Source organism: Vigna unguiculata, chromosome 6 (assembly GCF_037176805.1).
Source record: "Vigna unguiculata cultivar grain cowpea cultivar isolate G323 ecotype 2 chromosome 6, ASM3717680v1, whole genome shotgun sequence".
Classification (NCBI taxonomy): Eukaryota; Viridiplantae; Streptophyta; class Magnoliopsida; order Fabales; family Fabaceae; genus Vigna; species Vigna unguiculata.
Genome location: NC_140797.1, coordinates 31,838,131 through 31,899,078, shown reverse-complemented (window position 1 = coordinate 31,899,078; position 60,948 = coordinate 31,838,131). Strand labels below are relative to the sequence as shown.

Here is a 60,948-nt window from a genome sequence, read left to right as displayed (position 1 = left end):
AAGATTTTTTTATATTACCAAGTAAATGAAATGTTTATGCTATTAAACACTTAAATTAAGAGTATTAAACATTCTCATGTGAAAGGAAAATATACAATAAATAAAAATATTAAAAAATAATAGAAATATTCAAATGTCAGACATAATTTTTTTTTTAATTGACATACATCATTTTAACATAATTACATAAAAATTATGATAAGATAAAAAATATATTGGAGATAAGAATGAGTTTCATGACAAACCAAATATTTAGAAGAAATAAAAAATAAAAAGAATATATAGGGTTACTTAATTAATTGTGAATATTTTAATAATTTAAACGATGATGGAAATATGGCGGGGACGGGTATTATGGCGGGGATATATTCATCCCCATCCCCATACCCATACCCAATTGAAAAAATCGGGGATTCCCCATACCCATACCCATACCCAGTCAATGCGGGGATTCCCCGTCAAAACGGGGACGGGTTCGGACAATACCCACGGGGACGGGTTTATTTGCCATCTCTACGTGCGGGCCTGGCCTGCATAGGCCTGCGGCTCGCTCGGGCTAGCCCGCGGCCTGCGCGGGCCGACCCGCAAGCCCGCATAAAAAAAAAACTTGCACTTGTGTATATTAATTACTTCTTTTATGGACTCTTGCATTAACATTTTAAATTCTTGTATAATTGGAAAAGACAAGTATTATGTAATTTTTAATGTGCTAAAATTTAAAGAATACATTGTGTATGTCATAGTATGAATATGATGAAAATGTTGAATTATCAATTTATCATCTAATTCTCCAAAGTCTTTACTTAATTTTGTGAACTAAGTTTCCCAATTTTTAAACATTGAAAGTTTTATCATAAAAATTAAAAAAAAAAATTTAAAAAAGCGGGCCGGTCCGTGGCCCGTGGGCCAAGGAGTATGTGGGGCGGGCCAGCCCGCGTTGTGCGGGCCTTATGCGGACCGGGCCTAAACGGACTGGACCGGGCCGCATTGCCACCCCTACTCTGGGCCTTCAAATAGGCCAGGCCCAAACCCACTCTTAAAACAGACATTAATTAAAAGGGGCCTTATGAGGTGTCATCTTTTAAATAGTTTTGGAATATTGAGAATGAGAAAATGAAAAAATGAAAAATCACTCAGAAAATGACACGTCATGTTGTAAGAGAAAGTTGTTCAAAATTTAGTAGTCAAAAAATAATTTTTCTTTTATTATTATTGATCGATTTAGAATATTAGATGGAAATTGTAGATCGACATCTAATATTAAAATTTTATATTCGGTTTTATTATCATTATTAATCATGTTAAGCTTATGCAGAAAAAAAAAGTGGATTCATTTCATTCGTGAGTAATTGATTATCTCATATCATAATAATATGTTACATGATTAATAAAAATTAATTATATTAATAAAATACTTTTATTAATTTCTCAAATAATTGATTATTTAAAAAAAAAATCTCAATTGTATTATCGAATCTAGAAAATTAACTTTCATAAATAATTAATTATGATTAGTAATAATTAATTCTACTAATTCAAAACATTTTATATGCTATATAAAAATATAATAATCCGATTATAATTAAATATAAACCATTATCTCGTCAACCGTCACTTTATTTTCAAACTGTTTTTAAAAGTCAAGAATTTTCTTGTGTTTTAAAACATTTTTTTCATGTTTACAAATGATTTGAGTTGTTTTTCTAAAGAATAATCTTTTACATTGTAGAGAAATATTATTGTTCAAGATTACAAAATTGTAAGTGCTATAGATTTTATTAATTTTAATTCTTTTAAAGAAAAATTGTCACTCCAACTAATGTCTTTCTTTTATGTGTATTTTTTTTTTATGTTGTATAAGAATTTCACAAATGAAAGATCTTATCTTTTTAGTATTGAATAAAATAAAATAAAATGATATCTTATGGTTGAACCTTAGAATTATAGAATCTCAAAAAAAGTTTCAAAATCTCCGAAAAATTAAGAAACACATTATCTTACGAAACTTTTTGCATATAAACATTTTAGGAAACTATCCATCACTTTAATTAGCTACTACCACTATATTAAAAAAAATATTTCACATCGCCTAACAATTAATTAGCTATCAATAGACATGTCAAAGTGAGCCAACCCGTGTGAGCCGGGTTGGCTCACCACGAGCCGGGTTCAAAATGAGTGAACCCAACCCGGCTCACTTTCTGGTGAGCCAGAAATTTTGTAACCCGGCTCAACCCACCACGGGTTGGTGGGTTAAGTGGGTTGGCTCACCAACCCACCTAAAAAAATTATTTATTTATTTTTTTTATTATTCAAATATTTAAATAAATTTTTAAGTAACCCATGAGATGACAATCATAGTAAAATTAAGAACCAATATTTTGATCACGCTCACCACCAATATATGAAGAATTATTTCCAAGAGAGTATCCATTAGTCTAAGAAAGCATGACTAATATTACAAATTTTCTGTCATGCTATTCAACAAAATATAAATAAAAAAAACTATACATTTTTTTCATGCTAATTTAGAAAAAATTGTTTATAAGACGGTTACTTGAGTAATTTACTATAAAGATTATAGTTAAAGATTAAAGTATCAACATATATAACTTGACAATCAAATTAATTAAACATTCAAATAATTCAAATATAATTAAGCAACATTCTAGCATTTAAAAATATGAAATTGTGAACAAATATAATTGGAGTAGTAAATAATTAAAAAAAAAATTAAAAGAAAATTTAAAAAAAATAAAAAAAAAATTGTAAAAAAATGTTGGTGGGTTAAGTGGGCCAATCCACCTTCAACCCGGCTCGAACCCGTTTAACCCGTGGGTTAAGTGAGCCGGGTTGAGTTCAACCCACTTTTGAAAAAGTTGAATTTTTCTCAACCCAACCCGGCTCGAACCCGTGGTGAGCCGGGTTGGCTCACGGGTTGAAACCCATTTTGACATCTCTAGCTATCAAGATTATAACTGGGGTAAATAGGTAATATCGTTAGTAATTTATTTTCTGATAGTATGTTTATGTGTGTCTTTTTCTTTTATTGTACATAATTAATTTAATTTAAAAAATAACTGAATTTAAATATGTAATAATTTAAAAAAATAGTAAAATAACTATTTTATTCTATTAAATAGTTAACTTGAAATTAATGATTATTTAGAAAATAAAATGGAAATGAGATTGTTTTACTTTGAAATAATTGTTACCCAATGTAAGCTCCTTTTTCAGTTTTATGTGTTGGGCCTGGCCTCTTCGTAGGCCCAAGGCCAGCCCTACAGTAGAACCCCAATACCTCACTCAACCTTCTCATTTTCGTTTGTCACCTTTCCAGAAACAACTCCTTCCCCTCTCCTGTCTGCTGCTAGGTGCTCTACTAGGGCACAATCTTCTTCCATCCTGAGCTAACAAAATCGACCCTGTACTTCCTGGTAAGTCAAACTCTAGAGCCTTTGGTCTTCTTTTTCCCTCATTTCACTGTTTGAGCATGTTGGTTGGTTAGGGTTCCATGTATTTACCTCGTTTATCCTGGTAATCACGTTTCAGCTCGTTCCTCGCAGTTCTGGAGCAGTGGTATTCCCTTAGTTAGGGTCTGTTGCGTTTGGTACTCAAAACAGAGGTAAGGGAAGCTAGATTTAACCGTTCAAAGCTGTTTTTGGGTGTCTTTTTGGTTTGTTGCATGTTTATAAGCTTGAGAAGTATGTGTAATCGATTGAAACTGGGTGCATGTGTTTTTGGGTGTTGGATTGAACTGTTACTCTACTGCATGTGTGGGGACAGTGGCGAGAACTGTCGATCTCGCCTAGGCGAGAGCGCCTGAGACTCACCCAAGTTCTACTCGAGCAACTCGCCCAGGCGAAAGGCCCTTGTCTTTGAGCGATGCGTTGTCTCGCTCAGGCGAGAGTACCTCGCCCAAGCGAGTTCTCGAAGGAGAAGTTAGTGTGCTCTGTTCGCAGCCTCGTCCAGGTGAGGTGTTTTATTGTTGGGCGAAGGACGGTCTCGCCCAGGTGAGCTGGTCTCGCCCAAGCGAGATGCTTGCAGAGTGCCACTGTTCCAGGTCTCGCCTAGGCGAGAAGGCCTAGCCTAAGCGAGACAGTTGTTGTAGCTTAGGCGAGGACTTCTAGCCTGGGCGAGAATCGTGCAGATTTATGTGTTACATCTCCATTTACATTGTGTGTAGCTATTTATCTCGAACATGTACGATTATGGGGTAACTGTATGAGTTATATGCACTGGGATTGGTATGTTTGGTATGAGTAATGACATGGAATTCTTATGTTATGGTTGGGTGAAATGAGAATTTAATATATGAGATGGAAGTGGTGGTTGGGGTGTGATAAACATGAAATTTGTATGTGATAGACGTAATTCCATGAGTCTCGTGGGGAGATCTCATGGTGGTGTGTAGTGTATATAATAAGATATGGATTCAAGTAAGGACCGCATCCCGAAACTCTAAAGGGTCTGTGAGTCTCATGTAGAGCAAACTGACCCAAGTGGTGAGAGTAGCGGGAGGCCCTAGTCTATGGCAGGATAATGGCCTTAGACTCTTAAAGGCTAACCTTGTGTGTGGTAGGGTGAAACCCATTGGCAATGGCTCTGCAGAGCAGTAGAGGCCACCACAAGTGCAAGCATGCAGTGAATCCGATCCTAATATATTTATCCGGATAATTGAGTCATAGTGTCCTGCTTGTTTGCTACAATATGATGCCCTGTGTTTGTTGTGTTGCATGTTAAGGAATGTTTAAGTACTTGTCTGTTGTATCATAATATGATTAAATTGCACTAGCTTACCCTTGCATTTTCTGTTTATGTTCCTGTTGTGTTTTTTTCTTTTGCGATGATCACCCTTGGTGGGAGCAGATGGAGGAAACTCTGGGAGTAGGCCTGGTGGTAGCAGTGGTGCAGCTTAGGGAATCTGTTGTGTGACTCTCAGGAGCAGTCTATGGCCCTAGTGTCCCTTGTAATCCCTAGCTCTAGGAGCTTTTCTTTTGCATGACTGTTAACTTTCTCTTATGTTGTGTATGACATAGTAGTATGCCCAAATTTGTTTTCACTGTACACTTCTAGATGACTGTAACAGTTACCTCTCCTACGTTTTATGTTCATCTGAGTGCTTCTCGTTATTATAACTGTGTGATACTTTATTTAGTAGTGTAATCTATTAAAAAGGGATGTCACACCCAAATCGTAAAATTAGAAAGAAAAAAAATGTCTATATAAAAATGCAAAAATTCTTTTTATATAAGTATATCTCTATAACTTATATAACTTAAAAAAATTAAACATTTAAATTATGTAAACGTTATTAAATATTATTTTAATATTAAAAAATAAAATATTGTTAACCTAAGGGTAATAAATATTTAAATAATTATACTAGAAAAATATAAAAATGACATTTTCACATTTTTAATGTTCAATATTCATTATTGTTCAATTTTAATGGTTTTCATCAAATCAAACTATTAGCTGTCACCGTCGCAGTTATTAGGGCCGGATATCTGACTTTCTACCAACATTTTCTGCTCTTATGTGCGCCATAACTTCTGAGACAGTAGGGTTTTGTATCTCTGACTACAGTCACTATTAGAGTATCTGTACTTTCATTAAACAAATCAATTTTATTTTTGTTAGTAGAGATGACTGCTTTTAATTTATATTATTATGAATATTTAGTTCAATTTTACTTGTTAAGAGATAAATTAAATTAACAAATTTTGAAGAAGTGAAAATTTTTTAAACTTAATAATAATAGTATTAATAATAATAATAATAATAATAATAATAATAATAGAAAAACTATTAAACCTTGCAACACAAATGTTGTGTTTCTAGAGAAACTTTTTTCACACGGCATGAGTTATTTTCTCTTATGCTGAAAAAATCTAAGGTAATCAAATTCTGAAGAAGTTTTCACTTAAGAGAAACAGAAAATAAAGTATGTGAGATTGATGGATTATTTTTATTTTTATCGCTAATACATGACATTATATATATATATATATATTGTCGATACCCAATTTCGTCCGGGTAAAAAATAAAAAATTTTCTTTCAAATAATTAGGAGAAGGGAAAAATAAGAAAAAGTGAACATTGATTGGTATATAGATATTTTCCTACTTTTACTTTCATCCCTTTTTTTAATTTTTATTTAATCTTGTTTTATTTTATTTTATCTTATTTTATCCTTTTTATTTTATTTAATTTTATCTTTAAACTTTTAATTTAAATTTTAATATTTTCGTTTACTTTTATTATTTTATTTTGTTTTATTCTTTTGAAAAAATATAAAAAAGGGGGTGAAAATAATAAAAATGAGAAAAACTAAAATGAAAGTCAATGGTTTGAGACTTGGCATGAGAAAGGAAATGGTGGGGAGGTGTATCACTGCATGCCAGCGCCGGTGGAATGGCAGAAGCCAACCCGCATTTCACTTTTGGCCCTTTTCTAAAACCAACACAAAATATGAGCGAAAGAGGAAACTGACATGGGAAGAAGAACGGTCAAACCATTCTGAAAAAAGAAGAGAGGATACAATATCACAAAGAGCAAGAGAGCAACGGGGAGAGGATACACAATTTCGCATTTCAGAACAGATAACAAAAAAGAAGAGAGCACCCTTGGATCATCTGGATCATCTGAAAGGAATCATCTGAAAGGGAGCCTCCATTGATCACACCCTACCAACACAGGGAGACTACAAGAGGTAAGCACAATTGAACGTGAACCTTGGAATGAATATGATCTTGTGTTATGTTGGTTGCTTGAATGAATATGATCTTGTATTCTGCTGGATTTGTTATGTTTTATTGGTTTGAGATGTTTTCGTCCTCGTTTCGTTACTATTTGCTCATCACTATTCATCCAACCTGCACGAAATAACTGAAAAGATAGAACTATCTCACCACTCATCAGCACATAGCCAGCCATAGCCAACGAACAAGCTCCTCAACCCATCATCTAACCCCCAATTCATCCTTCTCTTCTCGCAACCAATTGAACCAAAACGGCAACCCAAACTCTATCCCCCTCACCCATCATCAACACACCAAAAAGCTCGTGCTTCATTCATCCACCTGCAGGAGGTCCAAACCAGAACCCCAAACACACTTCACAAACGATTTTGTAGAGCGCGTCTTCACCCGCTTACTCACTTGCCATCATCTTTGTCTCCCACCTGCACAAAAATCAGAACCACGCTCATTCTTCACCATCAATATACACCACCCATTACCTTTGTTACAACCCCATTTCTGCGACTCAACATCACACCAGACCGAAATCCGTAATAGCACCAAAGACCCCGTTTTAATCTTCCCCGATCACAGACTTCCAATCGAAACAGAGAAGAGAGAAGATCGCCGGCGGCGCTGCCGCCGGCGAGTCGGAGCTTTAACGACAGCGGCTCTAGTTTCGCTCACCAACATTATCGCCGTGGGCCTCTGTTCGACCTCGCAGATTAGAGGAGAGGACGCACCCCCTGTTCGCATCAGCGGCGCCGACGTTTCCCTCGACGGTGGCGGCGAGGCGGTGCGACGCGAAGCGATCGCGACGGGCTGGCAGCGGATGAACGCGCGGAGCTTCGACCGGGAAGAAATCCTCGCGCAGAAGGGGAAATGGGCGCCGTAGGCGACACGCGTCGGTCGCGGCGGTGGCGGCGTTCACGGCGGGTTGCAGGCGCTGCGTCGGCGTTGATCTCTTGGAGTTGCATTCCGGTGCATGAGTGAAAGCAAGGTGGTTGAGCCGCCGAGAGGGAGGACGACCCTCCGGCGTCGATTAGCGTCGCCGGCAACCAGTCGCGGGGCGGCGTGGCGGAGCAGAGGTGAGGGCGGTATGTTGGTAGGCAGCGGCACTCGCGAGAGAGAGGGTTTGGCGTTTGGTTCGTGAGCTGCTAGGGTTTAGATTAATCACATTCAAGTCTCAGCCCACTTCACTCCTTGCACCCCCATTTTTGACATTTTCACCCTCCTGTGTATTAAAATTGGGTCTGCGTGGCTTTTCTCGCGCACCCCCCAATATTAAGTTCTTCACACCCACGACTTTGCTATGGCTTGGGACAGTTTCTTCATACACCTCCATTTCTGATAATCCCGCACCCCCGCCTCGTTTTTGCCTGCTGGGCTTTTGCTGCATTTTTACTTCCCCGCGCACCTCCACAATTACTAATCTCGCACCCCTGCACACACTTTCTATTCTTATTCTGAATTTGTTTTATATTTTACTAGCCACACCACCATCTTTAATAAATACACTTCATTTACTTCATGTATATCCCATTAATCACTCATACACCCTCATATTTTGTTTCCCACTTTCGCCCTTCTTAAATAAATTATTTCCTTTTATTTATTTATTTGTTTATTTGTTTATTTACTTTTATTATTACTATTTATTTATTTTCGTTATTTATTTATCATTAATATTTTTTTTTTCTAGAAAAATCAAATATTTGAAAATTATTAAAAATTACAAAAAAATAAAAAATCCAAAAAATGAAAAAATGTTCTTTTTGCTTTATTGTGTCTGTCCGGTCGCTCGCACCGTGTGACACTCATTTTCAAAAATATCAAAAATAATTTTCTTTCCCTTTTAGTGTCTGTCCGATCGCTCGCATCGTATGACGCTTGTTTTCAAATAATTCAAAAACACCAAAAAATATATAAAATTTTAAAAATACAAAATATCGACATTTTCCCAACATTTTTTTTAAGAACTACGTGATCCTTGATTCTCCACCGTGAGATACGTAGGAGCAAGGCCAGTCCTTGTCAGGTTCACCTCCAAACAAATCAAATCATCTTCTCGATTGCTTTTTTCATATATCTTTAAAGAACTACGTAACCCTGATTTCTCATTTTGAATGAGAATACGTAGGACCAAGGTCAATCCTTGTCGGGCCCAAAAAAGTTAAAAAATATTTTTGTTTCTTTTTAGCATTATTGTCTTATTAATTTTGGGGAAAATTAACATTTTGAAAATCACATCGACTTTGCATTTTTAATTAAAGGTACCGCCCTCGGGCGGGCGCGGTAGGGTGCTAACACCTTCCCTACGCGTAACCGACTCCCGAATCCAAAATCTGGTTTTTCGCAGACTTGTTTTATTTTTATGGTTTTCCATAGTTTTCCAAAATAACTGTGGTGGCGACTCCAAAATCTCTTTTCAAACCCGTTTTTCTTTTTCGATTCGCCTTTCCCGTCGCGATTCCGGTTGCGACATATATATATATATATATATATATATATATATATATATATATATATATATATATATATATATATATAAATAAAGTATTTAATATTATTCTTACTCTAAAATTTTAATATAATGATATTATAGATTTTTATTTTTATATAATATTTAATTTTGTCTATTTATCTAACGAGAAACTTTTGATTTATATTTGGATTATTTTTAACAAAAATAAAAAATAATTAATTATTTAATAAAAAATTGATAAGTAAAGATTTTGCTTTTTTTTTTTCATGAAAGATGTTGCGAATAAAAGAATTTTGTATTTAAAATCACTGGTTAAAGATCCACGAATGAAATGCTTTTGTTCTTCATGATGTGAATAAAAGAATTTTATATTTAAAATCAATGGGTTAGTCTATATAAAGTTGGAAATATGTGTTGGAGTAGGTGTGGATAATTATTAAGTAATAGCTGCAGTGTTGGTTGTTGAGGAAAGTTGGTTACCAACTTAATGGGTTTTGTAATTCTCACTTGGGGATTGTAATGGTTTTTGAAAATGGAATATTTTGTAAGTTTAAAGATAAATATAAAATAAATAAGAAAAATATTATAATTTAGGGTTAAATATGTTTTTTTTTTAACTTTTAGTAAAAGTTATAATTAGTCTTTCTTAAAAAATTTGAATTAATTTAGTTAGAGATGTCAAAAAAATCCGTATCCGCGAGTATTTACGGATAAAATTCACAACGAATAAAAAATTAATATTGTAAATGGATATCCGTGAGTAACAGGTACGGGTATTTTATATACCCGCATGTTAACGAGGCGGGTACAGGTATCATAGTATCTGTACCCGTGCATACCCGTACCCGCTATATTCTAATTTAAATTAAAAAAAACATGATTATAATATTAACATATTGATTTTGAATAAGTTATTATTTTTATCAATTAGTTTAAAAAAATTTCATTTCTTTGTAAAGTGACATTTAACATGATTTAGATGGGTTATTTGAATTTTGTTTGAAATTTATGAATGTTATATATTGTATTTTATTTGAATTTACGATTAAAATATGTTGTTAAATATTTATTTTTATTTTTTTGTAAATATCCGCGACCGTGGAGATCAGTGGATATGAAAAAATTATGTGGGTACTCGCATAAAGGAGTATGGGTACGAGACAAATATTTATCCAACGAGTAGGGTATGAGGGAGCTACTACCCGTACCCTACCCGCCTCGTTGACATCCCTAAATTTAGCTCCTCATTTTTAGAGATGTGTGAATTTAGTGTTGTAAAATAATATAACAGTATTGTTTTCAATTTACACACTACTGGATAGAAAATAATAATAAAAAAAGGAAAATAATGTGTTTTTGATCTCTCAATTTTGACCTAAGTTTAGAAATGGTCTCTGGTTGAATCTTAGTCACTGTTTGGTTTAGTCCCTACATTTTCAAAATCATTGTTTTTAATTTCTATTTCTGGACGACGTTAAAAATAACAAACGACTTGCAACATGTTATTTAATTTTTTTACAAAAAAAGAAAATTAGCGTTGGGCTAGCCGAAACTTTTCACGAAAATTGAAAAAAATATGCTTTTGATCCCTGAAGTTTGAACTTAATTTTGAAATGGTCCCTAGTTGAAACTTGGTTACTGTTCGGTCTATTGATGTGGCATTGATGGCCAATCCTAGCTCAGCTCCCTTTTTTGGGCCATTCCATGTGCAGACAAGAAGCCCATTAGGTGAAGAAAGGGTCTGGTTCAAGGCTTTTCTAAATGCACCAAATTTTCAACGAAAACATTAGGTGTGGTTTTTGCCTTTGTAATTGCCACCATCTTCCAGATTCCACTGCATCTCGTACAAAGCTCCAAAATTTGTGTTCTATCACTTCAATTAAATCTTTTCGAGTGTAGAATCCAACACAACAAGAACCAACTCATTTGGACATCTGTAGAGAAAGTTATTAGCAAAACAATCGACAAAGGTCAATGTTGAAAAATCAGCATTTTTTCGCGCTTGGTGGTCGTAGGGTAGCACCGGGCAACAACATGACAGTGGAAAATTCTCCTTTAAGACGCGCCAGGCGACAATAAATATCGTCAGGCGATATTTTAGCTTTTGAAAACAACCTAAAATATCACATATCTAAGCTAAGATGGAAAGATAAAAGAAATTAAAATGCCAAGTGAGTGCAATAAACTTCAATATGAAGGTATAGAAATTGAGTTATCAAATCTAGAAAGGCTCACCATAGATGAGATGGTTTTCAAGATTGATAGGATGTTATGTTTTTTAGTTTTCACATTAAAATGTTGTTAAACCATAGTTGTCATTGTCAAGGTTTTACTCTTAGCCAATGTTGAGATGCATACTAATTATTTTCTTTGGTTAAATAGGAATTAAGGAAAGGACATGATAGAATCGTTGTCAATCACCACACATCTAAGGTATTGGTCGCTTTGGAACTTGGGTTCAATCACATTTTTATCCTTAAAAGGCGCCTTTGTGCGTGAAATGAGGAAGGGGTATTTATGTTGGGTTTAAATAAACTTAAATGTATTAGCCATTATGGGTAACTAGTCGTTGTAAGAAACTAGCCGTTGTGAGTGGTTAATGCACTAGCCGTTGGAGTCTAGATAATTAATAAGTTAGCCGTTTATAGCCGTTTATAGTCGTTGAAAGTACAATGGTAAGGAAATGTGGGTCTATAAATATATTATATATTGTATGAATAAACAACAACAAGAGGTGAATAAAATTTTTTCACAAGATTATAGAGACTTGTTGTCTAACAAAGTGCTAACAAAGTGGTACCAAGAGCCAATTAGCTTGAGTGTTTGAGTGGAATAAAGAGAGAGCTAGAGAGTTTGAGTGTTTGAGAGAAGAGAGCTAGAGACCTAAGTCTTTGAGAAAAAAAGAGAGTGAGATGGCTAGTCTTACAAACAGTGTTTCCCTGCCCAAGTTTACAAAGACTGTCAACTATGACAATTGGAGTCTCAAAATGAAGGCCCTTCTTGGATCCCAAGAAAATTGGGAGGTGGTTGAAGATGGTTTCGATGAACCAGCCAACATTACAGGTTGGTCAAATGCCCAGTTGAAAGTGTTGAAAGACGCACGTGTGAAGGATAAGGCAGCTTTGTACATCCTATACCAAGTTGTGGACGAGTCTGGCTTTGAGAAGATTGCAAGTGTCAAATCTTCAAAAGAAGCGTGGGATATTTTGGAGAAGGCGTATAAGGGAGATGACCGAGTGAAGCAGGTGCGACTTCAAACACTTAGAGGCAGATTAGAGAGCATGAGGATGAAAGAGACCGAAGGAGTAGCCGAGTACATTACTCGAGTTGAAACCGTGGCAAGCCAACTTGCTAGAAACGGAGAGACGTTACCCGCTAGCCGAGTTGTGGAGAAGATCTTGAGGTCATTGACAAACGACTTCGAAAATGTGGTGTGCACGATTGAGGACTCCAAGGATCTATCAAAGCTCACGGTTGAAGAGCTTGCAAGATCTCTTGAAGCACACAAACAACGAAAGAAGAAGAAGTGGGAGCCACTTGATCAATTACTCCAAACGAAGATGTCAATTAAAGATGAGAAAGCTCAGAACACTTAAGATAGAGGACGATATCGAGGAGATATAAGAAGCAGTTCTGGTGGTAGAAGTCGAGGACAAGAAGAGAAAGAACAATCTGGTCAACAAAATTGGCACAGAAGAGGACGAGGTCCATGGAGAGGAGGTCAATCAAGCAACTCAAATGTTGAGTGCTTCAAGTGTGGCAAGTATGGTCATTATGCAAAGGACTGTTACTCAGGAAAGTGTTTCAGTTGTGGTAAGTCCGGACATTTTACCAAAGATTATAGATCTGAAAGTAGAAAGGAAGAGACGATCAACCTCACAAAAGATGTTGAAGACGAAGCGACATTGTTGATGATGGCGCGTAGCTCGGGAGCCGAGCATAAGCAAGTGGTGAACTCGGCAAGAAGACCAAGTAGCATGGAGAATTCAGTAAGAAGGCTTAGTATAGTCGATAACTCGACAAGACAATCAAGTAGTGTGGATAGCTCGGTAAGACAACCGAGTCAGTTGCATAGCATGGTGAGACATGCAGATAGCCCACACGGGGTGGTGGAGCATGCAAATACTCCAGACTACATGGTGGAGCATGAGGCCAACTAGATTAACTTGGTGGAACGATTACATAGCTCGGATAAGTTGGTGGAGCAAGTGGATTACTCAGATAACTTGGTGGAGCACGTGAAAAGCTTAAGTAGCTCAGAATTTGAAGAAGAAGAGCTTCTAATCCAAAGGTTAGAGATTGCAAAAGGAGATTTGCAATAGAGTATTGAAAAGGAGGTTAGAGACAATTTAATTCTACAAGCAAGCTTAGAGAGAAAGAAACAGGTTTTGCAAAAGTGGTGCTTTGAATTTGAAGAAGATGTTTCAAGTTTGCAAGAACAGACAAGTTGAGAAAGATCTGAGAGTTGCACTGGAGGTGCAAGATGAGAAGTGGCGACTTGAAATGGATGAGGAGATTGAGCACAACAATATGTGGGTGTGGGTGTGGTCTGATCTTTCAAAAGGAAATTGGCCTATTGACAAGAACTCAGTTAACGACAAGTCGACCACAAAGACAAAGAACCCAATGAGTAACAAGTCGGCCAAAGAGAAGAACAAGTTTGCCAGTAAGAATGCAAAAACTGAGAGAGCAGAGAACAAGTTAGCCACAGGAAAAGCGAAGTACTGGTCGACCATAGATAAAGTGAAAGGGAAGTCAATCATGAAGAAAGCGAAGAACTTAAATATTCATGAAAGGGACAAGCACAATGTGAGAAGAGTTATTGCACATTGGAAGCCGTGATGAAGAATAAAGGAACAAAGATGGAGAATAAAAGAAGCATTTAAGTTTACGGTGGAGTTTTGTTGGGTTTAAATAAACTTAAATGTATTAGCCATTATGGGTAACTAGCCGTTGTAAGAAACTAGCCGTTGTGAGTGGTTATGCACTAGCCATTGGAGTCTAGATAGTTAATAAGTTAGCCGTTTATAGCCGTTTATAGTCGTTTATAGCAGTTGATAGTACAATGGTAAAGAAATGTGGGTCTATAAATATATTATGTATTGTATGAATAAACAACAACAAAGTGCTAACAATTTAAACCGCCTTAGGCCTCGACTTCTAAGAAATGTGAGACTATTGGGTGCGTTAGGAACACTTTCTTTTATCTTTGTTTATGTGATCCTACACAACAAATAATTAATTGTAGTATGTGCATTTAAAGTGTTGTTTGGTGTGTTTTTTTTTTCTCAGATCTTATAAATTAAATGGTTCTCTATGTGGACTTATGATTTGATGGTTATCCCCTTCTTACTTTAAACTCTTCCTCTCTTTTTTAATATTTATGCTTGTTACTAAGAAATGCATTTATTTGTTTATTTGAAGATTGAAGAGTATACTAAGGCTAATTTTCTAATCTTTGCACATAAAGTTATAAATTGAGTTAGATTAAGGTTTTTAAACAAATCATGAGAAAACTTTATAATATTGTAAGCTTTTTAACGAAGACAACTTTTGACTTTTATAATGACATGTGTATATGTGTACGTATTATTAAAGTTTTGGTAATGCCATATGATGTAGGCTTTAGGCTTCGTAAATTTTAGGTATATGGGAACATCTTACATAGTAGATGAATTTCCCTAAGTAGTTTTACTTTCTTTTTCCAAATAAAAAATTTGTGTCACTTGCAAGGCAAAAGGATCCTATTTCTAAATAATAGTTAAGATTTGTTTTTTATAGAGAATGCAACTAGTTTGTTCATGTTTGTTGGTGTCACATAAGAAAATGTATATACAATTTCATGTTTTAAAGTTTATTGGACAATTTAACTATATGAAATTGATTTGTTTGAGAATTGTTTGTTCTGGTCATATGAAATGTATTTACAAGTGAATTGAATGGAAAGAAAAATGGTAAAACAAAAAAATGATATGAAAAAAAAAACTAACTTACTATGACAGTTGTTGCCTTAAATATCATAGTAAGTGATACTTACTATGTTAGGTTTTCATAGCGTTATAGAAAGAGCACATTTTCTATGTTGCATGTAACTATGATACAATAGTACCTATCATAACAAGCCTTTTTTACCTGTCATAAAATGTCATACAATAGTGAAAGTAGTAATGAAATTACTCATGTCACTCTTCATAAGATGGGGTTTGCTAAGGTAAATAACAACTGAAACTTGGATGATAATAAATATGCTCCTACTATACAATCAATGAAGTTGGCCCAAGTAATGTGAATGTTGAGGGTCCAATGGTCACTTACATCATACAGTATATTCCACTTGTGGATTGTGGAGTCCTTCTGTCGTTGTTTGAGTAAATTATGCTTAACAAAATGAATACAATGGTTGCTCATTAGAGAGCATATCATAAGTTATGTGAAGGGAGATTTCAATATCTTAATAACCAGACTGAGGATATTTAAGGACTATGACTAATATTTATTGTGGTGGTGGTTTTAGAGCACTTTTTCAACAAGTCTTTGTCTTTAGTGATGGACATCTCATGGAGAGTTCTTCTATTTGATGGGTTTTGTCATTGAGGTTTATTTACTAAAGTTTCCCTTTTATTTGTCACTATGACAGTTTTTGGGGAACTCAATCATTGCATAAATGTCCCCTTTTTTGTATTCAATGTTTATCAAAATCAAACCTTGGTTCATCTTTTATCAATAAAAAAACTATGATGAAATGGGTTTTTTTGAACGAGTTTAAGTTTTCTGTGTTGCATATCATGTGAATGATTTTTAACTAAGTTGAAGAAGAATTAGTGACCAGCAAAATCAAATTTGGTACAAAGGTTGAGTCAGTCAAGAGAAGATTGAGTTGTGCAGGTTTAAGGGTACTTAAACAAAGGATGAACTTCTGCTTCAATGTCCTTGAACCTGTACAACTCAATCTTATTTTGAAATGGTCCAATATTGTCCTAGTTTTAGCTTCTCTATTCACCAACTCTTCCTTAAGTTTATCAAAATCCTTCGTTTGATAAGAACACCCAAATTGTAAAGTTCAAAAATTTTCATCTCATAGTTTTTATATTGGATGCATGACTTTTTATGTTGGTTCTCCTAAGGAGCCGACGTAAATTGATTTTTTCATTTATAGGGTCCAACATAAATTTACATCGATCATTTGGAGGAACCAATGTAAAATTATGTTACCTGTTACAAAGTTAGACTTATGCAGACCTAAAAATTCCAAAATAACATACGTTAAAAGTCTCTTTTGTATTAATGTACTCTATTATTCAATTTGTTAAAAATAGGTTTAATTCATTTATTTCATGAGTACATGAAATTAATATATTAAAAGAAAGTTTTAATTTATTTATTAAAAGATAATTTAAAATCTATATAACTCTCATTCTAACTTCTTTTCAACATAGTTTTTGAGCAAATTTTTAGAGTCAAATTTACATTAGAGAGAGAGAGTTGTGCATGAGATAAAATAAAGTTCTTAAAGTGATCTTGGTTAGGTTTTGAAAAGCATTCAATTGTGAAAAGAGAAACTAGAGTGTCAATCACCTAACATTATGTTGTGATGTATTGTATTTATTGATTAGTTGATTTAATTTCTTGTATTTTTCTTTTTGTGTTGTCTTCTTGTTTTGGATAGGGTTTATGGTGGTAACTCAGTAAAAGAGTATTATAGTGTCAAGAATCCATCTTATAGGGTGCTAAATATGTGTTTTTGAGTGTTTTGTGTTTGTTGGGTAGTTGTAAACATTTTATTATGGTGGAAGCTTGAGCGATGTAGCTAGATAACTAGACGTAGTTCTAACAAATAGTGAACTAATTTAAAATTCATTATGCTTTTTTTTTTTCTTTCTCTACTCAATTTGATTTTGTTTAATGTACAAGAGTTTATCTTAATCTTTCTTGTCTCGTGCTTAAACGATATAAACCTTTTAATTTCAAAAGCTTAGCTAAAGAACACCTTATTTCAATTAAACAATCTGATTAATAAAGTTTTCATTCTATAATTCGAAGTTTTTCAAAACTCCAGTTCAATTCACCTCCCCTCGCTTTTCTTTGTAACAACTAACACACTTCAATTTCTTTTTGTAATAATTTTCCAGATAAAATAGTTAGCATTAATATAATTAATTTCATCACAATTATTTACTAATCAACGTCTATTACAAAGTTTACAATTTTTTTATATATAATATGCCACAATTTATGATGAATTCATCATCAAAACACAAATCGGTTAATTGTACAAGTTAAATAAATTAAATGAATTTAAGTCAACACTAACTAAACATAAACATTAAAAAACATTAATATTAACTAAATCATCATTAATTTTAAAAAATGTTAAAATAAATAAACATAACTATTAATATTAACTTAAATAAATATTAAAAAATATTAATATCAATCTAGTCTATATTAGTGTAAAAAAATAATAATCTTACATAATTAAATTACATTTTAGTGAATATTAAAATAAATCAAATTAACATTAAACTCAAAATTGACATATTTGACTCTACTTGAATCTATTACATAAACCAACATTACTTTTCAACAGTTAATTGTTAATAAAAGAAAATACAAGTTAATAAAAGAAAATAAACAATGGAAGAGGATTACAATGCAGAGGATTACCCATAAATCTATGGTCAGAACAATGCTTCGGAAAAATTGTGGCTACAATAGGGACACTAGTTTCCATAGATGAAAAAACTTTGAATTGGGAATGTTTAGAATTTGCGAGAATAAAAGTAAAGATCCCGATCGGAGCGAGAATTTGGATTCAAAAAAGCATGAAGATAAATGGGGAAATCTATAACGTGGTTTTAGAAGAGGATTTCAATGAAGGAGAACAATATACATGCTGTTGTGCTAACACCAGTAATTCGTCTTCAGATTATAATACAAGCTGCAACGGGTCCTTTGAGTTGAGTTCAGTATCAGGATGGAGTGATAATGTCATCTTGCAAGATTTTGAGATGGAAAAGTTGATAGAAGAGCAAACGGTCCAATCACCGGCTGCCATAATCAATCGGAGCATCCAAGAAGCAACGGAGCAGTCCAGTGGGAACGATAACGTATCTATTTTTGACCGTTGTGGGACGAATGCTGGAAATGGTAGGATTGAGGATAAGTTGGAGGATGTACTGAACGAGTCAGAACCCCTAAATATGAATAGCCTAATTAATACCTCTGCAACGAAGATTGGAATCACAAATCCTCTTACTTGTGATTTTGGGCCAATATTAGGGGCAACCCAATTTGTCGATAAGGATCCTGTTGAATCTATTGTCAAGGAAACACAATTGGGCCCTAATAATGATTACTTAGGCTCGGTAAACATGAACCATGACACGACTCTTACGGGACCAACTAAACATAACCATCCATCACAGAAATGCGACCTACAACCAAGATGTGAAAGCATAGGTTTTGATCATCAAATCAATAGGGCTGGAGCGTCTGATCAGGAAACAGGAAGCCAAGATTGCAGCAGAAACCCAAAGTTGAATCACATGACGTTAATCAAGGAATCAATTTTGGACCCAATAGACTTCCAGGAGAGGCGGCAATTATGGGTTGGAGAATCAAGTACCAAACAACCAACAACCAACAATTGCAGAGTGAAGGAGAACAGTAAGGCTAGCAAACGGAAAATTCTCAGGTCAGTGGTTCAAACTATATGCAATTCATTGTCTGACGATAACATCTTAAATTGCAATAGACTGTTCTGGTCCACTAGATGCCCGTCGAACAATTCTGAATCAGTAACAATTTGGAGCCTAGCAAAACAAATAGGGGTCACTTTTTCAGGGGAAGAGGAACAAATTTTGAAGGAATTAGATCATAGGGAAAACAGGGATAGGAATAAAGGGAAGAGTGTAATAGGGAAGAATATAGTTGATAATGAAAATCATTAGCATAAATATAAGGGGCTTAGGTGAGGGTCTCAAATGGAAATACCTAAAGGGGATACTAGTAAGTGAAGGAGTAGACATGTTATGTGTTCAGGAAACCAAGTTGCGAGATTTTCAACCATCTAGCTGTTACAACCTGTGGGGGGATAACAATATAGACTGGGTGAGCATCTCGGCAGTGGGAAATTCGGGGGGGATTTTAACAATGTGGCATAAAGACAGATTCAAGTTATCAAAGCATGTTATAGGGGATTCTTACATAGGAGTCATAGGAGAGTACTGTAATAATGCCAATAGAGACCTAACTCCAGTTGTTGTATTTAATGTGTATTCATCCTGCAATTTTAACGAAAAAGTCAAATTGTGGGAAGAATTAATTAACTTCAAGATGGGAGAAATATGTAGTCAATGGTGTATTTTAGGTGATTTCAATGCGGTAAGAAAACATAATGAAAGGAAGGGCATTAATCCGAGTGGAAACACAACTCGAAGAGAGATTCAAGGTTTTAATAATTTCATAGAGACAATGGAGTTGTTAGATGTGCCATTGATTGGAGGGAAATATACTTGGTACAAAGAAAATGGAATGGCTAAGAGTAGAATAGACAGGATTTTGGTCTCTACTGAATGGCTAGAGCATTGGCCAGATAGTAGACAATACAATTTGGGAAGGCAAGTATCAGATCATTGCGCTTTAATGCTTAAACCGGTCATAGTTGACTGGGGACCTAAGCCATTTAAAACACTCAACATTTGGAAATCTGATCCAACTTTTAAGAAGACGGTAAAAAAATCTTGGGAAACCTACATTGGGAAAGGAAACCCGATGATAATTCTAAAGGAGAAGCTGAAAAAGTTGAAGTTTGACTTGAAAACATGGAACAAAGAGGTGTTTGGATTCATAGGTTTGAAGAAACAAAACCTTCTCCTACAACTTAATGCTCTAGATAAGGAAGATGATGAAAGCAATCTCGGGGATGCAGATAAGGCAAGACGCATGGAAGTCTTAAGTAAGTTGAAGCTGATATTACATAAGGAAAGTGCACTATTAAATCAAAAGGCAAGACTCAAATGGATAGAATAAGGGGACACCAACTCAAAGTACTTCCACTCAAGAATAAGATGGAGGAGGATTACGAATGAACTAAAAGGGGTGGACGTGAATGGGACGTGGTGTGAGGACCCAACAAAGGTAAGGGAGGAAGTAAGGCGAGTCTTCCAAAAAAGGTTTTCCGCACCTAAATCGTTCGGTATTAACTTCCGTAACATTGAGTTTCAAACAATATCGGAGGAAGACAACATGCTATTAATGAAGGAAATAAGTGATAACGAAATAGAGGAGACCATAAACCAATGTGCAGAAACGAAAAGTCCAGGTCCTGATGGCTTTAACTTTCTCTTCCTAAAGCACAACTGGGAGGTGCTGAAGAACGATGTTAACAATGCGATAAGATGGTTCTGGAAAGAGGGGAAGATCCCAAAAGGGTGTAACGCTTCATTCATTACACTAGTACCAAAAAAACAAACCCCTCTCGACCTGGATGACTATAGACCTATTTCTCTAGTTGGTTGTGTGTATAAGATAATATCTAAGATCCTAGCAAATAGGCTTAAAACTGTGTTGCCTAAGATTATAGATAACACTCAATCAGCATTCATTAAAGGAAGAGGCCTCTTGGATAGTATTTTGGTAGCTAATGAGATAGTGGAGGAATATAGGCAAAAAAAGAAAAGGCTTGCAATAGTAAAGGTTGACTATGAAAAAGCATACGATTCGGTCAATTGGGATTTTCTATATCATATGATGGAGAGAATGGGCTTTTGTGATAGATGGATCAGTTGGGTTAAAGAATGCTTGGGCTCCTCTTCGGTGTCAGTTCTGGTGAACGGGAGTCCCACTAATGAGTTTAACCCTACAAGAGGTCTTAGACAGGGAGATCCTATGGCACCTTTCCTTTTTCTTATTGTAGCAGAAGGATTGGCAGGGTTAGTCAGACAGGCTGTTAAGAAAGACTTGTATAATGGGATTAAGGTTGGCTCTAATGAAACAAATGTGGGGCTATTACAATTTGCTGATGATACCCTTTTCCTGTGCGAAGCAAAAGCTAAAAATGCACAAACTTTAAAGGCTATATTAAGAAGTTTTGAACTGGCGTCAGGTCTTAGGGTTAATTTCTCCAAAACTAAAGTCGGGGGACTGGGCCTGGATGCATCTATGTTGAAAGTATTCTCAAACACCCTAAATTGCAAACATATGGATATTCCGTTTGTGTACCTTGGAATGCCAATTGGAGGAAATCCAAGGTTAAAACAATTCTGGCAGCCCATGATTGAGAACGTCAGCAGCCGACTAGCTAACTGGAAAGGGAAACTTATAAGTATGGCTGGCCGAGTATGTTTAATTAAATCAGTTCTATCTGCTCTGCCTTTATACTATCTGTCCTTTTATAAAATGCCAAAATACGTGAGCAACAAACTCCTAAAAATGCAAAGAAACATCCTCTGGGGTTGGAGTTCGGAAACTAAGAAAATAGCATGGGTCAAATGGGAAAATATATGTAGATCAAAGGAGGCAAGGGGACTTGGCATAAGGAACATTCAAAATTTTAATGATGCACTCTTAGCCAAATGGAAATGGAGATTAGGTACGGAGGATAATGGGTTATGGAAACAGGTCCTAGAGTCAAAGTATGGGTCATGGAGAAACCTTAATGATCCTATCGTATTAAAGTCTGCTTCAAGATGGTGGACAGACATTCATAAGGTTTGCGGGGGCCCGTTGCAAGGTCTTTGGTTTGATAATAGCTTTGAGTGGGTGTTAGGTGATGGGAAAAAAGTGAAGTTCTGGGAAGACAAATGGGTAGGGGAAGAAACACTTAAAAGTAAGTTTCCAAGGTTGTACATGATATCAGACTGTAAAGATGGTGCTATTGGGGAGGTCGGTCACTGGGAGGACAATGTTTGGCATTGGGACTTATTGTGGAGGAGACCACGATTTGTATGGGAATCAACTATGGAGAAACAACTCCTCCTCGTTATTGACGGGCCACGATTAACGGGCCACGATTACGAAAGGAGTATTTTGATAATTGGAAATGGAAAGAAGATGAGGATGGGATATACTCAGTAAAGACAGCTTATAAAACATTGCAGAAAACTGATGGAGAAGTACAGAACAATGAGTTCAAAATGTTGTGGAGCACAAGAGTAACTCCTAAGGCTCAAATACTAGGATGGAGAGTATTCTTGGATAAATTACCGACTAAGGATAACTTACTTAAGAGGGGGGTTCAACTACAACATAGTCTTTGTGATTTGTGTAATACACATGAAGAGACTACAGACCATCTATTCTTCTCTTGTAGGGTGACCCAAATAGTTTGGAATATGTGTGACAGGTGGTTAGGGTTATGCACTGTGCACCACATTAAAGTCAGGATCAACTTTCAACATTTCCATCTTTTTGACTTTAATAGTAGACAAAATCTAGCTTGGCGAGGAATGTGGTTAGCTATTATAGGGGAAATTTGGAACCATAGGAACAGTGTAATCTTTAAACAAAGGAAAGTTGACCCTATAGAAATCTTTAGTCAGGCTCAAATGACAGCTTGGGTGTGGATGAAGCACAAAATCCCAGCTGCCTTGTTCTCCTATAGTGATTGGTGCTTATCCCTACATACATGTCTAAAATCTCTATGATACAGTAATGTTGTGTGTTTCAGTGTGATAGGTAAGCAAATGCAGGTTCCTCAAGTGAAGGGAAGAAAGTGTCATAATGCAAGGCTTAACTATAGCGATGTTGTAAGATCCAGTCTGCAACACATCAGACATGGCTGAGTTCTGTAGCTATGGAACTGCACAGTAGTAGTGCTAGAGGGGGCTGACTGCTGCTATATCAGAGGCAACAACTTCATATCTGCAATAGAGGGGGCCGTATGTCAATAGTTTCATAGATGTTGCAGAGCCTTATGTGTAGTGTCATGGTGATATACTAAGGCTACATCTTTGTTCTTGTTAGGTTTTGGTTGATGGCTCTCTCTTGCTAATCTATACATCAACACTTACAGATTTTGTTTTTTGTATAAGGGTTAGAGCACTCCTTAAGTGCTCTACTTAATTAAATTTTATTCTTTGCTGATAAAAAAAAAAAAAAACAATGGAAGAGGCGTAATAGTGTATTGTTTAGCATAACATAATCTAAATAAAAAAGGACGATTATTATTATATCAATTAACATATGAAAGGTAAACAAATAAACTTCGTGTATATATATATATATATATATATATATATATATATATATATATATATATATATATATATATATATATATATATATATATATATATATATATATATATATATATATATATATTACGCAGAAAACATTATCAGGAATAAAAAGAAAAACAGTTTGGTTAAGAGTATCATCTTATTAAATTCATTTATTTATCATGTAGATGTGTGCGTTCACATAAAATATAATTGAGCGTTTTCCTCGACTTTAATATTTTGCATTAACCTGCTGAAAAAGGACCTTACAATTATTTACTCCAACAAAACTTGTCGTTCTCTGCTGAAAAGCATTCAACTCTCTATTATTGATTTTTTTTTTTATGTTACCGCTAATAGAATATTATAAACTTTTAGATCTTCATGTGTACGATACTAGGTGATTGAAGCTTTTCAATTTGAAAATAAAAAAGAAAAATTAATATTTTCTATGCTGTATACTGTGCTGATCATGATGGTAAATAAACTGGTTTTTTTTATTGAATCATGAGATATATATAACATTATAATAGTAAAGGTTTAAACTACTTTACACTTCACCAGTATTATTCATTATTTCTTATATTACATGTAGACGTTATATATAATATATTGTTTTCTGTGTAGGCAATCAACATAATGCGACAAAGGTTAGGTATATGAATATTATAATTAAGTTATTGATATCTTGTTTAGTTGCGTTTATTTATAGTGGTGAATCCTAATTAAGAATGATCTTTAAAAAAACACAGCCAATATTACCTAATTCCATAGGAAAATAAATAAGAAAGGATCTAGATGTCCTAAAAAACTTAATAAAAAAGTTAAAATACACTTTTAATAGTGGTTTTGAAACCATCACTAAAATGTTGTTAAAGAAAAGGAAAATTTTATGATTCAGAATCATATAGTAAATCTGATAAGTTTGATATCGATTTATTTGGAATGCGAACTTATATATAAAATATAATTTACGTAATATAATTTTTAATCAATATATAGTTTAAGTAATTAAATAATTAAAGTCAAAATATTGTCAAATGAATATTGAATTACGAAAACCAGTAGTGTTAAAGCAAAATTAAAAGGTATTATAAAAATTATATTATTTTGTCATTTAGTCAAGATATTATTATAAACCTCCACAAAATATTTTGTCCACATGTTCTTTTACTTATTTCAATAATTCTAAGTCTAATAGTTATAATTAATTGAGAAATTGAAATTATTTACTTCTAAGTCTAATAGTTATAATTCATTGAGAAATTGAAATATATTTACATAAGTTCATAAATTAATTTAATTAGAAGTGTGTCATCTTATCCCATTCAAAAATATTCAATTTTTATAATTGATTAGTATATAAAATTTAATTGACATTTTCTATTTTCACACAATTTGAGTAATATTTCACGTTGATCTTTAAATACGAAATGAAATCATATACCTAAGATCAACACATAGAAATTTCATGATAAAATGTGAACTAAAATATGCATACTCATTTACATTAAAAATGATTGATCTTCACAAACTAATTATCTTACAAGGCATATTAGTGTTCAATACAATGACTTTTAGTACTTCTTCCTTTTGTTTTTATGTGTAGAAAATCACATAAACACTTCAATTTGGGGGTGTGGTAAGATACTACAAGAAAATCTCTTAATAATAATCAAATTTTAGTGACAAAAATATTTAATTCCTATAATGATCAATTTAGATACCAATTTACAAAATTAAAAGTTATTGATAACTAAAAATTTTAAAAAAGTTATAATTGATCTTTAAATTGATAATTAAAATAGTTTCAATTATGAATTTGTCACTGATATTAATTGCTTGTTCTATCAATAAAATTGATTTTTAATTAGAAAACTGATCTTTGATCACGAAAATTAATTATTATTTAAGATTTTGATTGTAGTGAGATTTGACTCAATTAATTCATTACTAGAAAATTCATATGTTATCAAATCTCGCCATCAATAAATGTAGAGATAGAAATTAAATTAATGTTGTTGGCTATGATACATTTGAGATTATAAATGGTTATTAGAAAGTAACAAAGCATAAAATCATTTTTTGTAAAACCACTAAACTTGAAGGTCATCTAAAGAATAAGAATAATAGAAAGTATTATAATGGTTTACCGTACGGTTCTCTCAAGAAACTCAAAGAGTTCTATTAACAAAAAAGTAATTACTTAGGGATATACAAATCACTCCTAAGTAAAGAAATCCTTCTAACTATCCCATCTTATAATCTCTTCATAAAATTAATGCTTTTATTATAGATAGTATGATAAATGCTTTTATTCTTTCAAATATATTATTTCTATAAAATCGCTACAACTATTTATTTAAATGTAATTCATTTTAATGGTAGAAAACTGTGTTTTACATGTTGTTTTAAAATGTATTATTATTCAATTTAGTAATGTGATTTTTAATGGTTAATTTTATAAATAGAAATAAAATTAATTGTCTGTAACATTTTCTTTATTAACTACGTTATATTTTTAGATAATAGTCTTGTTGAAGTATATAAGATTCTATTTTAAATAATATAAATACCTATTAATTTTATTAATATATATGATATTATTTTTCACTCTTTTTCTAGAAAGATTGGTGACAAATGTCAAATGGATGTTTTTGTTCTCAAACAATGTTTTCCTCTAAAAGGATTTTGTAAGATTTAAAGAACATAAACCTAACGGCGATTACCAAAGCTACTGCGTAAAGAAACCCTACATCCACCATGTTACTCCCGTCACAGTCATCATCCCTCCGCAAAATTCCCCGTGACACTGCTCTGTCACAATTGGGAGAGGTTACCAAAGCGGGAAAGCTGAAAAAATGGTAATAAGAATAATTTTTTAACCATTGAATTTTGACAATTTTTTTATAAATTTTATAAGACAGTATTTTTTAAGTTTTTTTTTTCATTTTTTCATCTTTATATTTCAAAACAATTTTGAAAATAACATTTCAAATTATAAAAAAAAGTTGTCAAAATATCATTATCCAAATCTTCGATATGAGTGTCATCTCGCCCTTCCGTTAACACATTCAAATTCCTTTCATGCACAAAGAGAAAGTCATGCACCAGAATTGCAACGGTGTACTAGATAAGATAAGTATAGATCAAAATTTTACATTGAATAAAAAAGACAAAATTAAATATAATATAAATAATAACTTATAACTCCATTACTTTAAAATTTTGGATTAAAAGTTGTGTCAATCCATAATATCACATGATACTATCCAAATATAAAAATATATATAAAGCCAAGATGGTGTTTATAAAACTTTGGTGTCCGTCCATTTGAGTTCTTTGAATCGATCGCAAATTGTTAAATTTCTTGCCCAAAAGCAAATGTCAACAAAGTTAACTAAAATAATGTTTTTTCAAACATGTGGATTGATTGAGACATGGTGCTCTATCACGAATAAGTTAATTACAGATCATTTTGTTATTTATTTGAGAGCACATAAAAGAACTGTGGAGAAAGCTAAGTTGCATACACAGTCTCAGACACATTCCATCTTTCAAGCAAGAAAATGGTAACCATTGTGCGTTCTTACAATGTCACTCCAAATGAACCAACTCCCAGTGATCCTTTATGGCTATCAGATAGTGACCAAATCGGGTCCCTAGGCCACGTACCCAATATCTTCATCTACAAAGCAAAACACAGCAACAACCCCATCGAGAAGATGATGAACTCTCTTAGCAAGATTTTAGTTCACTACTATCCAGTAGCTGGAAGATTGAGTTTGACGGAAGATGATCGCATGGAGGTGAATTGCAACGCAAAGGGAGTCACGTTGCTCGAAGCCGAAAGCACAAAATCATTTGGTGATTATGGAGACTTTTCACCATCAGAATCAACGGAAGAACTTGTTCCAAAAGTTGATTACACTCAACCTATAGAGGAGATTCCCCTTCTGCTACTTCAGGTAACAAGGTTCCATGGTGGTGAAGGACTTGCCCTTGGAGTTCTTATCTCTCACCCTATCACCGATGCAACCGGCATCATCCGCTTCGTGAACAATTGGGCAAAGGTGGCTCGAGGAGAAGAACTACTGCCTCATGAGATTCCATTTCTAGATCGAACAGGACTCAAATTTCCACACCAAAACTCATCACCTAGAGTTAAACTCCCAGAGTGGAAGCCTGTACCACAAATAGAGCAAAGAAAGAGAAGTGCTTTGTTGTTGAAACTCACATCAAGCCAAGTGGAGAGGCTAAAGAAGAAAGCCAATGAAAAACCTTCAAAAGAAAGGGTAAGACCCTATACCAGATTTGAAGCTGTTGCTGCTCATATATGGCGATGTGCAGCCAAGGCTCGTGAATCTAGTGAGAACCACCCAACTTTTGTTCGGTTCAGTGTTGATTTTCGAAGTAGATTGAATCCACCTCTCCCTCAAAACTATTTTGGGAATGCTTTGGCCAAAGGAGTGACACCAAAATGTTATGAGGGAGATATCATATCAAACCCTTTAGGTTTTTCTGCTGAAAAGATTAGAGAAGCAGCTCATGCAGTTACAGATGAGTTTATAAGGTCACAGTTGAAGGCTAGTTTAGGAAAAGGGCAAAAGGATCACATAAGGGCCTTTTTCAAGGGACAGGGGCACCTTATGAATGTGCCTTATGCTGGGAACCATAACATTCTGCTTACAAGCTTGACGAGCATGCCGGTGTATGAAGCAGATTTTGGTTGGGGAAAACCTGTGCATTTTGGTATAGCACGTTCCTTTCAAGAAGATAGAGCAGTGATTGTTCGAAGCCCAGATGGAGATGGTGTTGTTGTCACCATAATCTTCCAGACACCACTTATGCAGCTTTTCCGAAAATTCTTCTACGAGGATCTGTTTGTGTCCTCGTTATAACTCTTGCGTCCATGGAACATCATGTTAGATCTCGATTTCGGCATCGCTGCTACCTTTGCAGATATTGTTTTTGTTTTCTGGTATGACAGGGTCTGTTTCCATGTTTCTTTCTTTTATTCGTGTTTCGTCCTTGAACGAATGTTACAAAAAATTATTTTGAGTTTGAAAGCAGTGTAATTTATGTTACAGTTTTTTAATTAGAAAATAATTTTTTAACAATTAAAATTTTACCACTTATTCTTATAATAAGAATAATTTGAAGTGACATTTTTTAAATAATTTTTATTTTTTTATATTTAAAAAAAAATCAAAGTATAATAAAAAATTATTAAATTTTTATTATCAAAATATTATTATCTCAAATAAGTGAGTATAAAATTTACCATATACAATTTTCATTTTTACCGTGAGATCTACCTAGGACTGGTTTATGTTTTCCCCTTTTAAAGTTGTTAAAAAAGAGATGAGATGAAAGAAAATAGAAACAAAATCAGTGGAAATAGATAAACAAAGGATATAAAAAGTTAAATATGGTTAGTGAATACCCCGCAACACTTTCAACCTAAAACTGGTGTCAATTGATCAAATTTTGAATTAATCCACCAACCACATCAGTAGTACGTCATTCTTTTTAGTTTAAAAAATTTATTTTATGTTTTGCGCTTGCATCTCAACTACTAAGCATGTGTGGTCTGCATGTGATTATGCAGCCTTTTCCATTTATGGTCGATTATAGATGATGATTATTGAAATGTACAATTTTTTCTTTTAAATTACGAATATGAAAAAGTCATACCAAACCTATATGACTTAAAAAAACAATCAATGTGTTACCTATACGATTTTACTAAAATAAATAAGTATTTAAAATTAAAGTCGTGTGAATTGGATAACTTGGGATAAAAAGTCATATTCCTCGTCGACAACTTCTTGGACCTGTACGTTTGGAACAAAATCCAAATAAAGTCGTATTCGTCGTATACGACTTCTAATGTTTTCTATTTTTAATTTTTTTATTTGACCTCATAATTACAAATAACAGATTTAGTTTTATTATGACACATGCCTTTTTTTTATACTTAATGAGTTGTATTAGAATAATATAACGTATTACTAAAAAATTAAAGAAAGAAGGAAAAAAATATTATTAAAAAAAAAGAAAAGAAATATTATTAGGGAAAATTATAAAATATATTATAAATTATCATATTATTTTTAAAGTTTTATCTAAGATTGTGTTCTTTTTGGATGAATGATTTCATGAAGAGTGAGAAGCAGAGATCGGAAGGATTACATAGTGAAATTGGTGTTGTTTCTTTTAAGGAATTTGAAGACGATTTTGGAGTGGATTAGAAAATGAAATTTGTGAAAGTTTGTGACTGAATTGATTGATGTGACATATTAATTTTTCTTAAAAAATAAAAAAGTTAGATTACCAAAATGTCCCTATTGTTAAAAGTAATATAAAATGATATATACATGATTTAAAATTATTTTTATATATTTTATTGAATGATTGAAATTTAAAAAAAAAATTATTTATAAAAAAAATGAATCATACAATATATTTGGTATAAAAATAAATTTAATATGTAAGGTGAGAAATAATTTATTTACATGGAGACTTTATTTATTTTTAATAGTAATTTTAGAAGTAATAAGCTTTTATTATAATCATAATAAATTTTTATTTGTGTTATTAATTTTTATTATGTTGTTTACATAATAAGGAGAAATGATTGATTCACGTGCAAGTGCAAGGAAACTTAAATATGGGGGTAGGGGTGTAATTTCGTAAATTGGAGTGTGTCACCCTCTCATCTCACCATGCATAGTAATGGAGCTCCAACGTGTGGTGGGTGGTAGAAACTCCATAGGCAGCGAAAATGGAATGGAGACAAGTATTTAAGGCTCTTGTAGCAATGAAATTTGGAGTGGTGAAAGGAGAACTAGACTAGAAGCTAGGCTAGTGGAAGGTGGCTAGAGAAAATGTTGTAAACCTCTAGCTTAGGTGCTCTCAAAATAATACCGAGGAGGAAAATCTTTCGGACCCATCCGTACGAGTCACGATCTCGCACACTCCACTGGACTTCCAAAACCACTAGGCTACAACCTCAAGTTGCCACGTGTTACCCCAATACAAGTTACATTCCAACAAAGCATCACATCAAGACCACCATCCAAAGCCGTGTAGAATCCCTGTGCAATCCAACTCTGCACCCGAAACCACCTGACACTTCACACTCATCGCTAGACGAAAGTAGGTTCCAAACTGCCTGTTAGTAGCTATCGCCTGGCGGTCCAATCCCCTCCTGCCAGGCGCTACACTAGTAACGCAAAATTACTGGTTTATGTATTCTGAAACACATGTTCTAATGAACCAACATTCAAGACATGCAATTTCATAATACAAATATATGTGTTTAATCGTAGTAACATCAACATTTAAAATTTGTGAATACTCCATTGCGGTCCCCTCGAGATGGGTTAAATTTCATGACCTTTTATATATATATATATATATATATATATATATATATATATATATATATATATATATATATATATATATATATATATATATATATATATATATATATATATATATATATATATATATATAATAAATAAAACCATGATATTAATACTACCTATTAACATATATAAACTCATCTATTCCTTTATATACAATTCCACATACAATTACTAATGCATTTACGTGAAGTGATAGCAAAGAAAGGAAAAGGAAGCAATTCTGGTGGACCCATGATTTTCACTGATCAAATAATGCACCAATCACACCAAAGTGTGATATAAAAAAAAAAAAAAAAAAGCTAAACTTTATCAAGTGAGAATGAAGCAATGATAATAGTGAACAATTAAATTTTCTCTCTTACAATCATCATCATTATATGTGGTTAAAGAAGAGAAGCAAAAGCACGTGGGCCATCAAAACTAAAGATTATATAAAAGTGTAAGCTATCTACGAATGTGCATTTAATGTGGTCTGTACCAAAAATAAAAAAGGAAACCAAAATACCATGTAAAAGAAGAGAATTAAACTAAATGATCAAAAAGAATTTAAAGAAGAAAAGAACCCAAAAACGTGAAAACACAACCCCTACTGCTATGCTTCAAACACCACCACAACTATATATGTTTCAGATTTTAATGCATCCCCAAACAATACACTTTCGTAAATCCATGTGTCCCTGAACTATTCATGGAGAACTATGTACCAAGCCACTAATCCTCTTTAGCCCAAAGGTTTACTCATGTTGTCACTATGCAAACCCACCACTTATGGAAACCTTTCAAGTACCCACACATAAATAAAGAATGAAATAAAATGCTTGCAAAATCAGAGAAAGGAATCGTGAGTATAATATTCTTGAAAGAAAACAGATTCAGCAACGTGATACTTGGAGAATTGTGATTTTGTTAATGAAAGGAAAAGAGCACATTTGAGCCACAACCTTTAAATCAACAATTAAATGGGTTGTCAACCCTCATGACTATAGAACGTGAATGACAAGGAGAAAGAAAACAATTAAGACTGATGAAAAATATAAAAGTTGTAGCAAGAAGAGGACTGAGAATGTCCCAACCTTAGTAAATATAGCCTATGCAAACATGTGAGTATGCACCCCAAAGCAAGAGGAAAACAAAATTTACATGTGTTGTGGAAACTAAACAAAAATTAGCGTTGCACCAAAATTATAAGGAATAGGAAACAAGTTCACGTGCTCATGCATTTGAAAACTCGAGAAAGGAATTAGCACCATGGTCTACCCAACAACTGAATCTAAAGGCTACCAAAAATCTCGTGATAGACACCACTTAAACGTAACCTTTTCTCCCACCACCAAAATCATGAAACCCTACGTCACAATGATTTATAACTCTATACATAGAGAAAGAAATAAGGACCGACATAACGCCAATTTATGTTTCATGATAATTCCAACACATCTAAAATTATATTATCATGATAGCCAAATAATTAAATTAATATACTAATACACAAAGCTTGAACCCAAGTCCTCTCATGATAGCCAAATACTTTTAACTACTTGAACTATAATTACTCTTTATCTTTTCTTTCCATATTAATTAACTTAGGGATTCCCGTTCTTACATTTATTAAATAAATAATTATTTATTTATTTAATTTTCTCATGTCTTATACTTTTTATTTTAAATGACGTGCTAAAAACAAAGTTTTTTTCTATGTATTGTTTCTTCTATCTTGCTCTTTCTAACCCTTGTTGTTAGTATCTCTCCTTTCTCTTGTTATGATGTTAAGTTATGTAGGTTTTTTCGCAAAGGAAAATGACACTTTTTTAGGCCTGAAGATATGTTTTTTAGTGTGGTTTGAAAGAAATTAGTGGAAGGTAAGTTTTGACCGGTAATCTTTTTTAGACATATCCATTGTAGCATGTTATTCATAAAATGTTCATTGTACTTTATGGTTTTGTCTTTGTTTTGTATAGACTCCATAAAATGTCTTATGTATTGTTTTTATCTATGTTGTTATACATAGACTCCGAGGTGAACAGTGTTTTTTTAGACAATATTTTGTAATGTTTTGATCCTGAATAGATTATAAGTTGTATCACAATACAGGGTTTATTATGCAGGGATGGTTTTATTTGTAATATTAGTGTTAGGGAATATGATCGTGATTCCAAATCCACTGTGTATATTTATCTTTTGAAAAACTATGGCCATTAAATGTCACATCCATAGAGATATAAAATTTTTTTGATGGTGGATGGTAAGCACAATAGTCTTTTTGAGTTGATCCATACCCAACAAAAACACATTTTAAAGCTCATTCTTCAAGTTTTGTGTGTTGATGTGGGTGTAATTGAACATATATAACACATCCAAAAATATGAGGCGGTAAAAAGACTATGGAAGAAAGGATACAATGATCAGACAACACATCTAAAGGCTTTCGAAATTTAAACACACTAAAAGGTGTTCGATTAATCAAATAAACTGCAGATCTCATAGCCTCACCCCATAAATGAGATGGAACATTACCATCTATTAAAAGTGATCTTGTCACCTATAATATATGTCTATTTTTTCTCTCAACCACCCCATTTTGTTGTGGTGAATAAGGACATGTAATTTGATATAAGATGCCTTTGGAGTTCATGAACTCAATTAACTCAGTCTTAAAATATTCCCCTCCATTGTCTGATCGAATGACCTTAATGTGTGTATTAAATTGAGTAACTATCATATGATGAAAGGAATGAAACACATTACACACATCACTTTTATATTTAAGCAAATACACCCAAGTTACCCGAGTACAATCATCAATGAAACTGATAAACCATTTTTTCCATTATGTGTAGATTGTGGAGCAGGGCCCCAAACATCTGTGTGGATTAATGAAAAAGGAAAATCTATTTTTTTTTTATTGCAAGGAAACACAACACAATGACTTTTTGCCATTACACAAGTTTCACAAATAAAATCAGAAATATTGCATTTATGAAATAGTGATGAAAATATTTTTTTTTAGATAACCAAAAGAGGGATGTCCCAATCTTAATTCTATGCAATAACCAAATTTCCGTTTTGTTTTTATCGTGTATGTGTTCATTCGCAAGACAAGCCAACGTTTCTTTATGGGTTTGTTGTGAGACATTTTCAAGATAATACAATCCTTCTCTCTCTACCACTGCCAATTTTCTTCTTGCAATGGATGTTCTGGAAAAAACAATGGGTTGGATAAAATAAGGCAACACAAAAATGTGATTTGGTTAACTTGCTGACAAAGAGAAGATTACAATTCAATGTAGGAACAAATAAAACATCAAAAATTGATAAGGAGGGAGAGAGGGATATAGTACCTACACCTTCAATAGGAGATGAGATCCCATTGGCATTAATAATAGCAGTTTTAGGGTACCATATATATATATATATATATATATATATATATATATATATATATATATACAAGAGTGCTATCATTCCTCATTTATTAAAGGAATGAGTGCACAAATTTGCTCACAAAGATAATAATGCCTAAATTATAACTAACACAATATTTAACATATCTTAACAAAAATATCTGTCACATCTTAGATCTATGATGTTTACAAATTTATAAAACTCGAAAATTGTTAACATTTAATAAAGTTTAAATCCAGTCGTGTGATGATATCTAAGCAATATTTCCTAACATAGAAATAAAGTCTAAACTTCTTATGAGATGCTTTCAACCGAGGGATTTACAACATCGACAACAGTTATGAGAATACAAGAGGAATGAACCTCAAATGCACATACAATGAACAAGATGAACTTCACATGAGTCAAGGAAGATGTGAAAACCTAGCCTATATATGACTTTGTAAATATTAGAATAGGGTTTAATTTGAGGTATAATAGAATAGGATTTTCTTTGAACCATGTATTGGGCTTTGGAGGGGTTTTGGGCCTTGAAAGTGAATTGGACCAAAGTAGAGTTAGGCTTAGCTTTGCGCCACAAAAAGGAGAGTGCATTTCTACAGGATCTAGATTCTTTTTGCGCAAAGCTTGGTCACCAAGCTTCTCCTAGGCGCCTCCATGCATGCTTCATGCGACTTGCTTAGGAGGCAAGTTCTCTAACACAAATAATCCATATGTTGATTGTCCTGCACTTGATTTCCTTGTTGTTCAATATTTGGCTGCTAATGATTGCACCAATAACATTCTATATCATATAAATTTGGTTTGAAATTGAGAATTCACTTGATGAATTTTCTCCCCACTAGTTGCTAGTCGCATCCAAAGTTGAATAATCTCTTCTGGATTTATTTGTTGACTAGATGCTTGTGTCTGTTGTAAGTAACTATCATCATGAGAATCGATATGTCCAGTCCCATAAAATCATCTTCTATATACCTTCCACCTGCTTTCTCAAATCAACATTCATTCCTTAGACTCTCCTCCTCGGTAGGGTCTAGGGGAATGCATTAAGAGACACCAACAGGTACAATCTCTTGCAAAAATCTAGTTTGAAAATCTTCAAATTCAAGTAAGAAATGTTTGCATTAAAATAGTAAATAATAAATATAAAATATATGTAAAAATGTGTTGAATGTAAAATAATAAGACCCAATTGAAAAGGATGAATACCAAATAACACATTACACACAGAATACTAACCATTTAATTAGATTACTTATAATTGTTAATTTTTATTTCACGTCATATCACAATCATTTTTTTTTCTGTATTTTCTTAAATTAAATACTTTTAAAATCCAAATGATGTTAATTATATCTATTTTTTTCTCCTTCTTCTTTCAACCAATCTATTTCTTTTTCTCTTGTCAAACACGTGCAAAAGTTAAATATTAAAAGGCTGAACACACCATAATCTATCAGGATAAATAGTTTTACTCGAACAACAATGCTCTAAAAGTGGGTATAAAGAGTTTGGCTGTGTTGTGATTAAAATGTACAAGACTGGAGTTAGGTTACGACAGAGAACAATTTGACCCAAGTCACGGGCATGAAACTAAACTTAACTCTTCACGGCATAATAGATGCAATGCAAGTCCCACGAAATATGTGGAATTAATTTTTCTTGATACGTGAGGTTGCTACACTCTCCATTTCACATCTCTCATACTTCATATTTGAATTGCTGCCATAAAACTCTTGCAGCTTCGAACTGCAACCAACATGTACCCATGTGACTTTGGTGTCGGTGTTTCGATCCAAATTATTGCATGATCGTTAATTACGGCAATGACTCCGCTATTTCGATCCAAATCTTGCAGACTGATCGAGTTCAACGCTGCTTCATGAAAACCCCAATTCCAATTTCATAAGCAAACTCTGAAAACAAAGGGAACGAAGTATAAAAAGAAACACTAAGGCGAAGACTCTCTTTTTCATGGGCCACAGAATTTTAAGGGTGCTTCAGATGAAGTACTTGTATAGGGATCTGAGCAAACCAGTGATATACAATCTAAAAAATGAGGAAGAGACTTATAGATTTCTTCTTTGTATACTAACAGGATCCAAATGTGGATATTTTTATTTGTTTCCTTCATTTCTAATTTATTAATGATCAATGGTTTCATTCAATTTTATTACTTTCAAACCATGATGGAGAATTAACATAACAAAAAATAAATAATCTGCAAAGCAGTTTTCGAAATCACAACAGCTGTCATCACAGTTCCTCGTAGAAGAATGTTTTGAAAAGCTGCATAAGAACTATCTGGAAAAACATGGTGACAGCAACACCATCTCCATCTGAGCTTGGAAGAATTGCTGCTCTATCTTCTTGAAATGCACTTGCTAAACCATAATGCATAGGTTTTCCCCAAGCAAAATCTGCTTCATATATTGGCATTCCCAGCCAGCTTGTGAGGAGAATGTTATGATTCCCAGCATAGGGCACATTCAAAAGATGTCCTTGTCCCATGAAAAAGGCCCTTATGCTATCCAATTGCTCTTGCCCTAAAATAACACTTAACTGTGATCTTATATACTCATCTGTAACCATATAAACTGCTTCCCTTATCCTCTGAGTAGCATAACTCAAAGGGTTTGATATGATCTCTCCCTCGTTACATTTAGGTGTCACTGTTTTTGCCAAAGCATTCCCAAAATAGTTCTGAGGGAGTGGTAGATTCAATCTTTTGCGAATATCAACACTAAACCGAACCAGAGTTGGATGGTTTGAACTCTCAGCAGAAGCACGAGCCTTAGATGCACATCTCCATATATGAGCAGCAATAGCTTCAAATCTGCTAAAAGGGTGAGAGGTAAGAGTTCCAATGGCAAGGCCTTCACCACCATCAAAGGTTGTTAATTGTATCAGCATTAGAGGAATGTCCTCTATGGGTTGAGTATAATCAACTTTGGGAACAAGTTCCTCTGTGAATAGAGAAGGCGAAAAGTCTCCATAATCAGCAAATGTGTTTGTGGTTTCAGCTTCTACCAAGGTGACTCCCTTAGCGTTGCAATTGAGTTCCATTCGACCACTTTCTGTCAATCTCAATCTTCCAGCAACTGGATAGTAGTGCACTAAAATCTTGCTAAGAGACTTCATCAACCTCTCTAATGCATTCTTGTCGTGCTTTGCTTTGTAAACATAAAAACATGATACATGGCGTAGGTTTCCGATTTGGTCACTATCTGATAGCCATAAAGGGTCATTGGGAGTTGGTTCATTTGGAGTGACATTGTGAGAAGCCACAATGGTTACCATTTTGCTTGTTGAAGGCTTCAATGTGCCTGTGTCTGAGTCTACTTCTGAGCTTTCTCATTTGCCTCTTATAAAACTGCTCTCAGTGATTATGTGTAAATACATTATCAATAAAATATCTGTCACACATCTTAGATCTATGATTACAAATTTATAAAACTCGAAAATTGTTAACATTTAATAAAGTTTAAATGCAGTCATGTGATGATATCTGGCAATATTTCCTAACATAGAATAAAGTCTAAAGTTCTTATGAGATGCTTCTAACTAACACCCACAACAACAGCAATAATTAAGATAATATAAATAATTACACCATCCATTTTCGAACTAGTTAAGTCCGTTTTAGAACTTTCTTCTCTTTTTCCTGTACAGGTACCTAGGTTTGGGTTAGGATTCATCCTGATGCCCCTATTTTGTTTTTGGTATACACGTTTCAGCTCACTGTTTGATTTCTGGAGCTGCGGTGTTCCTCGGTTAAGTGTTTGCCTTCGTTTTCTAGCGTTTTCTAGGTAAAGAAAGCTAAAGTTAGGATTTTTTTTTAGTTATTTTGCTTATTCCTGATCTGTTTTACGTTTCTGGTGCTTAAGAAATGTTGATCGCTGCATAAATATGAAATATGTTCTAGAGTGTGTGTTTGGCTGAAAATGATGTTGCAGGTGTGAACATGTGAGAAACCTGCTAATCTCGCACAAGCTTAGGACAAGAAAGTTCTAAGGTTCACTTACTTGGAGGCAGAACGGACTTAGCTAGCTCGAAAATGGAAGGTTTCTTGTGCCCTAGCAGAGCTCTCAAGTGTTACAAAGGAGGGAAAGAAACTGTCTTTTAAAAAATGAGACAAGTGAGGACATTAGGGCTGGAAATGGGGTTCCCAAAATGGGCTTACTCTGGGCCCTCGAATAGGCCAAGCCCAAACCCCCTCTTAAAATAGACATTAATTAAAAGGGGTCGTATGAGGTGTCATCTTTTAAATAGTTTTGGAATATTGAGAATGAGAAAATGAAAAAATGAAAAATCATTTAGGAAATGACACTTCATATTGTAAAAGAAAATTGTTCAAAATTTAGTAGTCAAAAAACCATTTTCCTTTTATTATTATTGATCGATTTAGAATATTAGATGGAAATTATAGATGGACATCTAATATTAAAATTTTATATTCATAATCGAAAAAATTTGACTGGACATTACAGGATTTAATAGGGGTTTTAAACTGCAGAGACTATAGGGGGTTTAAAACCATGAGGAAGTACCTCGGTTATGAAACCACAGGTAAGTTTTCAATTTTCAGGATGCTCTAAAAGACAGGTAATCCATTGGTCATGGAGGTGTTACTGGGAATAACGCACGAAACAGGGTTATATCCACTGAAAATGACAAAAATAACCACACTAAGTAGGTTTCTTTTTTATTGTAGCTAAGATGCCACAGAACCATGGAAACATGTTTAATACCTTTCGGACTCCACTGAACACAAAGAGCAGCACGGTTTAGTCTAAGGATAACAAGTGTTGGCACCCATTCTGATGCCTCAAGGTTCCAAACATATCTACAAAGAACTCATGGTTTGCATCTAAACTTGTTATTATGCAATGTTCAAAAGTCACCAAGACCTAGGGTGACAAGTCTATGTTCTAATTCCGATCATGGGATGCAGTAACTATTCTATTTCATCTTGCACTCCAGTCCATCGAAGAAATTACCTGGTCATGCTGAGGAAGAAAAAAGCCAAGAAATGAAACTATTCATAAAATCTCCAACCAAATTAGTTAATCCATTATAAACAGAAATGGATTTGGGAAAGAAAATCCATCATTATGTTATTGGCATCAGAGTTGATTCCATGGACAAAGAATCAAATTACTAGACACAGATACTAGTTCATAGAACAATATGATATACACTAAAATATAATACAACTTATTGCAGGCAAATTGCATTATTCTGTTAGGACACAGCCTCCTATTATGAAGGTCCACAAAAGAAGAAACAAGGGAAAAGGAATATGCAGCTATTTGTTTTAATTCAAACAGCTGTGAAATCTGTTAGTTAAGTTGTTGTGTTGGGAAACTTGTAAAAATATAGGTGTGTTTTCATGTTTGGGAGGGAGGGATAAAATTAGTTGATTAGTGGGACATTCCTGGACCCTCGAAGTGCCAGGGGTGTGTCTGTAAAGGAATTTCTGAAACTTCTATACACAATTCTCAATTCCTTTGTTTGAGTTTGCATTCTTTTTTTTATTTATTTATTTTTTTTTTTTTGAGTTTCTGGTCCAGTTTCTATAACATTCCTACTGCACTTCCAATCATTTCTGACAATCGAACTTAACCATTTTAATCATTAAGTATCAAAAAGACCAGTTTTACATATCTTCTACTGTCATCAAATCCAGAAGCAAGGGTACAAAATTAATAACATTATTTTAATTGAAAAAAGAAGGAGAAATATTAGCATAATACCTTTTGAAGAACATACACCTTTTCCCATTTGTCTTCAACAGACCTATAGATGTGCACTTCATTATTGTTTGGACATAAAGCAACCACTACAGAAGGAGATAACTATATTATAATATTTGAAGAATTAACAAATTAATAATATGCCTTAAAGACAATAAAAAGAAGATTTGTTAATTTAAGTCCCATAAACAGTACTCTTTATCTTCGAATATAATATGATACATTAAATGTTAAAATGTTTGCATATCATATTCATGAAACACTAAAATTGCCGGAGATGATATTTGCACGATAAAAAGAAAATCTTGAAGCATCTTAAATTATTTCCATTGTTTGATGAGCTTTATAACAATTATGTCTTGGACAAAGCATCAACTTGGTCCAAAGCAACAACTTAAAATTATTTTCCTAGTATTAATGCATTAGCAACAAGCAAATAAATATCAGAAAATATTTACACTATAATTTTCTTCTTATTTGGTTTTTAATTTTTAACACGGAAAAGTATGTTGTACAATTGGAGAAGCAAATAAGGACAGTCGAAGAGAAATCACTCGAGGAGTATGTACCTGGAACCGCTAATAAGTTTGAAAAGTTAATTTGACGCTCACCCAAATTTTATCTAATCAATAACATGGATTTCATAAAAATTTGTTTTTTTTACTTCTTTAGGTTATTTTTGGAGAAATTCTACGTATCATAAGTTAGTACATTATTGAACTTTACAGTTATTTTGTGACTTTATTTTTTTTATTAAGTTTATTGTCTTCTGATTGTTTGTTTAATTAAATTTTCTTGATGTGTTGTATTCTATATATATATATATATATATATATATATATATATATATATATATATATATTAATTAGAAAAACTCATGTTTTACATTAAATCAACACTTGAGGATTTATTTTTGATTTTTCCTAAATTCAATTAGGGCAACAATCGCCAGTTTTTCACATAAAGAAACAATGTTGAGGAAACAACAATAATATTCAGCTTTGTATATTGTTTTAATGAACATTGAGAAAAGAAATTGATTTTCTTTTTTTATGAAAATCAATGTTATGGTTTGTTACTAGCACTCCAACATTTACTTTAAAAAAATAATTGTGTGGCACTCAAATGATACAGCCAGGGAATACTTACATACAGAAAGAAGAAACTACCTAACATTATTTTCATAAGTAATAGATGTCATTTAAATGATTGATAATGTGATGTAACAATTGTATGGAAGATTCACAAGCATTGCACACTAGTAAAAAAGTAATTTTTAATGGCAGTCACTTAGTGGCGGTCATAATAAAATGACACTATACACAAAAATATAAAAAATTGTATAAGATTTATAGTCGGTTTAAAACCAACTGCTTTTTCTGATACGTATTCCAACTGCTTTCGTTTGGTGAGTAGTAACAGGGAAGTGAAGGAGGTACATGATACATTTTCTTCGACAGATTTTTCATACGTACTTATAAAGTTCCTCCGATTTTCTTCCGCATCATCTTCTATTCTCCTTCATAGCATTTCTCCTTGCGGAAGCCATTCTCCCTTGTATCGTGTAAGTCATCTTCTCTTTGTGGATTTACACCTTTTCATTAGTGTTATTCTCTAACTGTAAGTAGATTTTCTCTCAAGTCAATTTCAAATTTGTTTTTCATTTGAAGTTTCAAAATTTGTAAACCCTAATTCAAACTACTTTCTGATGTGTTTTTTAATTGGTTCAAGTTGATTTTCTACAGTTCATTCATCAATCAAGTTCCTGTAATTTTTTTTATCTATGCAAAGAGAGAAAGAGTAAGATAAAGTAATTGATTTGTTCCCTTTATAGGTATTTTTTTTATTTGAGCAAATCTTAAATCGTTTTCTTTTCCATGTAGTTATAGTGGTTCCAGATGGATTAAAGGCATGCGTTTAATGGCCTCCTCTAAGAAAAACAACGAATGCAGTGAGAGATTAATTAAGTGAGTCTAAAGTAAGTTTCACTACCTCAATTTTGCCAAATTTGTCTTTTAATGTGAATCTTACAGAGTTAATTTTCTTGGAGTTTGGTTTGTTGAGTGTGAATTGATTGACTTTTAATTTAACTATATGTTATATTTGTAATTCTTTCTACAATTTTCACTTGCATGAACTGAGTGACATATAAAGACATGCAAATTTTATTGCACAATACATCTACAAAACCACTTCACTTGAAGAAAATATCCTTTCTAGATTAGTTTTTCTTCTGAAATTTCACATAGAAACTATAAGTTTTGCAAACTCTTGTCTGGTGCACTTGTACATTGCCAATTTTGGATGTTTATAGTACATACGTGGAAACTATGCAGGACGTGCCCCAGCTGAAAAGTTTTAAAGAGAAGAAATTGATTTGGTGAAGTACGAAGAGTTTGCCAGATTTGAAAGTGAATCAACTAAGATGGATAATGAAACGAGAGGTATAAATTTTATTTTACACTTGGATAAGAATGTGTTTTTTTTTATCTTATTTTAATGTATTGACTGTGCTCTCTGTTAAAACATTTGTAAATATTGTAACATTTGGAAATCTTCCAAAGCACCCTGACTAAAATTGTAGCCTTGATGGTGGTACCCTTTTAGTACCCTTTCTAATATTACATCTGGCAAGTTTTCTGGCATAATTAGGATAGCACTGTTGCCTGATTCTGACCCTAAGTACGAGGTAATCCTCTGTAGGTTCAGCTTTTGTTATCCTGTCTACGGGGATGCAACATTCACAAATCCGTTTTGTGGAAACTATAAATGGGAAAAGAAAGGGTGGGGGGAGTTGTTAATGGCTAGCTCACCCTCTTCACCAAAGATTAAGGAGCAGATTTTGGATTTGGTGTTTATAATGATCATCATTATAATATGGGGTACTTTCTTTATGGAATTGCGGTGCTTGCAAAGATTGATTTAGCTTGGGTAAGGAAGTACAAGCCTCAAGTCTATTCACCTGTGACAGATTTTATGAACTTGGGAAGAAGATCAGACTCTAATTACACATGTTTGAGGTACTTTGATCTGTATAAATTGCACTCTTGGACATGAGGCTTAACTGAATTTTCAAACTTTGAATTATAATGAGAGTACTAGTTTAATTCAGATAATAGATTAAGAGGCTAAAGGCTGAGAACCCTGATATGGCTCACTAAGAAGCTTTTAGTACAACTGAAAAAAATGTAAGGTCTAATTTCTTACTTCATTTAAAACATAATGATTCTTTCATATTTGAAACAAATTGCTTTAGCTGATTAAAAGTAGTTATTAGGAGGAGATTCTTTGGTAGGACACTGCATCTATCTTTGGTAGGACACGGTATTCTAAAAGTATGTAGAATGCATGTTAACTTTTCTTGAGTAATGCAAATGCAATTCACTTCACATGCATCTTTAAGCCTACTCACCATTATGTGAAATTCAGGTCAATCAAAAAGATGATCAAGGTTTTCATGGAATAAAGGTCCAAATGAACCCCATCTTTGAAAGGACATCATTTGCGTGAAGAAAGTTCAGTTTTTATGACATGACAAGAGATTTTTTTTTTTTTTTTTGTCTTAACATTAAGGCTGCCTCTAAATCATTTTCCAAATGAAGAAAATAAGCTCTTTTGTGGTAATGAAAATGAATTAAGTAGGATTAAGAGGTCACAATTCGAGACTTTGAGAAGTACTTAAATTAATAGTTTTATTTGACAGCATATTGGTTCCATTAATTTGTCTCCTTGACCACAAATGTGTTTTTGTTTTTTCTCAGGTAAATGTTCATTTGTTGAAGCGTTTTGAAAAAACCATTACTACTTTTTTTTTAAATTATTCATTTTATTAAGAAATACCTTGTTTAACAAACCATTGTTTATAATTTTTTAATAAAGGTAGTATATTTAAACATTTTATTATTCCTGTACAGAAGTTTTAAGGATACTTTCCTTAACTTAATTACATTTACCCACTGAATATTGCCTTTATCCTTTGATTTTTATTTCAGCCACTCATAAAAATAATTTGGAGAATATGATCGGACACTGAAATAAAATTTTGGAGAATATGATCGGACAATAGTTGATCAGGATGAATATAATATTTTTTTTTGAAAAAAGAGTAATTATTTTCGTCACAGTTATAACCGTCACTAAATATTACATGAAAAATTTTAAAATTTAATTTAAAGGCGGTTAAAACTGCCACTAAATGTTGAGTAATTTTTAAAAATAATATTATTTTCCTGGTGGTTGTAACCGCCGTTAAATACTAGATAATTTTTTTTTAAGTTAATTTAGAGGCGATTAAAATCGACTGTAAATATTTTAATGGCGGTTATTTCGATGGTTATATTAAACCGATACTATAATACTTTGTGGCGCCAAATTCTATGTTGGTTAGATAATTGATAGAAAATAAAATAGTGGCGATTAAAATCGTCGCTAAATAACCGATTTAACTGAGTTAAAAATTATTATTTTTGTAGTGGCAATGGATAAAAATGTATATGAACAATTTAGTTTTTGGAATTGTGATTTATTATTACATTAGTGCTCTGAAATAGAAGAAATGCACTTTGTTAATCACTTTAATCCAAAGTTATATGAATCAATGTGATTTGAATGATAATATTAACACGTTTAAAGATATTTTTTTTGTATTTTGTTCGATCTAAAGAATAAAGTGATTATTAAATTGACCATTTACTCATCAAGAAATTGGATATTTATCTGAATGTGTGTGAAGAACAGATAAGGAAGATTTGTACTAATCTCTACTGTGAACATTAGGATCAATCCATTAGTAATTCACTCAAACAAGCTACTTCATATAAAAAATAAAATTCCCTAAGGTAAATACTCCATGGAATTTTTAGCTATCCAATTTGTACTATGATCAACATTATGGAAAAAGTGTTAAATTTCTCATTTGATGATTTTATATAGGGGTGGGCAAAAAATTTAGTTTTTCTAATCTGCTCTCTTTTTAATCTGTTTTGCTCCATTATTAATCCATTTAATTATATATGGATTTTTCTTTTATCTGTATTTTATAAACTTTTTCAGATTGGATTTCTGTTTTAGTTATATAAATTAAAAATAAAAAGAATCCAAATTTTAAATCAGATTATATTCAGATAAAAATAATAATCTGAACCTAATTTCAATGTTCCAGATTAAAATTTTTTGAGAACCCTAAATCCCTTCTTCTTCTTTGCTAACCCCCAAAATCTCGAGAACCTCTCTTCCTCTGCTTCTTCTAGCTTCATCTTCTTCTTCTTTGCTAACCCCCAAAATCTCGAGAACCTCTCTTCTTCTGCTTCTTCTAGCTTCATCTGTGCTTCACCCCCAAATTTTCGAAAACCCTAAACCCTCTCTTCCTCTGTTTCTTCTTGCTTCTTCTGTGTTCCTTTTGGACATCTGTTTTTAGCATTAAAACAGCACTGTGATTCAAACGTGGTGGTTTGTGCTTTAGCAGTGGTGGTTTTCTTCCGCTTTGTAAGTACTATGTGTCCCTTCCTTTTGCTCCCATTGTATTTTACTGAAGAAGTTTTATTCAGATTTTGTTATGTTTGGATGAATTCACACTTGACTATGTTTTTATCCCATTGGATGAATTCTGTTGTTGCATAATCTGATAATTGTTGCTGAAATTTCCACAGTGAATTGTCTGAAAAAAGTTTTCTTTAGTTCCTTCCAGGTCTTGAAAACTAAAATCCCATCTCAATCTGAGTCCTGAAAATTTAAGGGATGAGCAACGACATGCAAGGCTCTTCACTGGAAATGAAGATTGCAACAAAACAGAAACAGAGAGTCCTTCTGCTGAGCTTGTATTAGCTTTTTACGATAAGTGAGCACTATTTCTCTTGAAAGCTAGCATACAAAAAATCTCAGAATTCAATACTTTTTACCATCGTTCTGTTTTTTGGGGTCCTCTGTGCTGTTATTAAATATTACTAATCAGAATTCAGGTGCACATTGAAAATAGTAATAAAAAAAAAGGTTATAGAATTGGCCAAGTTGGATCAAAAGTTTTACGAGCAGTTTATTGCATTCTTTTGGGTGGCTAATGTGTAATTGGTCAAGAGTTTGTTTGAGTAAATTATTTAAGAGATTAAATTCTTCGATTGATCTTTTTTTATACACATGACTTCTATCATCGAATGTTAATTATATACTTAAAAGAATAGAGTTGTCAACATTACCGTGCTGTTTTTAGTTACTGTGTTTGAGAATATAAGACAAATTACTAAAATATGTTTTTTTTTTCTTTAACTCTTAAAAATGTTTTTTAATCCATATATAATTACAAAATAATTGAAAGTATTCATTTTGAATTGGGCATCTTTATCATCATTTCGTCATTAACATACTTTATAAGTCTTATGTGGTTTTTTCAACTATCAAATTAAGATTGTTTGTTTTACTTATGGTAGGTAGGCTTTTGAATGATGGTTTTGGTCCACATAATTCTGTTTTCCGATACAAATTTGGGCATATTTTTCTTCTAACTTGGTCATTGAAAATAAATTCTAGTTGGTCCGTAAATACAAAGCATTGTTATAGTATTTCTATTTTTCTTTTACGTCTTTAATTTTAAGATGTATTACTCTTATTATTTATGTTTTACGCTTTTATTTTTGTAGGACAGGAGACTTTCAAACTATTGATAGTAACTTGATTATCTTTTCTTATCAGATACAGTGGTAACTATGGATGAAGATGATTGTTCCGTCTCAAAACCAATTGAACATGCACTTTCTACTCCATCAATTGTTAGTGGCTCTGCAAATATGGGACCCCCTTCTCATGAGGGACGGAAAAATCGATCAGAAGCTTGGAATCATTTCATTCAACTAGAACCAAAATCGGATAAAAGGGCTCAATGCAAGTATTGTGATATCCTTATTCGATATGAGAAAGGAACAACTGCAATGCGTAATCATGTGTTGAGATGTCCAAATAACCCCAATAAAGAAGTAAACAAGAGACAAAAAGTAGGTTGTGAGATATTGATAATGAGTTTGAGTTAATGAGCCATGGAAGAGATTTTGAACTTTGTAATCGAATGGGTGTTGTTGCATTCTATTTGAAGAGACTGTTAAAATTGCCATGAACTCTATAGTGTTTTGGATTTGTTATTTTTTAATGTTAGTGATATTGTATGAGGACGTAATGACTTTATAATAATTTTCATTACCAAAAGATTAAATGATTTTATATGGACAATTATATGATTTTAATTTTTTTTAATGCTAAGAATTTAAATAATATATTATTTTTAATCTTTAATACTATTAAATTTATAATATTTTTATATTTTTATTATTTTATATATTATTTTACTTTTTTTAAAAATATTTATGTAGTGGATGAAATAATTATTTTATTTTTAAAATATAAATTTAAAATTAAAATTAAAAATTAAAAATTAAAATTAAATTTATAAAAAGTTAAGTTTCATTAAAAATGGATTTAGAAATAAATCTAGATTCTTAATTGATCCAAATATTTAGATAAGGATATCTAACTTGATCCTAATATTTGGATATAGATTTTAAAATATCCAAATTGTTTTTTCAACAAAAAAGTGGATATGGATCAAAATCTGAACCATATATTTAGATTCAAATTGGATTTGGAGCGGATATCTAATTATCCAATCCATGCCCACCCTTAATTTTATAAGAACAACCTTAATGAAGTGGAAAAAGTTATTTAGTACCCTTATTCAATCTCATCAATAGCATTAACAAATTTGTCATGATTATTTCATTATTCAACACTTTCAAAGAAAAAAAAAATGATTATATAAGAGAGAGCACTCTTACTTAAGGCAGGAAGGAAAGCAAGAACAATCTCCTCATTCATGACAAAATGACTTAGATAACTCTCAGAAAATAAGGTAGAAACATGACCTGATTGAATCAACAACACAGAAAAATAGTTAGCTTTTGGCTGCTATGGAAACTTAATTGTTAATGCCAAGTGTTATGAGGAATGAGAAGTGAAAAATATGTGCTAGGATATCCATCCTGTTGCAGGAACCTGTTACACACAAATAGATATAATTCTAATATTGATTTTAGCGATCAATCACAAATATCATCCCATACCCATAAACATGTTAAAAACTGAATGCGAAAGCGTACCTGTCAACACTCAATTCCGTTTGGGTGAATAAATTTATTTTTTAAAAAAAATAAAAAATAAGTTTTTAGTTAATGAAAAATAATAAAAAAATCTGAAACAAAATTTTCTTTGGATTTTCAAACTTTAATTTTAGAAAAAGAAAAAGAAAAAAGAGACATGAAAAAAAAAAGAAAAAAAGGAAAAAAGAAGGAAGAGCCTAATTTGTTATCACACTCCTCTTCATGAGCTCAACAACTCAACATATCTTCTACCTTTGTTCTGATAGAGAGAGAAATTAGAAATTAGTGATATGATTCTAATAATTAAAAGCAATATCTCTTAATTAGAATCAATATTACTAATTAGGATTGATTTTTGTGCTCTGATTTGTTAATGGTTATAATCAATATTACTGATCTTGATTGATTTTGTGCTCTGATTTGCTATGATTTGATCTCCGTGATGTGTTGCTATCATGACCAATTCCTTCCTTACATTGTTCATTACAATTAAGGCTGAGATTGCATTGATATTGCAAGGTGAGTATAAATACACACTTTGTCATGACCGAAAAAAAAGATTATCTACATTTCTCTAATTCTTTTCCATCACAACTCCCACATACATACCTCCTTTTATATCTCTCTTTCAGCAAAAAAAAAAAAAAACATATTAAAGGAGGTAGAAAAAAAGAAGAAGAAAACATTCTCTACACTCTCTCTTTCTCTCATTACCACCCACATAGAAACCTCTCATCTTTATCTCTATTGGAAAAACAGGCACAAAAATATTAGAAAAGGAAGCAAAAAAAAAATAAAAGAGAAAAGGTGAGGAGATATTGAAAATTTTTAAGGTACGTCACTCTCAATTCTTTCATCTTTTGATTTAGTTTTTTTCAATTTTCATTCTTTTTTTTTAATCATAAAAAATATTTTTTCCCTTTTCTTTATTGTCTGTCCGGCCGCTCGCGTCGCATGACATCCAATTTAGAATTTTGTTTTTTCTAAACATATATACATATAAAAATAAAAAATAGCTTTCTTTATTAACTATTTTATATCTATTTGGTTGCTCACGTCGCAATGACATCCACAACTACTTTAAAATAACTTTAAAAAAAATATTAAAAATTTATATCTGATTAAAAAAATTAAAAATAAAATATTAGAAAAAAGAATTTATTTCAAGTGTCTATCCGGTCACTTGCGTCGTGTGACACCAATTTTAAAATAATACTAAAATTTAAATAAAAAGGTTTTCAAAATTATAAAACAAATTAAATCATTTTTCAAATAATTTTCCAAATAGTTTTTCATAAAGAACTACGTAACCTTGATTCTCCATTGTAAATGGAGATACGAGATACGTAGGAGCAAGGATTAATCCTTGTCGGGCCTAATAAATAAAAAAAATATTTTTGTTTCTTTTGTAAATTCATTTATTATTTTTTGGGAAAAATAAATATTTTAAAGAACCACAACTTTTGCACATTTAATTAAAGGTACCGTCTTAGGACGGGCGTTGTGGGGTTTTTCGCAGACCTTGCTCTTTTTGTATGGTTTTCCATAGTTTCCTATAATAAATATGGTGACGACTCCACACTCTTTTTCTATTTTTACAAATTTAATTTTTTTGGCTTGTCGTCCCGTCGCGATTTCGGTTGCGACAGTACCTGAATTCTACATAATGATAATACTGTTAGAGCATTGTTGATCCTCTGATCTTCCTTCCTTAGAGAACCTGTATTTCCTTATAGATTTTCTCTCTTGATGGGGAAAGAGAGAAAGGAATAGGAATAGAAACTTACGTTCTGTGTGTGTGCTCTCAGAAGGGGACCATGACCCTTTAAATAACCTAATTAGGTTAATTACTTTAAGATTTAGTATTTCTAATTTGGCCCCTCATTAAATTAGAAACTACTTTATGGTCTCTACATAGTTTTTATTTTCATGACGTATGCCTTTAGCCAAAACATTAATTTAGTCAGATCACTATATTATTTGGCTTAATAAATAATGGCTCTAACACATTTAAATATGTATCATATATATGTTTGACCCAAAATTACTGACAGAACTAACATAGTGAATAATGCCCCTTTTGGTCGAATTGCCGAAACAAGAGTGTATTCACTAATTGGGTTGCTAACTTTTCCTTCCATCTCGACATGTGAACTGTACACTGCAAATCTAGAGCGATCAAGAAAAGGTCTAACTTGAATCATAGAGTTCTCTGCATTCATTCTTAAGAATTTCTTGAGAACCCCGTTTGGAGAAAATGAGTATAAGAATCCATCCAATGAACCAATAAATATCCATCATGTTACATCAAGTCAAGAAAGAGTATGTTTCTGATTTTGTTAATAGCACTTCTATTGGTTGTACTGATTTTTAAGATTAATGCAGAGGTTTATACATAATACACACTTTAAATAATGGGGGCAAGTATGAGGCAATATGAACATCTATAAAAGTCTAATTCAGATATATATATTTTTATAAATTAGAGGCAATATGATTACATTTACTAATTAGGAGACCTCATATAAAGGTTTAAATTAATGAAGTTTGATTTTCTAGGGTAAGGCTTCAAATAATCCAACAGCAAAGGACTTACCATTAGAGTCCATTATAGGAGCAGAGTCAACTTTGCTTAATGGCCTTATACTTCTCTGCCATAAGACATTACCTGAAAAGACATATAGAGGCAGAACAAGAGCCTTGGTTGGAATTGTTATATACAAATGGTTGTGGTGTATCCTTTCCTGTTTGGATTTGGATTTATTTATATTATCACCAAATAATTGTTATACAAGTAGCATTAAAAGGGATCAATATGATTTCATAAGTTGATTTAATCTAAAAGACCACTAGCCTTGATAAACAAAAGTTAGTGACCAAATTATACAATAAAAAAATCACAAACAAAAATACGATTTGATTCCGGTTAGATGAACTCTAAATTTATTTATTAGTAATTAAGCAAATTAATCAAGAATAATAATACATAATACTTTGTTATTGAAACAAACTTAAATTATTATCTTATATAAGTATAAATCTAAAATATTTGAAAACAAACACCTCTAGAAAAGACCGTTATACCCATATTTAATTTTTTGACACTTGTCCAAGTTTTTGGTTTTTTTTGTCATTCTCCTCTTTTAACCCTTTTAACTCTTCCTGCTCTCCGTTATATTGGGATTCATCTTTTAGGCTTCCTGACTCAGTTTGAAATTTCCTCTGTCTTTTCCTTCCTCTACGTACTCTGCTCCTCCATTTTTAGGTATGTAATTTGTGCATATATAATTTCTTTGTTTTTTGTGAGTACGTTATTCATGGAATTTATGTTTTTGTTGATATGGATTTTGTGTATATATAATTTGTTTGGTTTATATGACAACATTATTGTTCAATAGATACTATACTTAAGATATATATGAGGTTCCGAAGGAAGTTCTTGAAACTAAATACTTTGGACTTTTTGACAATTTTTTTGTCTTTACAGGACAGACAATATGATTGACTCTTTTAGGTAAGTTTATTCAACACCAGATGGTAAAGTTTCTTCAATGAAACCTCTGGATGTTTCAGTCACTTTAAATCAGTAGCATGGGAAACATAAATTGTTATTCAAGATCATTTAATGCAATAACTTACTATTTCAAATGAGAAAAAATAGAAGAATAAATATCACAAATGAATCTGAACGATGTTTTAAATAAGAAAATTAAAGATATTTTTAATAAAAATTAAGATTAAAGATATTTACTATGGTTGCTTTAGAACCCGATAGTGAAAAAGGTAAGTTTTTAGAGTTTTAGGTTTTGTTTGGTTAATTTATTTTATGGTGTCACAACCTAAATCGCGACGGCACGGTGAACCAAAAAAGAAAACGAGTTTGAAAAGAGATTTGGAAGTCGCCACCATAGTTATTCTGGAAAACTATGGAAAACCATAAAGATAAAACAAGTCTGCGAAAAATCAGATTTTGGATTCAGGAGTCGGTTACGCGTAGGAAAGGGATTAGCACCCTACAGCGCTCGCCCAAGCCGGAGACGTCGACCTCGTTCTTGGCGGCTCAACGACTTAGTTCTTGAAAGCTAACCCCGAGAGATCGTCACCTCGCCGCAACCATCGAAAGACGTCGGCGGCGGCAGTGGTGTCCACCACAGACGTTGACGTCAAGAACCCAGAGATGCTCGACCTTCACTCTCCCTCCTCTCAGGCACGACTCGCACTGCTCTCGCGACACCCAGGGTCGCTGCCATTTGTGCGTGTCTTCCGTTCAAAGCTCTGAATCGTTGGCGGCCTCGCCAGCAGCGTTGGTTTCTACTCCTTTGTTCATCTCTCTATTGTGATTAGATATGGATGATGGGGGAATATGAGGCTTGAGTGTTTGGTACTAGAAAGGGGGTTCCGGTTCTCTGTTTTTTATCTTGGTTTCTATGCAGGTGGATTCGAACATTGAGGAAGAAAATATTGTTGTTAGAAGAAGGTATGAATTTAGAGATGTAAGCCAAGACAAATTTTGGCTTATTCGTGTGCGAATTGCGTATTGATGAAAATGAGTATGAAGTGAAAGGTTAACAGGGGATGGATTTTTGATGGGGATGGAGAATGGAGGTATTCATGAACAAGCTGGAAATGAGGACGAAAAAGAAAATGGTTATGGTGGTTATGAGCGGATGAAATGCGAAGGAATTGGGGTCTCACATATGATGAAAACATGAATGGGTAAGATGTGGGTGAACAAAAACACATATGAAAAATGCAGTGGCTGAAGATGAAAGTTGGCGATGATGGAAACTGATGGTTCTACGAATGGGAGTGTTGTGGGAAGGGGATGATAATTAGAGGAATTGGTCTGCGGCAGCTGAATGGATAATGAGTTTTTTTGGTGTGTTGATGATGGAAAGGGAGCGTGACAATGATGGAGGAGGCAATGTGATGGTGGGTTCGTGGAGATGATTATTAGCGAAGAAGATGAAGGATGGGATGGCTTATTTGGAGGTGCTTGTGGGCTGAAAAGATGAAGTGTGAGGGATAGATGGAGGGAATTCGTAGCTGTGGTGGTTCAGTTGGGTAGTGGTGAGCATATATCGTTTCTCACATTCAAACAACAACATGACATATAACATACTTGAATGATGATATAACAAATCTCACGGACAACCACAACATTCTACTCAAAATACAATTCACAATTTCATCAATGTACAGTTTCATTTACTCATGTATTCAAAGTCTTGAAGCTTACCTCTTGGAGCTTTTCTTAGCTTGTAGCACCTTTTTTATCCCGCTGGTGGCTCTCGGCCCTTATGTTTCTCTCCACTGTATTTTTTCTCTCCCTCTCCTACGAGTTCGCTGTTCCCTTATGCTAGAAAGTTGTCCCCTTTTCAAACGACTCTCTCCTCCTCGTTATCATGCTAGTTTCCCATTTTATGTATATTTAGTTTGAATTTTTGCCAATGATCAAAAGCATGAAACATGTTACCTTCCGGCCACCCTACTAGCATTGCTATGTCTAATCCTACGATTGCCCCGGTTGCCACATATACCCAATCTTTCTATAGTTATGTCAAGACGCAGAAATGGGCCAAAAAGTGACGATACTAACATTTCTCTGGCATGGAGAGGAAAAGGATAGCAAAGTTGACTATCATTTTCTCTTTTCCTTTTTTTTTTCATTTTTACCATTTTAATTTTTTTATATTTTTTTGGAAAAAGAATGAAACGAAAAAAAGAAAAACAAACAAAAATATTAAAATTAAAATTAAACTTACAAATTAAAATTAAAATTAAAATTAAAAAAAGATAAAATAAAACAAGATAAAAAAGAATAAAAAAATTAAAATAGGATGAAAGTAAAAGTAGTAATATATCTATACTTAAATCAATGCTCACTTTTTCCTATTGTTCTCTTCTCCTAATTATTCTTAAAGTAAAATTTTATTTCTTATCCGGACTAAATTGGGTGTTGATATATGGTTTTAATTGTTATTATCAGTTTAACTGATATATTGTTGATAAGTACAAAATAGTTGGTGCTCACAAGTATTGTTTCATCCGATAATCGAGATTCGATTTGGCTTTCACAAAAAGTGTAGTCTCCAATATTGGATTCTTTTTTAATTCATACTTTTTGAAATCTTTTAAATTTGTATATTTGCAATTAATAATAATATGAATAATTTCAAAATAACTTTTGTTAATTAGTTGATTTTAGTAATTATTTTAAATTTCTTTAATTATAAATTAATGTTTTTGTTGGTAATTTATAATACTATTATAATTACTATTACTTTTGTTGTTATTTTTATTTGAATCAATAATATATTTGATTTTAAAGTATTCATTTAATTATTAGCCAACAAATTTAAAGTAATATTTATTTGAATCAATATATTTACTTTTGTTTATAATATTTTTTTTATTGTCAACTAATTTTAAATATTTGCTTAAGTTTTATATCTATTCTTCTATGTTTCTGTTAACAAAGTTTAACATAAACTTCGTTTTGTATTTTTGTTTCAAACATGATCCATAATACACAATATACCTACAATCTATTTTTAACAATCATCCGTGCATATGCATCTCATTTTTATGTAATATACATGTGTTTGTATGTACACATGTTTTTATTTGAAAATGTTAACATCAATTTCATGTTGAATTTATTTTGTACGGGACCATATTACACAATATGCATACATTTTACTTCAATAACGACTCATACATACATATTTCATCATTTCATTCTAATATAAATACATGTGTTTATATTTATACATGTTTTTGTTTAAATATTTTAACATCAATGTCATGTTGTATTTATTTTATATTGAAACATATTACACCATATGGATACATTTTACTTTAACAACGACCCATGGAAATGCATTTTAATTTTATATAATATATATGTGTTTATATCTACATGTATTTATATCTACATGTGTTTCTATTTAAACAAATCTAACATCAACTTCAGATTGTATTTATTTTGTATGGAAATATGCTTACATTTTACTTTAACAAGAATCTGTGCATACGCATCTCATTTTAATATAAAATACAAGTGTTTATATCAATTTCATACGCATCTACATGTGTTTTTATTTAAACATTCTACATCAGTTTCATGTTGTATTGACTTTTTATGGGACCATATAACACCATATGTCTACATTTTACTTTTTAACAACTATATGTGCAAATGCATTTCATTTTAATGTAACATACATATGTCTACATGTGTTTCTATTTAGAAATGTTAACATCAATTAATATGTTGTATTTATTTTGTACGAGACCATATTACACAATATATCTACATTTTACTTTTAACATCAATAACCATATACGTATTTCATTTTAATATAATATGTAACTCAAAAGTATAATTATAAATTTTAATTTTATAACAATATTGTTTTACTATATATTACTAATCAATTAATGTTAATTTTATAATTTAAAACAAAAAATTCATATCTAACTATTATTTTTTAATCTTATTATTAATATTAATATTATTATTGCTATTTAATTTAAATATTAATTACTTAATCATATCAATATGACTTTTTCTTTTAATTAATTAAACTAAAATCATATTGTTATAATTAATTAAATTAATTATAAATTTAAATAATAAATTAATTATTATATAAATTAATCAATAATAATAATCATTAAAATTGTTGATTTATATATAATAATAATAAAATATGTTTTAAAAATATTCAAATTATTGATTTATATATAATAAAAAGAAAATATGTTTTAAAAATAAAAAAATATATAAAAAGAAACATGATCCGTGTGTATGCACGAGTCACCTGCTAGTTCAACGAATATAATATGATAATATGAAAAAACCCTAAAAAAGATTCCTAGAGGAGAAAAAAAGTAAAGAGAGACAAAGAAGGCAGAAAGTGATAGAGAGATAAAAAAAGAATATAAAATTCAGATTGATGATAAGAAAATAAAGATAATTAATCATCACCTCTCATAAACAAACTTATAATTTACTAAATAAATATTTTAATTCATTAATTATCATTTTTAATACTAATCATCCCCTAGTAAGCAAACTTATAGTTTTCGAACAATTACAGATTATCATATAAAATATAAACTATTACCTTATTATATTTATATATTTTAATCATTACACATAAATTTAAATAATAAATTAATTATTATATAAATTAATCAATAATAATAATCATTAAAATTTTTGATTTATATATAATAATAATAAAATGTTTTAAAAATATTCAAATCATTAAAATATAAACTATTACCTTATTATATTTAAATAATAAATTAATCATTACACATAAATTTAAATAATAAATTAATTATTATATAAATTAATCAATAATAATAATCATTAAAATTTTTGATTTATATATAATAATAATAATAAAATGTTTTAAAAATATTCAAATTATTGATTTATATATAATAAAAAGAAAATATGTTTTAAAAATAAAAAAATATATAAAAAAAAATACGATCCGTGTGTATGCACGAGTCTCCTGCTAGTTCAACGAATATAATGTGATAATATGATAAAACCCTAAAAAAGATTCCTAGAGGAGAAAAAAAGTAAAAAGAGACAAAAAAGTCAGAAAGTGATAAAGAGATAAAAAAAATATAAAATTCAGATTAATGATAAGAAAATAAAGATAATTAATCATCACCTCTCATAAACAAACTTATAATTTACTAAATAAATATTTTAATTCATTAATTATCATTTTTAATACTAATCATCCCCTCTCATAAGCAAACTTATAGTTTTCGAACAATTACAAATTATCATATAAAATATAAACTATTACCTTATTATATTTATATATTTTAATACAAATATGAATTTAAATAAAATAAAAGGTGTTAATACTGTTTTATTAAAATATTAAAAGTAAGTAATTATTTAAAAATTGAAGACAACGTAATGCGAGAAAACTAAAAAAGGTGACTATAATTTATTTGTTTATTAATGGCAGGAAACAAATTTTAAGCTTAGTTTGTCATGGAAGTTTAACACAATAAGTAGTTTTGGTAAATTAAAATTACAAACTTTCACACTAATCTTATATAATAAAGAGGTATTTTTTTTTTTTTTATATTAGTGGAGAGATAGTTGTCAAAATTAAACATGAGTTAATAAGATGAAATAGTTTTTTTTTGTTATATTTTTTTTCCCGTCGTCTTCTTCCTCTTCTTATACACAAGTGAGTATAAGTGATAACAGTTATAATTCATTCATTCATTGATTCTCATATCTTCTTTTTTTTCTTCCTCAACAAAAAATGCTACTATCCACACTTCAAACCCCTCGCTCCCTCTCTCGCCTCTCACTCACTCGCCACTCCCACTCCTACACCTCACGCGCCTCCCTTACTGACCAAACCCCAACCCTCACCACCTCGCCTCCGCCGCACTCCGAAATCCTCTCCACCCGTCAAACCCTCCTCTCGCGCCGTGCCTCCGCCGCTGACCTCGCTCTCTCCCGCCTCGCGCACCTCCGCCTCGCCGAGCCCCGTCTCCGCGCTTTCCTCCACCTCCCAGACGACGATGCCCTGCTTGCCCAGGCCCGCCGAGTCGATGCCCGCATCGCCGCCGGCGACGACCCCGGTCCCCTCGCCGGGGTGCTCATCGGCGTGAAAGACAACATTTGTACAAAGGACATGCCGTCTACGGGTGGTTCGCGCGTCCTGGCTGGATACCGGCCGCCGTTCGACGCGACGGCGGTGAAGAGAGTGAGGGAACTGGGCGGAATTGTGGTTGGGAAAACCAATATGGATGAGTTTGGAATGGGAAGCACCACTGAAGCTTCTGCATTTCAGGTTCTCTTTCCTAATACTGCATTTATAATATTTTTTACTATGGTTTATATGCAATTTGAATTTTTCTGTTTAAAAGTTAATTGTTTTGTTTACTTTTGAAACTTAGTACACGTTATGCATTTTTAGGCTTGAATGACCATTCAAGCGCAACTAAGCTCTGCTACCACTACTTCTGTTATTATTTAGTTATATTAGTATTAATGGTTTTTTAGTCTCTGAAAATTTTCTAAATTTTGAGTGTAATATTTAAGTTTTGAAACATTGGTTTTGGGTATTTCATTTTTTGAATTACACATATTTTCCTACCCAGATGCAGGAAAATGTTTGGATATTTGAAAAAAAAAGGTGTAATTGGCGTCTCAGTCGTCCAATCACAAATTATCACCACCCATATAACTTATAAAGTCAACAAATTTACCATATAAATGGCAATGTAACACAATTTTAAGATGTTAGTACATCTTTTTTTTTTCTCTTTAAAAATACATGGGCAAAACTTATTAGTTTTAAAAGTTGATAATAAAATCAAATTTTGGATATTCTTCATTGTCTTAATATTCCTTTAATCCTTATTTTATTATTTTTATTATTATATAGGAAGTATTTTAAGTCAGAAATGAGGCAAGAGAGGAGGATATCTGTGTAGGTAGGGCTCTCACTGAATTTTTCTCACACACACTATTGTTGATGTTTTGAAATTGAGAGTTTGTTAGATTACTTTAAGAGAGTAAACTTTAAGTCCAATTCAATCTTACAAAATTAGTTTAATAAGGTGAGGTTTGTACACATCTATCTATTATTATTTGGTCAAATCCCAAGATGATATGAGATCTTCAACATATCCCCCGACTTCCCCTACTTCGATGACATCAAGTATGGGAATAAAGGAGGACCCGATAATGGGTTGTACAATAGACCCTGCAAACAATGCTAAGGCAGACTCTGATATGCTTTGATACCAATTAGATGAGTTACATTTTCATCATTTCTATTTGTAATAATTACAACCTTTAAAAGAGAAAATAAAATATGTTGAAATGAATAGAAAGATTGTGAAGATATTTTTTCCTAATTAGAAAGGCGATTGAAGATTCAGAAGGAATGGTGTGATTTTAAGAGCATTGTGGGATGCTTGGTGTGTCTAAGAATGTATCTTCTAAAATGTCAAATGCCCACTTTGCATTATTATTTGTAATGAATTTGAGGATGGGTGACTTTATGACTCTGTTTTTCATTTGTGTCTAGGAGTTGAAATATTGATTAGCTGTTCTATGTTGAAAGCAGGATTTCATTGTATGTTTGGTATAGAAAATGGAGAATTAAAATTGTCAATGAATGACTTGATAGACCTTACATGCATTAATGTGTTGCTAATTTTCATTCCTGCTGTGTTATCTCCCCTCTGTTATTGCAAAGCTTAATGGAATAAAAGAGGGGTTGTGTGTGGGTCCTATTATTTGTATTTCCCATTTATAACTGCGATTGGTTTACTCAGGTGCTGCATATGTTCATTCAATAGGTGACTGCCAACCCGTGGGATGAGTCTAGGGTGCCAGGAGGATCATCAGGAGGATCAGCAGCTGCAGTTTCTGCCAGGCAGTGTGTTGTATCGTTGGGAAGTGACACAGGCGGAAGTGTGAGGCAGCCGGCATCTTTTTGTGGTGTTGTAGGTTTGAAGCCAACATATGGGCGTGTTTCAAGATTTGGACTTATGGCATATGCATCATCACTTGATACCATTGGCTGCTTTGGTTCATCAGTTGCCGATACTGGGATTCTCCTTCATGCAATTGCTGGTCATGATAGATTTGATGCCACGTCAAGTAAGCAGGTAGGAGAAATATGAGTTTTCACAAAGTTTGGTCTAACTGTTATAATCCTTCCAATTTCTCATTGTTTGCAAGGGATATTAATAATGTTCATTAAATTCTGTTCCTCAATTAGATTGGTGATTTCTGAAATCAGTGGATGTAAGCGTTATTTATTTCTTCTTATTAAGCCAATGTCTTTTCAATAATATGGTTTCGTTTTTCAGGATGTGCCTGACTTTCAGTCCCACTTTGTCTCTGTGAGCTCCTTGGAAAGTAAACCCTTGAAGGGACTGAGAGTTGGTCTGATCCGTGAAACAATTGACAAGGGTGTTGATGCTGGAGTAATTTCAGCAATTCGTGCTGCTGCTATGCATTTTGAGGAATTAGGATGCTCTGTGAATGAGGTCCGTATCATTTTTCTCTATGAATGGCAACTTCTATTGGTTCTTTTGAAGTTTGTATTATTGCAGTTTATATTTCAGGATGTCCTTTTCTTTTGCTATGAACTTGTTACAGGTCTCACTGCCATCCTTTTCCCTTGGGTTGCCTGCATATTATATCCTTGCTGTGTCTGAATCATCTTCCAACTTGTCTCGCTATGATGGTATCAGGTCAGTGACTCAAACCACCTTTCTTAATTCTCTCCCCTCTGAAATACATTTTCATTGATAAACCATTGGCCTGACTTTAATTGGCCATTTGTATATATTTTTAGATATGGAAACCAAGTTTATGCTGACGAACTAGATTCTCTTTATGGAGGTTCCCGAGCTGAAGGGTTTGGTTCTGAGGTACTCATCTCTTCTTCTTTCTTAATTTCAAATTTGACTCCAAGATGAGTGGTAGCTTACCTTTACTTACACCGGTTTTAGAGAAATGGTTCAAATGTGTTGGCATTGCTATTTAAGCTACCTTTCAATTTTCTATTTAAGCTACCTTTCAATTTTAAATGTCTCAGGTCAAAATGAGAATTTTAATGGGAACATATGCCCTCTCAGCTGGTTACTATGATGCATATTACAAACGTGCACAGCAGGTACTAATAATATTATTTTATTTATTTCTTAGTAGATCTCTGATCTAAGTCCTAATAATTGTGAATTCAGTTTC

The 60,948-nt window shown here is 32.6% G+C and overlaps 4 protein-coding genes, 2 long non-coding RNA genes and 1 pseudogene across 7 annotated transcripts in view; 6 read left to right on the top strand and 1 right to left on the bottom strand.

Annotated features, from left to right (window-relative positions):
* The first annotated feature begins 3,223 nt into the window (after window positions 1-3,223).
* Window positions 3,224-5,156, top strand: LOC146885803 (uncharacterized). The gene is made up of 2 exons (XR_014995630.1): window positions 3,224-3,437; window positions 4,870-5,156. It is a non-coding gene; the product is annotated as an uncharacterized LOC146885803 (long non-coding RNA).
* A 6,984-nt stretch (window positions 5,157-12,140) lies between these two features.
* LOC146885802 (uncharacterized) lies at window positions 12,141-12,824 on the top strand. The gene has a single exon (XM_085675100.1). The coding sequence runs from the start codon at window positions 12,141-12,143 to the stop codon at window positions 12,822-12,824; it is 684 nt and encodes a 227-aa protein (XP_085531226.1).
* A 4,886-nt stretch (window positions 12,825-17,710) lies between these two features.
* Window positions 17,711-23,360, top strand: LOC114189258 (uncharacterized). Its single transcript, XM_028077987.2, has 2 exons — window positions 17,711-18,922; window positions 22,898-23,360. The coding sequence occupies exons 1-2, from the start codon at window positions 18,051-18,053 to the stop codon at window positions 23,010-23,012; spliced, it is 987 nt and encodes a 328-aa protein (XP_027933788.1). The 5' UTR covers window positions 17,711-18,050; the 3' UTR covers window positions 23,013-23,360.
* Window positions 23,361-26,913: 3,553 nt separating this feature from the next.
* Window positions 26,914-28,516, top strand: LOC114187064 (spermidine hydroxycinnamoyl transferase pseudogene; annotated as a pseudogene).
* An 8,025-nt stretch (window positions 28,517-36,541) lies between these two features.
* LOC114186815 (hydroxycinnamoyl-CoA:piscidic acid hydroxycinnamoyltransferase-like) lies at window positions 36,542-37,594 on the bottom strand. The gene has a single exon (XM_028074844.2). It carries the CDS (start codon window positions 37,583-37,585, stop codon window positions 36,542-36,544), a length of 1,044 nt encoding a protein of 347 aa, XP_027930645.2. The 5' UTR covers window positions 37,586-37,594.
* A 7,590-nt stretch (window positions 37,595-45,184) lies between these two features.
* LOC146885801 (uncharacterized) lies at window positions 45,185-47,144 on the top strand. Of its 2 annotated transcripts, none has more exons than XR_014995490.1 (3): window positions 45,185-45,525; window positions 45,718-45,877; window positions 46,726-47,144. It is a non-coding gene; the product is annotated as an uncharacterized LOC146885801 (long non-coding RNA). The 2 variants fall into 2 exon arrangements; XR_014995489.1 differs by having other exon boundaries at window positions 45,188-45,525; window positions 45,728-45,877.
* A 10,302-nt stretch (window positions 47,145-57,446) lies between these two features.
* LOC114186752 (Amidase family protein) overlaps window positions 57,447-60,948 on the top strand; it is a 6,256-nt gene continuing 2,754 nt past the window's right edge. The window contains exons 1-6 of the mRNA XM_028074750.2: window positions 57,447-58,027; window positions 59,547-59,858; window positions 60,063-60,242; window positions 60,355-60,449; window positions 60,554-60,629; window positions 60,797-60,874. Coding sequence (XP_027930551.2) covers window positions 57,491-58,027; window positions 59,547-59,858; window positions 60,063-60,242; window positions 60,355-60,449; window positions 60,554-60,629; window positions 60,797-60,874 — 1,278 coding nt within the window. The 5' untranslated portion in view covers window positions 57,447-57,490. The remainder of the gene's footprint in view (window positions 58,028-59,546; window positions 59,859-60,062; window positions 60,243-60,354; window positions 60,450-60,553; window positions 60,630-60,796; window positions 60,875-60,948) is intronic.

Coding starts and splice junctions, on each gene's coding strand:
- LOC146885802 (XM_085675100.1), top strand. CDS start 12,141: ATGGCTAGTCTTACAAACAGTGTTTCCCTGCCCAAGTTTACAAAGACT.
- LOC114189258 (XM_028077987.2), top strand. CDS start 18,051: ATGAAGATAAATGGGGAAATCTATAACGTGGTTTTAGAAGAGGATTTC. Junction 18,923..22,897: donor AGCAAACGGAAAATTCTCAG/GTCAGTGGTTCA, acceptor TGTGTGTTTCAG/TGTGATAGGTAAGCAAATGC.
- LOC114186815 (XM_028074844.2), bottom strand. CDS start 37,585: ATGGTAACCATTGTGGCTTCTCACAATGTCACTCCAAATGAACCAACT.